The 72,089-nt window shown below is 41.2% G+C and overlaps 1 protein-coding gene across 3 annotated transcripts; it reads left to right on the top strand.

Annotated features, from left to right (window-relative positions):
* The first annotated feature begins 39,931 nt into the window (after nt 1-39,931).
* Prp4k (pre-mRNA processing factor kinase PRP4K) lies at nt 39,932-70,695 on the top strand. Of its 3 annotated transcripts, XR_012910383.1 has the most exons (17): nt 39,961-40,167; nt 46,899-48,092; nt 49,812-49,985; nt 53,212-53,367; nt 54,683-54,764; nt 56,424-56,634; nt 57,645-57,718; nt 59,198-59,288; nt 59,871-60,018; nt 61,176-61,313; nt 61,942-62,095; nt 65,627-65,741; nt 66,369-66,520; nt 66,994-67,080; nt 68,054-68,334; nt 68,659-68,792; nt 69,297-69,342. XR_012910383.1 is itself a non-coding variant. In XM_075969912.1 (15 exons), the coding sequence occupies exons 1-15, from the start codon at nt 40,127-40,129 to the stop codon at nt 68,255-68,257; spliced, it is 3,021 nt and encodes a 1,006-aa protein (XP_075826027.1). In that variant the 5' UTR covers nt 39,932-40,126; the 3' UTR covers nt 68,258-70,695. The 3 variants fall into 3 exon arrangements, 1 of the variants encoding a protein (XP_075826027.1); XR_012910382.1 differs by having other exon boundaries at nt 39,958-40,167; nt 68,054-68,792; nt 69,297-69,547; XM_075969912.1 differs by having other exon boundaries at nt 39,932-40,167; nt 68,054-70,695.
* The last annotated feature ends 1,394 nt before the right edge of the window (nt 70,696-72,089 follow it).

The raw sequence follows: 72,089 nt of genomic DNA, 5'->3' as shown, positions 1-72,089 counted from the left end.
GAGTAACCAACCACTTTCTGATTGTATTCTAGGCCTGGTCTAAAGGACGAAATTCATGTCTGGAACTGTTAGTTGGGTCAAAAAGTCTGTGGCTGGCCAAGTTATAGACTCCAGTGGAAAACCTAACACTGCTAACTGGGCATAGTAATAAGCTGCCCTCCTCTCAGTTCTAATCTTTAAACCCATAGATTAGTATATCTCTCAACCCTCATCAGGTAAGATTCTTTTTGCAGTTATTAATCCAGAGACCTCCCCCACTGGTCAACCTGAAGAAACTAAGAGACTGTGGCATGCTCAGCCTTAACGAGGACATCTCTATCATGACCTTTCCCCTCAAGGCTCAGGGATTATCCCAGAAGAGAGGGTGGAAAGACCATAAAGGTCAGAGGTAGTAAATATCTCCACTGAACTAATATTTGCCAGACTTGACAGCAACACTGCTAACATGAACACACAGCAGCTGTGATTGCATGCACAAGACCTATACAAGATCAAGACAACCAGAATTCCAGGATGGATGAGGTTGAGGTTCCCCACTCCTATATGAAGCATTATTGGCAACTGATAAACTGCTAAGGGAGGGAAAGTCAGTTATCTGTGGGGATACAGCCCTGAGAGGCTAGCTATGTTCCAGAAAATTGAATACCCATGTCACATATAGGCTACACTTAGTGGATAAACAAATGTGTGCTCTCATGATATCTGTGTGTTGTTTAAGTTTACTTAAATGATTATCAGCTGGAAGTTTGATACTATAGGAGGCAGAACATCATTAATGCTTGTCAGAGTTGGTCCATATTTTGATTTCATAATCAGCGATGCTGAGAACATTGCTTTGTGTAAAGATATACTACAAGATGAAAACACCATGCTTAGACAATTTCAGAAATTATTGGAAATTCTGTCCTAATCCTAAGCCACAATTTATTTAACAATTATTTCATGAAACTCAAGTCAACTCAAGTAGCAATTTTTAAAATCAAGCGTTGTATACAGTTCAGTCTAAAGATGCCCTAATTTGATGTTCAGACGCAGTAAGAAAATATTATCTTTTCCTTATAATTAAACCATTGTGCTTTGATAAGAACAAAATCTTTGCATGTACAATAAAAACACTGATCTCCATGACAGCAATAGGCTCTAATCTGAGCTGAGACGGTTCACAGGGCTCTGTGGAGTTAAGTGGCAGGAGGGCATGCACAGTGGTTTTAAGAATCAAAGGATACAGTGAAGTCATGGGATGAAAGATGAGCAAACCCAAACAGAAACTCCTCAGACACACTAAGTTTGATTTCTATTTAACTTGTGTGCCCACATGTCCGTGTGTGTGCATATGTGTATATGTACACTGTATAAGAATGTGTAACATGTATGTCAAGGTCAGCAGTCAGTTCTGGGTGTCCTCCTCAATCATTCTCCACCTCATGTGATGAGACAGGGTCTCTCACTGAACCTAGAACTCACCTACCCAGCTAGATAGCCTGGTCAGTGAGCCCTGTATACCCTCCTGTCTCCACCTTCCCAGCACTGGGATTATAAGCACAAACTTCTGTGTCCAGCTCTTTACATGGGTTCTGAGGGATCAAACCCATGGCTTTATGCTTGCATAGCAAGTACTGTACTGACTGATCCAGAATACTTGGAGTAAACCAGGTGTTTTTGTTTTGTTTTCTTTTGTTTGTTTGTTTGTTTTTGGTTTTTTGGTTTGGTTTGGTTTTGGGGTGGGTTTTTTTTTTGACAGGGTTTCCCTTTGTAACAGCTCCAGTTGTCCTGTAACTAGCTCTGTAGACCAGGCCAGCCTTGAACTTACAGAGACTCACCTGCCTCTGCTTCCTAATTGCTGGAATTAAAGGTGTGTAACACCACTGCCTGGTTATCCCAGCTCCTAACTCTTGCTCTCTCAAGTGAATCACTAGATGAAGCCAGGCAGCTTTGGAGATCACAGCACTGGATGAACCTCTGTAGTGATGGAGGAGGGTCATCTGTCTATTGGTTAATAAAGAAACTGCCTTGGCCTTTAATAGGACAGAAAATTAGGTAGGCGTGGTAAACAGAACAGAATGCTGGGAGAAAGAAGCCGAGTCAGGCAGTTGCCACAGCTCTCCTCTCAGAGATGGACGCAGGTTAGAATCTTTTTGGTAAGCTACCACCTCGTGGTGTTACACACATTAATAGAAATGGGTTAATCGAGATGTGAGAGTTAGCCAGTAAGAGGCTAGAGCTAATGGGCCAAGCAGTGTTTAAAAGAATACAGTTTCCGTGTAATTATTTCGGGGCATAAGCTAGCGGCAGGGAAGCGGCCCATCGCTCCATTACTACACTGTAGAAAGGGGAACTAGACTCAGCGCTGAGGCTAGTATTCACTACCCATCTTCTGTGGTGGAACCGATCTCTTTTTTCTTTGTTGAGGCAGACAGGGTCTCACTGCAAAGTCCAGAGGGCCTGGAACTATGGAGACCAGGCCTGCCTCAAGCTCACAGAGGTCTGACTACCTTTGCCTCTGGAGTATTGCAATTAAAAGGATGCACCAAATTTTTTGAGACTCTGTCACTCAGTGGTACAATTCTTTGACCCAGTGAAAAACCCTGTGAATCAGAAAATACTGCAGAGGCTTAACTACTTGTAACAATTTGACCTTTTATTGATCTTGATTGGAATAAACCATTTAAAAACTCCACGAGACAGCAAAATTTGAAAGTAAATGCTATTACTTGTTAAGTATAATATTAATACTATGTTTTTTGAAAGAGGTTTACTATTTTGGGGAACATATACTATAATATTTACAGGTATAATGATATGATACCTAGAATTTGCATCAAAATACTATAAGGGAGCTATAAGTGAGTAAAGATATTGACCCTGTTAGGCTGAGATGGGACCCAATGAGGGATACATTGAACTGCTCTTATTCTTGATATTTATGAAAATGTAACAGGTTTTTTCATAATGAATCTATTCCTGAAGGCCTTCCCCCAGCGAGGTAATTTGGGAAAGACTTCCAGAAGAAGCAGCTAGAGATGGTGGGAGACTCTTAAAGGAGCTTCATCCTTCCTGGAAATCCCCAAAGGATGCTGGTCTTCTGGAGCTTTGAGGACCTTTATTTATATTTCAGGGCCTCCAAGGACCTCAGCAGGTAACAGACAGTTGGATGTCCCTTTATGTAGGTCCAGGACCTAATGCAGCAAAATCTGTGTTGAATTAACATGGTTGCTACAAAGATGCTGGCTTAAAATGGGCAGCAGTAAAATCTGAACAAGAGTTGCTCTGTTCCTTTGCAGCCTGGAGGGTAGCTGGCCAACGTGAACCTTTTCCCATTTGGCATAGACGATGCCTTCAGAAAGATTTTATCAATTGGGTCTTGCGGAAATACTGGTGTCAGCGTAGGTAACACTGTGCTCACTGTGTGACATGAGCCTGGCATACGGCCGGCTAGCACGCTGCCCTGAGGATTTTCTTAACCACACCTCACAAAGGGTTCCCTATTTGCTAGGAGCCGATGCAAAGCCCCAGGCCTCAGGCACTCTGTCACGGTAGTGCATTCGTTTTTCTTTTTTATGTGATTGCTTTTAAAAGAAACCTAAATTTGTACTTTTTTTCATTATAAAGATAACATAGTCATAAAGTGTAGAAAGTCAAGGAAGAGAGAAGCCATGCATTCCTTCCTTGCTGCCACAAGCAACAATGGACATTTTGATACATCTTTACTGTTTCCAATATTTTTTACAAAGTTTTTTTTTTGGTTAGGATTTATTTATTTATTATGTATACAATGGTCTGCCTGCATGTGTCCCTGAAGACAGAAGTTGGCACCAGATCTTATTACCGGTGGTTGTGAGCCACCATATGGTTGCTGGGAATTGAACTCAGAACCTCTGGAAGAGCAGTCAATGCTCTTAACCACTGAGCCATCTCTCCTGCCCTAGAAGTTATATTTTTGATTCATGAAGTGGTTCAAATACACAAAAAGTAGCATAACATATATCTATATGCTGTCTCTAACTATATTTCATCACTAAAATACAAATTTTACCATTTTATTCAATCACTGCTGTGCTCTCTTCCATTTAAAATGCGGGACCTGATCATGGTTGAATAGGAACTCTCCTGCATGAGGCACTAGGCACTGGGTACCGTCTCCAGGCTCAGAACAATAACCAAGAACTGACATAGCAAAAGCTCTCACCCAGGCTGCCAGTCCCCTTCCTGTGTGCAAAGACGGCAATTGTGCCATTTGGCAGCCTCAGGGTCTGACTCCTATTTACTGGGTTGTGCATATTCCTGACATCTATTGCCATTGTGACTGCTTCTGAGATACACATAAATGATAACCCACTGTATTTTCTGCTTTTTCTTCTCAGAGTTATGCCACCCAGACATTGCTGAAATTTTCCCAGACTGAAAACCTTCATTTTAGCTGGGGCACTGAGTGAACAAACCAGTTTATTCTTTTCCCCAAGGAGGGTTAGGTTGCTGCTGCTTTGGTGTTACAAACATTCTGCACAAGCCCTTTCAGTGACTTCTTATGTACAAGGACTTACTGGTGAGCATTCAGTCTTCTATGCCAAATCCTCACATTCAACCGACTGCCCAGAGAAAATACTCCCAAAACAATGGCAGCTGTGTGGAGCTTTCCAACATATTTTTTCCTTGCCACCCCTAAACCATCCATACGATAACTACTCACATAGTTGCTATTTACAAACACTTATATTGAATTAGGAATAATGGGTAATCTGGAGATGATTAACGAGGAGAAGAAGGTGTGCATAAATCTTACACGGTTCTATATAAGGCACGTGGGCATCCCCAGATGTTGGTGTTCAGAGAGAGTCCTGGACCACCTCTTCCACAGATGCTAAGAAGCAACAGCAAATGCATCTTTGTTAAAGAGAAAGTGACAGACTGCTTGCTCTCCAAAGCATTTGCATAATGCACACTCCAATTTTTCCAAGTTCCATTTTCCCTACGGGAAGGTGAACAATACAACTTCATATTAGTACAACAAGCCATCTACACCGTGAGCAAATACAATATGCTTGCCATGGTGTAAATATTGTTGTCCTTTCAAAATTCACGCGCTGGAGCCTAATCACAACATGGTAGAACTAAGATACGGAGCCCTTAGGAGGTGGTTAGGTAATGAGGCCACACAATTGGGATCAGTGCCTTCTCCACCCCCCAGTGCTGGGAATTGACCTCAGGACACTGTATATTCCAGGCAAGCACCCTACCACAGAGCTACACCTCAGCCCTGAGATTAGAGCCCTCATAAGAGAAGCCATTATCAATCACTACAGTTGCAAGCACCTTGGCCTCGGGCTCCCTTGAACCCCAAAACCGAGTGATAAATTTATGTTGTATATAAATTACCCAGGCTAAGGTACTTTGTCATAGTAGCGCAGACACAACAAAGCCCAAGGTGTCTGCTGTATCATCCTTACTCCAATTACTGACCAACTTGAGCTGTGGTTTGAATATCAGTGATGCTATCTAAGCATCCACACATCAACGATTTGGTCCCCAGGGTTTACTGGAAGGTGTTATGACTTTTTAAGAGCTAGGGCCTATTGGGAGGACCTCAGACTGTAACTGGAAGTTTCTCTCCTGCTTGCCAAGTTCTGAACAATCACTCTGAGGCTTATATTAATTACAAACTATTTGGCCGATGGCTCAGGCTCCTTACTGGCTATCTCTACATATTAAAATTAACCCATTGCTCCTGTACTAGTGAGCTTTATATTGCTGTAATAAACCACCTGCGCTAGTCACTCTAAAAGAGAGAAAAGTGGCTCACTCATAGTCATTTGGTTCTATTGCTTCAGGCCTCTGGTGAAGCAATTATGGCTAACTGTGAAAAGAGAGTGACAGAGGAAAGGGCTGGAATCCCATAATTTGCTTCTATTGTAACTTAATGACTTAAATAAAGACTAGCACCCCTCCACACACACTTAAAGGTGCCACCATCTCTCGCCAGTGCCAAGATGAGAAGGAAACCTTTAACATACAAGCCTCTGGGTGACACTTATCTACATCACAGCAATTCCCCGAGAGGAAAGGACCCATCAGGACAGGAAGTTAGCAGGAGACAGACAAGGGTTGAGGTGACATAAACACAGACTTGTTGGAGATGCTGGCAACATGGATTCTCTTCCGCAGACAGTCCAATTGCACTCTTCTCCTTTTCTTTTTCTTCTTTTTATCGAGACAGGGTTTCTCTGTGTCTCTCTGTCTGTCCTGAAACTCACTCTGTAGACTAGGCTGGCCTTGAACTCACAGAGATCCACCTGCCTCTGCCTCCCTGAGTGCTGGGATTAAAGGCATGCACAGCCACCACTATATCTGGCAGCTTTTCCTTTTCACACAGTGCTCAGGCTCCTGTTAACCCCAGTATGAGAGTAGAGCTCTAAAAATACCAACAAAATCCTACTTACACCAAGACCTGCAGGTGTTAATGCAAAAGCTTAGTTCTTACTCAGTTTAACAGTTCCCTCTGGAGCCAGATATGCATGACCAGGCCCAGGAACACGATTCCCCCAAATACCACCTCCACCATGGAACCGGTTACACGATGATGCTTTATCACTTCCAGAACAAGAAAGTCCTACATCAGAGTGTTTACAGAATGCATTGGTGAGGACCAAAGCGGTGGTGCAGCAAAGCAAGGCAATGTCTGCGACAGGTGCTGTCTATCACCGGTGTAGCTTTCCCATTGGTAGATGCTAATGGTCAATTGAGAGTACACTGTAAGATTTTGGTAGTCACTAGAATGTTAGGGAGGTGCAGTCAGTGAACAGCCTTCTAAAGAACTAAAAATAGCCCTGGATGATTTGGCTCTAGTCTGAGATATTTTAGATCTCCATAATCTTAAAGTTGAGTTATTTGGCCTTGTTAGTTTCTCTCTCTCTCTCTCTCTCTCTCTCTCTCTCTCTCTCTCTCTCTCTCTCTCTCTCTCTCTCTCTCTCTCTCAGAGAGACAGAGAGGGTACTGTGTGTGTTTCTGTCTTCTGGGAACTTCACACAGGTAGCTAATAAAGCAGCCTGATTAAATCCATGGACAGCTGGTGGCTGTCCTCCAGGCCTCTGCGTTTTACCTAGATGCAGGATGAGACAATACGTCAAACATGCCGGATGCCTTGGGGGTGCCCTAGCTAGATATCTGGTCTCCACGGACTATGAATATCTCTCTGAGTCTCAGCAGAGCAGTCAAGAGGGGTCCTGGCAGCCACCTAGATACAAGGAGTCGCTCTTGGACTCGCTGTCGGGGACGGGGGTGTTGCCTGGTGACACTGTGGCAGTGTTATCAGGGGTTCCTTCACCAGCCCTCTCCAGACATCAGGAGATACCTCAGACTGAGTAGCTAAGTTTCTGAAAGGAGCTGAAGCAATTTCTGGAAAGAATCCACATAGCTGGGTAAGGTCGCAGGCTTTCTGAATTGGCTCGCAGCGGGTGCAAGGCAGGGTGCAAACACACTCCTCCCTCTTGGTTCCCCAGGGACGTGGGGTAACATTTTGTGGATCCTTCTTCCCATTTACAAAGAGCATGTGTTCAGGGAAGGGATGAACCCAAGCCGAGGTCTAAGGATTACGCTGGGACCAGGGCAGGGGGAGGGGCAGCTAATCCCAGGACCAGCTGCCACTGAAAGGGTGTTTGCAGTGCCTGGAGCATGTAAGCATCTTTGTTTGCTGGGCAAGGCTGGGAAAATGACTTGCATGAGCCCTGCAGTCAAAGACTCCAGGAGAAAGCTGACATTCTTCTTCCTGTTTCCAGGGGAAGGGGAACAAATCCATTACATAAATGAAATGCAAGGCTCAGCTCCCGGGAACACACTGGCTAAACAGTCACAGGATGGTGCTTTAGAAGCAGCCTTGGGTTTGGCTCCTGAGCCACTTTCAACTACTCATTCATTGGCACTGCCCGAGTTGGGGCAGACAATCCCATAAATATCACCCTGATAGCAAGTAACTGACAGCTACTCTGTCCATCGTGTTCCCCCTTTCATGAAACAACTCCCTGTCACCCTTTTTTTTTTTTTAAAGCAGACCAAGGTCAAGATGCGAAGTTGCTCATTCCTAGCTTACATCCCACCGAGCAGCGGTGGGAAGCGGTTGCTTTAAAGTAGATGGCAGAAGGTGGTTCCACAAGGACCAAATGAAGAGGCCTCTGCCTACTGGCCATGCTGTCTTTCATTCAAAGCCAGTGGCTTGGGGTAGGGGTGGGAAGGCGGGAAGAGGTGTCTTGACTCCGAGGACCAGGGAGCAACATGTGAGCTGGGTGTGAGGCCTCTTTGTGTGAGGCCTCAGAGGCTGCTGCCGACCCTGTCGTGGAGATGTGGCTTCTTGAACCTTCCAAGCTGTGCAGGGAGAGACAAACCAGCTGTTACTCAGGGCAGCATGCTTTTGCTGGGAAAAGTGAGAGGCACAGCCCTGGCCAGCAGTCCTTGAATCCTGATCCCCGTAAGGCCCTGGGGCTGTGGAAAATCCTGGGCTTGGAGCACCTGCAAGTCAGCGTGCTTCCTGGAGTAGGGAAACAAGCTCTTTTCAACTCTCCTTTCTCCACCACAGGTATCTGACAAGTTCAAAAGTAAATATCTCATCCACTGGGGAGTGTGGCACATGGGGGCAGCGGAAGTCCCAGGAGAACACCACAGGGGCTCTTCCTTCCTTCAAGCGCTGTGTAATAATAACCACAGCAGGAGCTGTGGAACCAGGAGCCTTGGGAGCTCAGCTCTTGCCCCACTCTGAACAAGCTGAGTTCTCCAAGCTATCATCTCTGTATCTGAATCAAAATGAATGATTCAAAGAAAGCAGCAGAGAAAAAGGTGTTTCTAAAGTTCATGAAGTTGATCGTGATGGCACCGCGCAGCTGACTTTGGGCCCTCTCTTTTTCCGTTAGCGACCCCGTAAACTCATCGGTTCACCAGGCTGAACTTAGTGGTGTTGTTGTGCTAGTCTGTCATTGACTTCCTGTGTGAGGTGAGACGTTATTTGTTTAGGTAGACCCTAGGAACAGTCTCATGACACTCAGCCACCTCCAAGTTTCCCCTCTCAGAGACTCCACTAACCCAAAATGGCTCAGATGCTGCAGTGTGGTTTAACACATGAAAGCAAGAGGGATGGCCAACAAATCCCCCCCCCCCCCCCGGCAAGAGCAGTAGGTGGGCCTAGCAGATGTGTGCCACGGGAGGGGACTCACCCTCAGACACTGTCACAGAGTGCAGAATAGAATGCCCATCCATCATCTCCCACTAATTTGGCATCGCTCTGCTCAGCCAGTGTTTGACAGAGCTTTCCCCTCTGCTCCCAACCTCCCTCTTCCTTCCTCCACAATGCCCTAGGTCTCTTCTACCCCTCTGATTCCCTTGGAAAATCTTGACTATGGTCCTTGTAGTCCGTCCTCAGGGAAGAGCATGAGGGGCAGTTTCAAGGAAGTTTCCAGCTCTATGGAAGCTTCTAGAACTAAGCTTCTGGACACTATACCATCAGGTCCTATACCAACCCCCCACCACCACCACGAGAGGCAAAGGAGGGAAAGGAAGAAAGCCAGTGTCACCATACACCTTAAATATTGTCTGTGACTATAGCATCAGATACTCTCCCTTTGGGGCACTTTTGACAGAATGATCTCTTTTCTGATATCTATAGAGTTCTAAGAAAGAGATGCTACTGAATTCCCTTCCCCTCTCCTAACAGCTCATTGCTAGGGAGAAATGCTCTCTCTCTCTCTCTCTCTCTCTCTCTCTCTCTCTCTCTCTCTCTCTCTCTCTCTCTTTTTCCTGAGACATCTTAAAAATAGCATAAGGGTCAGTGGAAGGTTAAGCGACCTCCACTGGATCATGCCAAGCTCAGGAAGTTCTGCTGCTGAGACGTTGCAGTCTCTGGAGACCTGGGAGCCTGACACAATGGGGTCTTTCTAACATCTGCTACCACAGGCTGATGAGCTAAATCAATCCCTGCTCCTTGTAATCAACGGAGGCAAATGGCCTTCCCTTCAAACCAGCTGTCAGCGGGGACTATAAATTGGCTCATTTTATGCAGATAGATGTCCTGTGGTAGGCTGTCAGCTAAATAAATGCTTTCTTCAATGTGACTTGAAACAGCAAGTCAGGAGTGGTAGCAGATGAATGGGAGGAGCCAGAGCAGAGTTCTGATCTCCTCAGTTATGTGGAAGCTCCATGACAGTTTTACAGGAGCTAAAATTTGATGTTGCTACGTCAAGGCCATCATCCTTACAGGAACCCCTCACGTCTGCAGAGCAACCCTGTTTCAGGCTCCAGACGAAGGGTATAGCTGTTTTTTTTTTTTATTTCACCCACCATTTGAGTATGCCAAGCGTGGATGCTTACTGTTAATACCTGCCAGGGTAAAGCAAACTCCAGACCCCAAGTTGGAAGCATGTTGCACTGCAAGACAGGGATGAGTTTAGAGAGACAAGTGCAATTTTGAGTGGCCCAAACCACCTAGGTGTGAGACTGGTGTTTGGTGGAAAGTCTGTCTCTCCCCCTGAATGTGATGGGGCTTCTGATAATTACAGAGCCTCCAAAAGTTTATATTTTATTTAAAAGTTTGCCTTCGGAGACAATAGGAATGGGCAAACCTTTTTTTGTGCCTCTCTAAGTGTCTTTCCTATGCTCTTTTTTCAGCCTGGTTTGGAGGACAGCAGACATTACCTGTATTAGTCACTGTGAAGTTGCTGTGAAGAGACACCATGATCAAGGCCACTTTTATGAAAGAAAGCATTTAATTGAGGGCTTGTTTGCAATTTCAGAGGTTTAGTCCATTATCATCATGGCAAGGAGCATGGCGGCAAGCAGGGAGCTGTCAGAGCAGTAGCTAAGAGCTACATTTTGACCCTTAGGCTGAGAAAAAGAGAGACTGGGCCTGGCCTAGGCTTTTGAAACCCAAATACTGCTCACAGTGGCACATTTCCTCCAACAAGGCCACACCTCCTAATCCTTCTCAAATAGTGCTATTCCCTGCTAATTAAGCCTGTGGGGACCATTCTTATTCAAACCATCACACCACCTCACAGGAGTGAGTCAGTATGCAGGGTGGGAGACTCAGAGGGAAATGATGGGGAGAAAGAGTCAGACTCACCTTACATCCTAGATCTATTGCTGACTGGCTCTAGAAATTCCAAAGTTTGTTCAGTTCCTGTTGTAGTTTAAATGTCTCCACCAATATACACATTCAAACTTAATTCCCATTGTAAGACATTAAGTAAAGAGGCAAATGGGAGAACCCTAAGAAGAAGTTAGAATTGGAGAGTGGAAATAAGAAAGGAATATGATCATATTTCGTTGTATATATGTATGAAATTGTAAAGGACAATTTTATGTGAGGGATTAGACCACAAGCACTCATTCATGGAAAATGCACCCGTTGGTTAATGCGTTATCTTAAGGATCTTTTACAATTGCCGGTTTGCGTGTGTCCTATATCTGCCACAGTCTTGTCAAAGAACACTTGGTGGCTCCTTGGGAGTCTGAAGAGGAAGGTCAATACACACCATGAATGCACAAAAGGTGACTTGGAGAGTTTGGGTGATGAAGACAGTCAGTGTGGCTCATCAGTTGTAGCTCATCAGACTACACAGAGTGAGAGCTGATGTGGGGGATGGGATAGGAAGGTGTGAGGACATTCTGCATTCAGGTAGAAGACTAGTAAAACCACTCAAAGAAAAGCACTAAAGTTGGAGAGAGAGTGGAGGAAGAACCCAAGAGAAGACAGGCATTGTCTTCAGCCAATCCCATTCCTACAAAGGAGGGGCTGAAGCCACAACAAGCTTCCAGAAGGGTTAAACCTTTAAGAGGAGGGAGAGGTGGATGAATAAAAGAAAGAAGGGGGTAACTGGAAAAATAGTTTTAACAGGTCAAGAAGCTGCTGGTCTTAATTTGATCTCCAGAACCCACTTGGAGGATGGAAAGAAAGGACTCTGTCCTTTGACTTCCACAGGTGTGGTATCACACACGCGCGTGCACACACACACACACACATGTGCACATGTACATACAAAACTAGGAAGGAAAGGAGAAAGGGAGGAAAGAGAGACAAAAGAGTAAAGCTCCCAATCCAAAAACCAAAAAAGACTCCCTAATAATAAAAAAAAAAACAAAAAAACAAGGGAACTCAAAATTCTGGGACTCCTGCCTGTGATTTAGAAATGGGGGTACAAAATGGAAGAACATCTGATAATCTGACATGAAGTCTTATTTGTGGTCCTCAGTCTCCTTTCTTGTGACAATCTAGAAAATTATATTTCTACCTATCCTGGAAATGCAAATCCCCCCTCTTTCTCCTCTTTTTGTGGTATTGGAGACCATGATTGGCAATTGCTCTACCACTAAGCTATATCCTAGTCATGGAGACAGTTTTTTTTTAAAAAAAAAAAAAAAAAAAAGAAGGAATTCTGCATCCATGTTCCTTTTAAACCTGTGTAGATAAGAGGAAATGCCCTTTGAAAACAATGAAGCCAGTGTCGTTTGATTATGGTTCTGAGCCAGGACAGAGCCAGACACTGCAAAAGGGGGAGCATTGAGTGCATGCATGCTAAGACTCCATCGCCATAGTTTAGGGCTTGATGTCTCCCACAGGCTTATGAGTTTGGACATTTGGTCCCCACTAGTTTGGGACCTCTGAGGTAACTGACATGACTGGAGGAGGTGGGTTCTTGCGGTGAGCCTCTGAGAGGTATAGTCTAGGCTTCTCGCTGAACTCTCTGCATCTTAATTGGCCAAGATGGTGCTGCAGACTCCTACTGAATTAAAGCAAGCTGCCCAGGCTGCCATGACAAACTGTATGTTGGGAACTGTGGACCCCCAGACCCTGAATTTCCTGTGCCTGAGTAAACAGCTTGTTTTCTCTATGCTTGCAGCTGCTCTGAGCACAAGCCTAATGGCAGGGGAATGATTTCTGGTGGGCCTGCAGTTGAAAGATCCTGAGAGCTGGGGTGTGCCCAGAGCACTATATAAGCTGCCCCTGAACATAATAAAGGGGGCATTCTTGATTCAAAGATGACCCGTGTCACTGTCTCACTGTCTCTGTGTGTGTATGTTTAAATCTCCAGGCCCTTGCCTGACTAGTGAACTGTCTCATAGGGCAGGCGCCACACTACAGGCATAGTACCGTAGAACACGAAGAACAGTCAAACATATACTGTACCACAGTCATTAAGCCATCCTGCCTGAGGCACCTTCTGCCAGGTGTTCTGACACAGGAATGAGAAACACAATACAGATTGGAGGCAGGAGAGTTTTTATATCATTTCATAGCAAACAAAAGCAAAGACAACTTGGAACTCAAATCAGAGATGTATTTTTGTTATAAACATGTTAAGTTCCTTAGCACTAGTGCTGTTGCTGGGTTTTTGGAAACAGCAGCACACTCCATAGCCCCAGCTAACCTAAAATTCTCTAAGTATTCCAGGCGGGTCTTAAACTCACAGCATCTTCCTGACTTAGCCTCCCACATTTGTTTCTTTGAGTTTTGGGTCACGTTTCTTAAGTTCTCCTGTCCTTCTGTTTTTCATTTGTAGAACCGTGCCTTACAGCAAACTGCTCTCTGACTCCACCTGGCAGACAAGGGCGTTCCCTGGATATCCTAGGAGTAGAGAACCTCTAGCTTTTGCAGGAAAAGACCACTGAAACTTAATGAAGACGCAGACAAACGCATCAAAGGGGTCTTCTCTATAATAAGTTGTTAAGTACTAAGAAGTGAGACATAACAGCTTGCAAATATAAGGAAGGGAGATGAGGACTTTTTTAAGTTAGTGTAAGACCGACACCCACTCCCAAGCTAGGATTTGAAAGGCACCTGCTTGAGGCTATAATCCCTCCCAACCAGAGCTGCTACTGGAGCCTCATCATGGATATGAAATTTCTACGGTGACCTTCATGAAGAGGCAGCCTACCCTGTGTACTTAAGAGTGATGTATGTGCCTCCATTTTTTCTGAATGACAGCTATAACTCAAAAGGAGAGAAGGTGTGTCCTGGCAAGGCCTTGCGCTGTGGCCTAATTTATGTAGAGATATGTGTGGTTTTGATTTCACATGTAGGGATGTATGGAGCAAGAAATTTTCAGAGGCTTTCTGCCTGGGGCTTGAAGGGGGAGCTGGGATTGATAGAAACTCTTGGGCAAGGGCCCAACAACTGGTAATAAAAGGGAAGTGGGCCATTTGTTGACCAAAATCTCAAGTGCCAAGTGCTTTAAGTGGCCCATCCTTCATCAGGAGTGTCCTGGCCAGAGAATATTGCTTATTTTTTAATGGAGGCAAGTCTGGTTCTATACTTGCTGCACTCCCAAAGCAGTTCTCTCAGCCACAAGGGAGTTTTCAGGTGGCTAAACAGTCTAGGAAAGGGGACCTCCTCTGGCACTATAGCATCTGGTAAGGAACACAGGTGAGGCCACCTCCTGAGGGTGGACTATGCAAGAGGATCCAGGAGACTTGCATCTTGTCTTAAGGTTATTTCTATGCTCCAAAGTGCCATGGACAGACAGATGTGGTCTGGGAGAGTATTTTTAAGACAGTGTTGTGTGTAGCCAGTCACATTAACTTAAGTAGTGTAGAACACAGGATTGAGAGGGGCTGTGTCTTACATTAGAAACCATTGAATGACTTGTGGCCATAGACAGTGATATGGGAGGCACTTTGGGAGACACAAAAAAGAGGTGTCAGGCTGATAGAAGTGCCTCCTCACTTTTTAATTATTAAATTAAATAAAATTATTTTTGAGATGGTTTCATGTAGTCTCTGCTGGTGTTGAACTAGAGATCTAGCTGAGGATGACCTTGAACTTCTGAAGCTTCTCCTGAGTGCTGGAACTAAAGGCATGCCCCACCATACTCAGGATGTATGGTGCTGGGTTCCAGGGTTTCTGCATAATAGGTATGCTGGCTAGTCTCTGTTGACTTGACACACAAACCATAATCACCTGGAAACAGCCTCCGTCAGATTTTCATGTAGGCAAAACTTTGGGGGCATTTTCTTGATTTGATGATTGTTGTGGAATGGCCCAGTCTACTGTGGACATTGCCACCCCTGGGCAGGTAGTCCTGGGCTGTGTAAGAAAGCAAGCTGAGCAAACCATGAAAAGGAAGCCAGTAAGCAGCATTTATTCCTTTATGGTCCTGCTTTAGTTCCTGCTTTTAGTTACTGCCTTGGCTTCCCTTGGTATTGTGCTATAACTGTAAAATGAAATAAACCCTTTCTTCCCCCAAACTGATTTTTACAAACACTCCTCCAACTGTGTCATGTCCCTGTTAAATAGGCACCTCAGCTTAGAGTTCAGGGTAGACCCTGTAACAGGAGGAACTGAAGGATGCTGGGAGAACCTGGCAGCCAGGTCTGCTTTGATGTGTTAAATAGGCACCTTAACCATTTATCTTGGGTTTGAAACTCAACGGTCCCCAGCCACTATTTTAAAAGTTTGCACAGATCTGTGAAGAATGGCTTTGGGGGATCCTAGGCAGTTTAGATGCTCACCTTACTAAACCTGGATGGAGGTGGGCGGTCCTTGGACTTCCCACAGGTCAGGAAACCCTGATTGCTCTTTGAGCTGATGAGGGAGAGGGACTTGATGGGGGGGGGGGGGAATGGGAGGCGGTGGCGGGGAGAAGGCAGAAATCCTTAATAAATAAATAAAGTAAAAAAAAAAGTTTGCACAGCTGTCAGAGCCTTTTGTGGGAGATGCCCCCATTTAAGACAGGCTGTTTTGTAAGTAGCCACAATACTTAGATTCATGTAGAATTTGTGAGTGATGAATATATTGTCAGTGGAATCTGAAGGGGACTCCACTGTGTGCTAGCTTTTCCTTAAGGAGTGTGTTAAGTGGGTTACCTTGGCAGAATGTTTCATTGATATAATGCTGCCCCTGTGTCCCGGATGAAGGACAGGCGGGGGGAAAGGGGGGTAAGATAGTGCATAGTAGCAGTGCTGTTGAGTTTCCGGTGGTATGTTGTGTCCCTCCAGAGAAGACAAACTGTGCCTGGATGGCCGTCGCGGGAGGCTGTGTACGGAACACATTGGCCAAGTCTATAAATAGCTACTTGTGGTTGTGGATGAGATAAGGTGGGTGATTTTAATAGTCCTGGGTACTGGAGGTCGTAGCAGAATGAACTATAATATTGAGTACACTGTTAGCCTCCAGGAGTTCTCATTTATCTTCGTCCAGGTTCAAGAACTAGCAAAACAAAAACTGGGGCTACTAAACAGGTAAGCAGTGGGATAACCATTTCCTTTTAATTAGATATTAGGTAATAAACTTTAATTATTAAAGGTCATTTTAATTAACATTGGCAATATTAATTATTTTAACTGAGAGCCTGTGGGACCTATTTATCAAAATAATTTGTAATTGTCAATGACTTAATTTAATTTGAATTTATCACTCACTGTCTGAAAGTTTCTATGCCCATTTTAGGTCTCTGGATACTATAAAGGACTGTAAGAAAATTTTAATTAAATTTATCATACCTAGTTTCCCTATTTTATATTAGTTTTTTGAAGACTACAAGGGGACTTCAATGTTTGCATTTAGCAGTTGGACTAGTTGGCTTTGTGTGTCAACTTAACACAAGCTAGTCATGAGAGACGAAAGAGCGTCAGCTGAAGAAATGCCTTCATGAGATCCAGTAGTAAGGCATTGTCTTAGTGTGAGCAGTAGCGTAGGGCCCAGCCCATGGTGGGCTGTACCATCCCTTGGACAAGTGGTCCAGGGCTCTATAAGAGGGGAGAGAGGAAAACTAGGTGCAGTAGCCAGAGGGCCAAAGGTACAATGGGGGCAGATAATCAAAATGTCTGGATTATATAGAGAAGAGCCTTTGGGGGAAGGGCAGCCAAGTCCCCGGGCAAGCCACGCCCTGTAACAGGCAGAAACTGAGGGCTGCTGGGAGAACCTAGTGAGCAGGCCTGCTTTGATATGTTCAAAGGCACCTCAGCCATTTGTCCCAAGTTTGAAGCTTCACAGTGTGTTCCTAGGGAAAAGGGAGGTGGAGTCTGAAGATGATTAGGAGGGAGGCTATCCTTTGGTCTGGGCTGCAGACTTTGACGGCCTAATGCATCAAGTAGACAAAGTGGGTACAAGTGGCTGCAGGGATTCTCGAAGCTGGGACCAGAGAGTGGCTTGAGCCCATAGATCAAAAGGGAGGTGGGGGTGGGGAGTATGGGATTGATGTTAGTGCTGGAACTAGAAAATTCATTTACATAGACTTTGCATTAATTTACATATCAGCCTCTCTTAATCAACTCCAAATATTCTTCTATGAATCAACCAATTAGAGCAGCTAACCAGTGTTGCAGCCCAACCCAGAACAGGGAGCTTTGCACACATGAAGTTCTGAATAGATTTGTAGAGTCATAACCATGAAACCGCACATCAGCTTAGGCCATTCACAAATGCAGCTGGCAGCAGTTGCTTCTCAGTTCTAATGTGAGATCTCTCTCTCTCTCTCTCTCTCTCTCTCTCTCTCTCTCTCTCTCTCGCTCTCTCTCTCTCGCTCTCTCTCTCTCTCTCTCTCTCGCTCTCTCTCGCTCTTGCTCTTTCCTCCCCATCTCTTACCAAGGGCCTCATCAATGCTAGTCAAGTAGTCTCCTAACAAATTCCAGGAAAAGTTGGTCCTTTGTAACAGCTGAGTGATTCTCCCCACTTCAATCCCAAAGAAGGAAAGAGGAGGCCAACAAGATAGCTCAGTGGGTAAAAAAGATCTGTGCAAGCATGAGTACCTGAGTTTTATCCCTGGGACTAATGGTGGAAGGAGAAAACAGATGAAAATGATACTCTGACTTCCAAGGGCTGTGGCATGTGTATGCACATGTGTACCTGCGTACAAGCTCGCACGCACACACATAGAGACACATACACATAAACACACAAAAATAAATAATTTAGAAGGAAGAGAAATAATTTATTTACTGTCTTTCATTGTGTAACTGTTGTGTCCACACTTTACAATTTAATAGGAATGCTGTCTGGTTGCTAGTTACTGAGAACTCATGGAGAAGGGCGCATTTGTACATGGTGTGAGGTTTCCCTTGGGGGTCTGCAGGCATGACTAAACTCCCAGCTCTGAGATGTTCTTTTCATCCTTTCTCCTCGCTTATAGCTTTCCTAGAATAAGAATAGAAAATATGTCCTAGTTTGCTTTCTGTGGATGTGATAGAGTTTATGCCCAAAAGCCAGCTGGGCAGAAAAGGCTTTATTTCAGCTTACAGTCCATTATAACTGGAAGTCAGGACATGAAGTCAAGACAGGAGCCTGGAGGGAGGAACTGAAGCAAGGTCCTTGAGTGCTGCTGCCTACTTACTGGGTTGTTCCCCTTGGCTTGCTCAACTGCATTTTTATACAACTCATTCATAGGACATTTGAGAAAAGGCAAAATTAAATGGGATGGAAAATGACCAGTGATGTTAACCAGAGAATGCTGGGGGTGAAGAAACTGTGGTGGCGGATACCTGACTCTGTAAACTTCTCATCCTAAAAAGTGAATTTTACTCTATACAAAGTAAAATAAAATTAATCAGGGTCTTATCTCCCATACAAACACTAATGGAAGTTCTTGCCCACAGAGTTAGGGATGCAGCTCAGCCTGTACATTGTTGGCTGTAAGGCTGAGGACCTGAGTTTGGATGATCAGTGTTAGTTCCTGGAGCCCCTTGGGAATCTGGCACAGTCACCCCTCTGTATATGGCAAGAAGTTCCCTGACTGTATGCAGGTGCAAAGGTCCCTTTAAGAGACAAGCTCTGCCCATTTCCCATCTCTTTCTCTTGCCTGCCATTCTTCTGAAGAGGCAGGTCTCTACCTCTCCACCTCTTCTTCTCTACTTTCTCCCTCTCCCCACTCTCTGTCTCTCTCTCATTTTCTCTTCCCTCCCCGTGGAGACCCAACAATGTGAGCGTATTTCTACCTTGTCTCATGGTCAGAAAGTTTGAACGTTGCTCAAAATGGTTGACGAGTATAGCTACATATCCTGACTCACGATGTGATTACTTGACTATTTTGACATTAAAATGGCTCATACAAGTAGATCCATTCCATCCTGACAGATGATCAGGATATGCAAGCATACCTCTGCTCTTTCTTTTGTAATATGAGGTTACCTGTGGAATGGTTGCCTTCAGGATGCTTGGTCCAGGGCAGCTTAACTACCTGAACAACAGAATGCTAATGACTTAATGCCTCAAAGTGTTAATGCAATTAACAAGGAGGGCCCGCTTGTTTGTCCCAGGCTAGCTTAGCCCCAAAATAACCACACAGAAATTGTTCTAATTAAATCACTGCTTGGCCCATTAGTGCTAGCCTCTGATCTTGATTTAACCTATTTCTATTGATCTGTATATCACCATGTGCCATTGGCTTACTGGTAAAGATTCGGCATGTCTTACTCTGGTGGCGGCTCCATGGCAGCCCTCTGACTCTGTCTCCTTTCTCCTAGCATTCAGTTCTGTCTTCCCTGCCTACCTAAGTTCTGCCCTATCAACAGGCCCAAAGCAGTTTCTTTATTAACCAATGAAAGCAACACAAAGACAGACGGACCTCCTACACCATTATATATATATTTTTTTTAACAGAAAAGGAGTTGTGATGTGGGAATCCCCTATGTGTGTTGCTTGTATTGGTTAATGAATAAAGAAACTGCCTTGGCCTAGGGCATAACTTAGGTAGGCAGAAAAGACAGAATTGAGTTCTGGGAGGAAGAAAGCAAAGTCAGAGAGATGCCATGGATCTGCCGGCGACAGACACTTGGAATTTTACCTGGTGAGCCACTGCCATGTGGCTATACATAGACTAAGAGAAATGGGTTAAATTAAGATGTAAGAATTAGCCAATAAGAAACTAGAACTAATGGGCAAAGTGGTGATTTAATTAATACAGTTTCTGTGAGCCTATTTCTTTGGGATTCCAGAATATACAGAAGACCAGTTGCGACATCCAGCCTCATAGGACTGAGCAACTACTAGACTTTCCATTCACAGCTAACATCATTGTTGGATGGCAGCCTGTAAGTCATTCCAATAAATTCCTGGAGAAACAGACACACACACACACACACACACACACACACACACAGAGAGAGAGAGAGAGAGAGAGAGAGAGAATAATTCCATAAGTTCTGTGACTCTAGAGAACCCTGGCTGATACACTCATGTACAGTATATATATAATTTTAAATATTAATATCAAGCAAAATGCACCTCGTTTACTATGTCTTTAGTCAGTCCAATCTATGAAGATAGAAGGAAAACGTTGTTCTCCCTGACAAAGATCTGTCACAGTCTCTGTATGCCGCCCTCAGTCTGGACTAAAGCACAAGGCAGGCAGAGTGTGGCGACAGCACAGATCATCTGCAAGAGTTAAGGGTAGAATGTATACATGTCAATTTTGAACTTTTTCATCTATTAAACATATGATTCAAGGAACTTCAATTATGGAAAATAACTTATAATTTTCATAGTTTCCCCCGCACAAGAAGTTTTTTCTGATCCTTTCTGTGGTCCAGGCTCTGTGTGAAAGTAAAAGAGCGTGGAAACACAGATCATCACACTGGCATGACATACCATGCTGACTTGAAAAATCAACATAAGAAGTACCTTGTATGACATAGGAAATACCTCAGAATGTTGATTTTTTACCACCTGCCAAAATATATGTATGTACACAGATACATACAGATGATCTTCAATTTACGTTAGTTTGACTTAGAAGTTGTTGACTTTATGGTGATAGGAAAGTTATATGCTTGTAATCAGCAGAGAAAGTACCACGAACTGATATTTTCCCATGCTACAGATGTGTGGTCTAATCTTCTTCAACGATTCTGGGCAGCTCCCAATGAGCTTCTCATTGAACTTCCAATCAGTCCATGAGCATCAGGACAAACAGCACTCTAATGTTCCATATTACTAAGCTATGGTGTTCACTACAGTAGATTATGACATGAATAAGATAAGTTGCCTTAAGGATGTGGCTAAGAGATGCCAAAAGCATCTGAAGTATAAGGGACAAATCTGGGTGAGTAGCTGGATTAGGGGCAGGGATAGTTCAGGAAAAGATTCTTAGGACAAGTACAGAGGGCTCTGGGGGCAGTGGAGCAGCACTCAGGAGGCAAGGGCAAGTGTCTATCTGTGAGCTGAAGTCAGCCTCATCTATAGAGCAAGTTTCAGGATGATAGCCAAGGCTACACAGAGAAACCCTGTCTTGAGAAGTAGATACAACAAACAAAACATTTAGGAAGGAAGAGTTTGTTTGGGTGCACAGGTTAAGCATACAATCCATTAAGCCACTATGTTTGGAAAGTCAAGTCATGGCAGCAGAAGTTTGAGACAGCTGGCCATATGTGTGCATCATCCTGAAGCAGAGAAAGTAATAAACTAACTTTCTGGTTTTTATACAATCAGGGATCCCATTCCATTTACCAGTGCTACCCGCTGTTAAGGTGTGTCTTCCTGATTCAACTAATCTACACAATCCCTCACAGACATGCCGAGAGGCTTGTCTCCTAGGTGACTCTAGATCCTTCCAAGTGACAACATTAACGTATACATTAACGTATGCATATATAGCTATACATACGTGTTATGCAAGCACTTTACCATTGAGCTACATCCCCAGCTCTCTCTTGATGAAATCAGAAACCATCTCATGAGCACACAAATTAAGCTGCTTCTCTGTCCTTCCCATAGTTTCTTCATACTATGTTGTATGTCATGATAGCACCTGCTGAAGGGGCTTCAGATGAAGCACATATTTTTCCTGTCCCATGAGTTTGCATGTTGTTGATTCACTGAACATGAACTTGTTGCCATAGCTCTAAATTGAAGAGGTTTCTCAAGCACATCTGTTAGGCATGCAGCACCCTTCCTATATTGGAATCAGCAGCCAGCACCTCAGCATGATGCTGGAGGCTGGTTAGAAATAGAAAAACAGAAAACATGGTATATAATAGGAGGCAGTAATGACAGATATTCACAATGAGAGCTGGGACAAGCAATGACCATGTCCCCCTAATTCAGTTCACCTAAAACTTTGCACTGAGCAGCTTGAAGATTTTGCTACTCTGTACGTGTCTGCAAAAGACTATAATGTCCTGAGTACTGTTTTGGGGGTGTTGAGCTTAGGGTTCTTAGATGATCCTCACTAACAAGATCCAGGCATCTGGATCTCTGTGAGTTTACGGCCAACCTAGTCTACATACAAAGTTCCAGGCCTGGCAGAGTTGAAGAGTGAGACCTCGTCTCAAAACCAACAAGCAAAAAAAGTAATTGTTTAAGAATTCCCATCCTGTTCAGATTTTGAACTTATACTGGTTTTTATACATTTTTCACTGTGCTATATGCCTGCAAGTGACATAGAACAGTGTGTGTCACATGTGCAGTGTTTAAGGCACATGTGTGTCTTAAGAGTCTTGTCTGATTCTGATTCAGAGGCACAAGGGGCTCAACACTGTCTCTAGTGACTCCATGTTGAGTAGCAAGGCTGTAAAAAATATGCTTATAAAACCAGAAATAGTGCTGTAGGCATAGGAAAAATAGTAAACTCCCAACAAAGTAAGAAATTACTTTAGAAAAAAGTTATTTGTGAGTGTGGGGTTGGCTCAGTGGATAAATTACTTGCCTTGCTAGCTCAGAGACTGAAGTTCAGATCCCCAGAAGCCACATAAGCTGGGTGGAAGAGAGCACATCTGCAATTTTAGTGCTCAGAAGGCAGAGACAGAAGCTGTCCAGACAAACTGGTTAGGCCAACTAGTTACATCTATCACAGCAGGAAGAGAATGGGAACCTTTGTCAAATTTGCATGAAAACTCCACTGGACTGGCTGCAGCTCTTAAATCAATTATCACTTAAAAGAAATGAAAGTATCTATCTCATTTGAACAGAAAAAAACCTAGCTGACTAATGAGAGAAGGACCTAGCTTCTACAAGAGCAGTGTGTACTCTTAACACTTGAGATTTAATTTATGACTTTTTTTTTTTGAGGCAGGGCCTTACCATGTAGCCCTGGCTGGCCTGGAACTTACTATGTCTTATATGGTCTCCAACCCAGATATCTGTCTGCCTCTGTATCTCCAGTGCTGAGATTAAAAGCACGAACTACCATGTTAGCAATATAGCCTTTTGAAAAAATGGAATTATCAGCCATGCATGGTGGCACACACCAATAACTCCAGCTCTCAAGGGACACACAGAGAGAGAATGACTAAAATTAAAACAAGGATAAGTAAATACATAAATAGAATAAAAATTTAAAAAGAAAGAGGATGGGAGATACAGCTCAGTGGCAAAGGGTTTGCAGAGGGCCACTTCTAAAATTAAGTTCTAAATGTTTTGAGAGGCTCAAAAATCAACTAAAAGTTTATCTTTAAGTGGCATTGGCTGGGTTACTGCGTTGACCCCACCCTCCGGGGGCACACAGCTCGTACCATGTATGTATGTCATACACTGCGCACATTTAAAAACTGCACACGCAGTTCTATAAACTGAGAGAGTGACTCTCCAGATTGAATGTTCCACATTATTTGGTCCTTAAGTGAAGCAATGAGGACAGAGGTGCAGATCAGCTTCGGCAGTCTGGAGCTTGCTAGGTAGGGATGACACATGACGTCAACACCACAGACCCCGCTGAGCAGTTCAGGAGGAGCTTTTCCATGAACCAATCACTCACATCATGCCCCAGCAGCCTCCCCTCTAAGCATTTCCTTTCTTTTCTGTACCAGACTTTGTTGGGATAAGCCCCAAATAAATGGTCTTTCCTGGCGAGGAGGATGCTGTAAGGGAACAAAAGAGAAGAAAGAAGATGAGAAGACGAACTAGGAATACAATAAATGGAAAGGCTTTGGAGGTAACTGCCCCGTATTTTATTCAGTGTACCACATCAAGGGAAAGAAATGTTGGTCATGAGACATATTTTAGTTGAGTAACAGTTTAGAAGGCCTACATTATTTATAACCTCCATCAATAGTTCACTAAACTCCAGTGGACATGGTGTACTCCTTTCATCCCACCAGTGGGAGGCAGAAGTAGGCCAATTTCTCTGAGTTCCAGGGCCTGAAGATATTGTTCAGCAGTTAAGAGCACTGCCTGCTCTTCCAAAGGTGCTGAGTTCAATTCCCAGCAATGACATGGTGGCTCACAACCATCTGTAATGAGATCTGGTGCCCTCTAGAGGAAGAGACCTGGTCAGTCATCTTCATCAACTTAGATCATAAAGCCCAATATGAACAGGCTCGGGGGGGGGGGGGGGGGGGGGGGGGGGGGAGGTATGTCCAGGAGAGTTCCAGGCAAGTCAAGGGTACATAGCAAGACCTTGTCTCAAAAAAGAAAAGAAAGAAACAAAGGAAGGAAGGAAGGAAGGAAGGAAGGAAGGAAGGAAGGAAGGAAGGAAGGAAGGAAGGAAGGAAGGAAGGAAAAGAAAGAAAGAAAGAAAGAAAGAAAGAAAGAAAGAAAGAAAGAAAGAAAGAAAAAGAGAAAGAAGGAAGGAAGGCAGGAGAGGGAGGACTCTGTTGGACACTGATAAGAATTAGGTCATGCTGCATAGCAGTAGGTTTTAGTCTAAGGTTGAGACTGTCTGCATCTATGAAGCTGAAAGATTCATCGTATTCATTAACCCATACAATGTTCTGTGGTCTCTCGGCCAAAAACGTTTTTCGTTACTGAGTTTGTTGAAGTGAAATTCGTGCCCAATTAAAACGATGCTATTATACCTTTCAAAGGAACCTAATTACAGATCTTATGTTCCTGAAAGTATGAAGGTGACAAATGACTAGCAATGCGGCTGTTGTCGACACCGTAGAATTATAAATACAGCCAATGGCTCACTGGGGCAAATATTTCTGAAGCCCGAATAGCTACAAGTAACTTTCTTTCTAAATAGCTGTCCTTTTTAATAGCCCAAGGCCACAATATCACATTTTCTAAGAGAATAATAGAGCATACACAGAGCAGAAAATCCACATGGGTGTTTTTCTTGCGGCCATTGTGATAACAAGCTAGCTTTAGCTACCATGCAAAGGCAAGAAATCACCACCTCACAGACATGCAATTTTAAATTAAAACTATAGTATAGTATTCAAATTGTTGCAGTGTTCATGCTTGAGTTTTCATGGTTTGAATGTGAAATATCACCATAGATTCATATGTTTGAATACTTGGTCCCCAGCTGGTGGGGCTGTTTGGGGAGGTTTAGAACGTGGAGGAAATGGAGCTTTATAGGAGAAAGTAGGCCAGTGGGGATGGGGATCACAGCTTGGTCCTGCTTTCTGTCTGGTCTCTGCTTTCTAATCTGCAAAGACATGAGGAGGTGGGGAATCATAGCTACACTCTCTCACAGCCATGGAGATGATTGCCCCCATGCCTTCCCAAATGATGGCATATATTCCCTGAAATTATGAGCCAAGGCGGGGCATGAAGATGCAGGCCTCTAAGCCCAGCACTCAGGAGGCTGAGTCACATAGCTAGATCTCAGTGAGTTCAAATCAAGCCTGTTCTACACATTGCATTCCAGGCAGCCAGGGTTATAAGAATGCCATTTTCCCCACTTATCTTCGCTTTAAGGAATATGTGTGTGTATGTGTGTGTGTATATATGTGTGTGTGTATACATATATATATACTCTGTATATTCTGTATACATGGAATAAATATGTACATAAGATATATATGAATCTATGTATCTCTATATAAAATACATTATATATAATATATTCCTCTAAAGTTTAATTTTAACATGCATATAATTTAATTTTATTTGTATATAATGTGATATGTACATGTATATAATTTAATTTTTATGTATACATATTTAATATGTGTATAAGATGTATATATTTCTCTAAAGTTTAATTTTAAAATTATTTCCTTGGTCATTCCTTTCCATGCAAGTATTTGTTATCTCTTACCCTTAATATATCTTGAAATTAACTCATGGGTATAAACTCAAGAATATCTATGCAAATGCTCTGCAGTGCTCATGGAAGCAACATATGGATTTGACTATGCACACTCCTCAGCCAGACTTGGTGGAGCAGCAGTAAACAACATTCAAATACAAGGAACAGTGAGTTTTTGCTGTTCTGTAGGAGTAAAAATGTACATGGTTACTTTAACAGTCTAACATAAAACTTAATATTTAAAATACAAAACACTATTTTTAAACTCAGTATAGTTTTTCTGAACACACAACTAATTCTCCATACATTTGTGTTTGTTGCCCGGAGCTATAATTTAGTTCTGCCCCCCTAAACAATCTCTCCCTTCATATACCATACCTCTAAATCTATCCTACATGAGTTCAGGCTATTTATATAACATAGACCATTCTCTGTTTAATTTGCCAATCTAAGCCTTGCTTCATTTAAAAGAGGCACTGGAGGGAATAAATCATGGAAACGGAACTTGCTCCCCAATTTCATGTGTGGGCAGATAGAAAGACATCTGTGCAGCAGGGATCCGGGAACTGGGGCATTCCACTTGCTCTTGTTTTTCCAAGGGTGAAAGAAGAGACGAGTGTAACCATGGAAATGTTCCCTCCAAAAAAAACACAGGTCTTAAACAAATCTCCATTGCCTAGAAAACACAGGAAGCCAGGAGTTCCCGCTTTCAGACAGAGAACTCAGCATCACCATGACAAACGGTAGCTGGCAGGGATTCCTCTCCAAGACAGAAAGACCTGTCTGTTTCTGATACAGCCTTTTGCTTTCAGTGTGGGCAAGATGCTTTTGTTCTACTCAATTAAATGTTTGTTAACAACTGTGAAAAATGAACCAAATGTCTAAATTTTTCTTTTAAAATTATTGTCATTATCATTATTATTGATAATGCCATGCCATGGTACATGTGCAGGGGTCAGAGGTTAACTTTCAGGAATTGATTCTACCCTTCTACTGTGGGATCTGGGGTTCAAACTCAAGCCATCAGGCTTGTGAGAAAAACACTTTTACCTGCTGAGTCATCTTGTTGGCCCTCAAATTTTCGTAAGTATTGTTCAATGTGTAGATTCAGTCCCTATCTGTTGGATACATTTAAATCCTAAATTTAGACTGGATAAGTCTTATGGTTGAAACAGGGGTAGTCCTACAATGGACATAGATCTTTTTTGGTCTAAATATAATGAAAACAATTAAGATTTGGAAAAATTCATGAAAAACCTAAAGCCACTTTAGTCAAAGAAGCTCAAGTATTCTGAAATTAATAAAACAATTATTACCATATGCCTGTCATGCTAAGTACTGTCAAATGCTAGGGAAACAACTGTTGATAAAAATAGACAAGATGCAGGCCGGGCGGTGGTGGCGCACGCCTTTAATCCCAGCACTCGGGAGGCAGAGGCAGGCGGATCTCTGTGAGTTCGAGGCCATCTTGGTCTAGAAGAGCTAGTTCCAGGACAGGAACCAAAAGCTACTGAGAAACCCTGTCTTGAAAATCCAAAAAAAAAAAAAAATAGACAAGATCCTTGATGTTTTACCACTTGTATCTATCTAATTTAGTAGAAGAAAGAATTATACAGGGAAGGTGGATAATCATAGGAGTATGAAAATGTAATCATAAAACTCATTCTTTTGTACAAACTTGTAAAAACTTAATTTAAAAAGAAACCGTTATCTACAGTATTGTTTTAAGTGTGACAGGGAAATGGAACAGGGCAATAGGATGCTTGTAAATTAGGAATGGGAAGTGACCTCAGACTGGATGGTCCCTGAAAATGGGTCCTTGAGCTAAGACCAAGGGCTAGAGGGGTGAACCATGTTAAAAAAAAAAAAAAGAGGGCTCTGGAAAGAGGAACAAAAAACACAGTGGGTTTTGAAACAGGAGTAAGCTCCATGAATTTCTGGGGAAGATAGTGGCAAAGCAGACACACGTGAAGGAAACAGCTCTACAAACTTAAGGAACACAAAAGAAAACAATCACTTTCATTAGCATTTTATGATTTTTCATCTAAGATAGAGATGGTTGAACCAACTAATTTTCTGACTTCCACTTATAAAGCAGATATTTTAAAATAGAAATGGATAGGATTAGATTTATTAATTGTGCTTCAGTAGATAGAAAGGTAAATGACTAGTAAAAATATAAGCACAACAGATTGAAAAAAAGAATCTAGTCAATAAAATTGTACATGTGAAGAAAACGATATTAAAATTTAACAAAGGCAATGTAGTAACTGTAAGGAGAAATATCAATTACCACAATCAAGCTGTGAGAATTAAAAGAAGGTAAATTAAAACTGAACATAGTGGTGGATGCTTTTAATGCCAGCATTTGGGAGGCAGAGGCAGAAGGTTCTCTGGGATTTTAAGGCCAGCCAGAGCTACATAGTGAGATCCTGTCTAGGAAAAGCAAAAACAAACAAACTCCTAAACCAGAGCAAAACAAGAGACGGTGAAACAAACCTTCAATATTATTATTTTTCATTACTCATTTAGAAAGTTTTAAAATGTGCCCAAATTAAGATGTGGCAATTGAGATCAATTAATTAAGATTAATATAGTACTCATTTATTTTATGAACTTTAGGAGGCATATGAACAAATTGGTCAGTATATAAATGTATGTGACTTAGCTAAAAAACACAAGTGACCACTGAGTAATGGCCAATTCTTTGCAGAGACTTCCTAAAGTAAAAAGAGTCCATCTAAGATTGACAGGCTCAGAAAGCACAAATAATCTTTCCACATTACAAAGCCCTTAAATCATTCTTCTACAATTCAAATACTGACTACTGACTCAGAACCAAACATTTAATCAACAGATTATCTCTGATATCTCAGTCCTCAGGAAATAATAAAACCTACAGTAGAGCATATAAGACAACCCAGGGATGAAGGAAAATGGTAAGTGTGTGGTATGTTTCCCGTCTTTGAATATTTCCATTTTCACAAGATAGGCCAATGGCTGTTGAGATTGATTACATGATAAGAACAAAATCATACTGGTCCTTTACTGCCCTCTGATGGAAGACGCACACAGATACACAGAAGCTTCCACCGGTAACTGTAGGTTCGTTTGTTAGCCTTACATGTAGATGTTTTAGAACAACGCACATAAGACATATACGGATTACAATGAGTGTTTGTAGAACTGAGCTGCAAACTTTACTGACAGTTGATGTTTACTTAAATGAGTAATCACTCCATAAGATAATCTTTGCAGAGGCTGGTAAATGGATCAGCAGGTAAGAGCCCGAGCTGCTCCGGCAGAAGACTGAGGTTGGGTTCCTAGCATCCATGTGGCAGCTCACAACAATCTATAGCTCCATTTCCAGGGGAACTAATGCCCTCTTCTGGTCTCCACCAGCAACCCATAATCATTAACACACAGACATACATGAAGGCAGACATTCATACACATAAAGTAGAAATAAATAAATCTTAAAAAATCTTTGTAGCATATAAAGTCATACATATCACATTATTTGATATTATATTAAATTATATCATGTAGCTAACTTATACACTGTCTTATTTAAACCAAAGGGGGAGGTGCTGTAAGAACGCCTTCAGCCAGTAGCTTTTAAGATACCAGCACATTTGGGCGTGGCCTCTTATATTATGAATGCAGCCATAAAGTGCATGCTTGCTCTCTCTTCTAGCTGGCTGCTGGATTCGGTTCCTGTTCCCTGCTTATGCAGAGGACTATGATCTGTGAGTCTACCCCTAAATAAATAACCCTCTATTATACTCAATTCTGAGCTAGTGTGGGATTATTTTGTATCTTCCATCATCACTGAGGGCTCTCAACTTCATCAAATGATTAGCCTATTGATGGGTTCACAATTAGATGGGCTGGCTGGAGGCAACAGAAACTTAAGAGGCAAAGCCCAGGTGACAGAAGGGGACTTGAGGGCTACATCTTGTTCTTGCCCATCCCTTGCCTGTCTCTCCCCACTGCCTTTCTCTCCTACTTCTGACTACAGAGGGATAAGCAGCTTTATTCTAGCATGTTTCCTCCACCCTCCATGTCCTGCCTCACTGCACACCCAGGAACAAGGAGCCAAGGACTGCATCCTGAAATCCATGAGATTCAATCAGAATAAATCTTTCCTACTGAATCAATTTCTTGGCTTCTTTCTATGACAAAATATCTAACAAAAGTAACTTATGGAAAGGAGGAAGAAAGGAAGGAGGGGAGGGAAGGAAAGAAGGGAAGGGTTGGTTGCAGCAAAGACATGGCAGCAGGAATCTGAGGCAGCTGGTCACATTGCATTATGCAGCCAGGAACTAGAGAGAGATAAATCTTTGTGCTTAGCTTGTTTTCTCATTTTCATTCGGTCCGAGACCTCCGCTCATAGAATGGTGTCACTCACATTTAGGGTGAGCTTTCCCACCTTTATTTACCTAGTCTAAACAATTCCTTATAGGCATGTCTTGAGACCTGTTTCTATAGTGATGATAAATATTGTCCAGCTGCCAATCAAAATACACATTTCCTTTAACTGACTACCCCAGCTACAGTCCAGTGTTTTATTAGGAAAACAACAGATTGTTTTTAGGAAAGTACAGGAAAGATGAGTTCACATGTATATCAGGACCAGAGGAAAGCTACCATTCGGATAAGAGGTCTCATGGAACTGATGCTCAAGAAAGACAGTGTCTGAAGTATGAGCTGTAGTCACGACGAAGAGAAATTTGGGCAGGAGGAATAAGAAAAACTCTAGACCTCCAGGGAAGAAAAAGTAGAGCATATTTGAGGATTACCACGAACACACACTCTTGCTTCACTGAATTGTGCCTGAAAGCAGAGACTGACATCAGCAGGGCTCAAATCATCAAGGCCGGGACAAGGCATGTTAAAAAGTTTGAGTTTATTCGAAGTGTTCTTTTCCAGGCACATGGTTTGCAGCTAGAGAATGGCATTGTACTTTGACAGTGTACTCTGGTTTCTGGGTGGGAAAGAATTTGGAGCAAAGCAAAGACAGAAGTAGAAAAGTCAGAGGAGAGATAACTGCAGGAATGATTGAACACTGTATTAGGGTTCTCTACAGGAGCAGAACAGATATACATGGGATGTACTAGAGTGGCTTACAGGCTATGGTCCAGCTAATTCAACAATGGCTGCCTACCAAAGGAAATTTAAGAATCCAGTAGTTGCTCAGTCCACGAGGCTGGGTGTCTCTAAAGGTCTTCAGTACACACCAGAATACTGAAGAAGTCGGCTGTACTGTCAGTGAAGAAATGGACTTGCCAGCAGGAGCACAAGAGGAACAAACAGGCAAAGAGCAAGTGCTTCCTTCCTTCTTCTGCATCCATTATATAGGTTATCACCAGAGGTGTAGCCCAGGTTTATGGTGGAGCTTCCCACCATAAATAATCTGGAATCTAGGGTGGGTCTTCCCACTTCTAATTATTTAATTGAGAAAAATTCCTCACAGGTGTACCCAGTCACTCGGGTTTTAGTTAATTCCAAATGTAGTCAAAGTGACAGCCAAGGACCTGTATGAGGTTCTCAACAAACTTTGGCCTGTTAACGTTCCCTCACTGTGGGGTGGAGGTAGGGGTGTCATTGAACCTTCAACTGAGGTTCCAGCCACTCCTTCCCTAATTGCCCCAAGTACTTCCTGCACAAAATTCTGCCCCAGAATTCCATGTCCTTGGAGGAGACAGAGGGTAGAAGGTGAATAATGAAGAAAGGACTCCAACCTCGCAGCTTTCAGGAGAATGTCACCCATGCCCAGATGAGACTTATCAGCATTTTGGGGGGTAATTCGCACTTATCACATATGCTCCAATAAGTAAACCCAATAAACTAATTGGTTTCCAAGCTAGACTTGGGTGGAATCATTTCTTTGCTTGGTTGTTGGTGCTCTATGTGGGGAAAACAGACACATTCTTTTCTCAGGAAAACTAAAGGCCAAGATTCACAAGACCAAGGTGCTTAAATTGAGAATGTGCTACTGGAATTTGGGGAGGCAGATAAATTCACCGTTTTGGTGGTAAAATGAATAGTGCTTGCTGATACTTGATGATAATCCTGAAGAACTTGATGATGACTTATTTAAACAGCTGATGAATGAAGCTGGAATGTACTGAGGTAAGGAAGACAGGAGACAATTCAGCAGAGAGAAAGAATAAAGTTTTAGCCAAGTTCCATGCAATCTTCCTTCCCTCTTGGTTCATTTATTTGATTTTTGAGATGGGTTTCTTTTGAGGGCCAACCTCAACAAAAAAACACTTCTTGCCAGGGTAGAGGCATGGGAAAATGAAGATACAAGACAGTAATGGGAGGGAGTTTCAGGGATTTTTCAGATCCTGAAAACCACCCGCATTTATTTTTCCACAGCTTTTATATGAAACGTAAACTGGGGGAGAAGGTAACAAAGGCTTCTTAACATGACAGCACGAGACTTCCCATCATCAGCATTCTGTTGCTTAGGTAGCAGGATGACTTAAGTCATGGTTTACTCATGCACACTTGGTCCCATAGGCAGAAACACCCCAGGTAATCTCATAGTTAAAGTGGAAGGGGCAGAAGTACATTGGCATATCCTGATCACCTGTCAGGATGGTGCTGAGTTTTCTTAACTTCAAAAGAGCCAAGCAACCACCTCCTGAGTTATAAGGTGCAAATTACTCCTGTTAGTCTCTCAAGTTCTCTGACCATCAGACAATGCTGAGAAATGGGTCTGCATTTCTCGGCTCCCACAGGTTTCAGGTAGGCCAGGTTGGCCCCTAATTCACTCTGTAGCTTGGGATTATCTTGAGTTTCTGATTTTCCTACCTTCTTCTGCTAAGTGCTGGGCAAAGTGATATGCGCCACCATGTCAAGTTTCAGTAAAAGATTCCTATAAGTCAGTCAATAAATATATATAAAAAAACCTCAACATATAATTGAAAAAAATAGTGGAAAGACATGTGTTGTGGGATTTCAACCCCTTTGGCCAATGGCTTTTGGGGATTATGATTCCTAGGGTGTGGTCTTGTCTGTGGACAGGACAAACAATTTATAAGTTTAGGGAGAGGGTCTTATGCTCTCTTGTTCCCGCATTCTCTCGGGTGGTTGGAGCAGAGCAGGTGACTTGCTCTTCACCCCTGGACAGAATGACTGGGCGACTGGATTGGACGAAGGCAGCTGAATCAGCGACAATGTCTAAATCGTTCTGTATCAGTGAGTGGTTACCCCTATTTTATACCTAAATAAACTCTTGAGAGCCCTTAACAGGCTCTTGTGTCATCACGCTAAAGGCGTGAGACTCTTTAAAAGAATGTGCAGAGTAAGAAGCTATGACTGAAGTGGCAAATACAGGAGGAAGAGTCATTGAGACCTAGGTCAGAGGAAAGGCAAGAGCGCATCATGCTAGGTGCACACCTTTTGTAATCATCCCTTAAATACTAGCTCTCTTTCTGGGCAGTGATTTCAGCATCAACTTCATGTTTTATTCCACATAGCAGTGGCCACTTAGTCCGTATGGCTTACCGGCAACCTAGACCCACGTGTACCTCTCCCAGAGACTGTAATGCACTCTTTTATCCTTTAATGGTTTTCAAGGCATCTCCATATCACATGGTTAATCCCATTCATCGAGTCATCGAGCAGGTGTGTCACTTCACAGCCCTGGATTCTCCTATGGACAGCTCATTCTCGCCTCATCCACGGCTGCATGTCTTATTACCCATTATAGGGAGCACACAGACACTCCTGTAACAAAGGAAGCATACAATCCCAAGCCACAAAGGAAAAGACAGCCACATGGGGATTACTCCCATGAATACTCCAGCCCACACAGTCAGCCACTTGAGCGTGGCTCAGCACCTATGGCAAGGTCATCTAACCACTCCTTCCCAAGTCACCTTTGGGACGTGTCAGTCCTTGTTAAGAAGCTAGTTGTGTTGTGTGACCTTTCCTGAGGAGATGAGAACAAATGTTTACTCGTCCCAGGTAGGGAACCAATGACAAAGCAAAGAAACAACTCCATCAAAACCCAATCTGGCAAACTAATAAATTGATCTACCTTCAAGGCAGAATCTCTTTAACAGTTAATACCACTTGTTATGCCTTGGGTAAGAATGAAGCTTAAGAGTCTGGTAAAGTTTTTCCTTCCTGAGTTTTAAGAAGTCTTCCAAGTGCGTTAATTTGGAACTTGGTGTCTCTCTCTCTCTCTCTCTCTCTCTCTCTCTCTCTCTCTCTCTCTCTCCCTCCCTCCCTCCCCCCCCCCTCCCTCCCTCCCTCCCTCCCTCCCTCCCTCCCTCCCTCCCTCCCTCTCTCTCTCTCTCTCTCTCTCTCTCTCTCTCTCTCTCTCTCAAAAGTCTCACTATGATTAACCTTCATCAGGCGATGAAAGGAGACAGAGACCCACATTGGAGCACCAGACTGAAATCTCAAGGTCCAAATCAGGAGGAGAAGGAGAGAGAGCATGAGCAAGGAACTCAAGACCGCGAGGGGTGCGCCCACACACTGAGACAATGGGGATGTTCTATTGGGAACCCACTAAGGCCAGCTGGCCTGGGTCTGAAAAAGCATGGGATAAAACCAGACTTGTTGAGCATAGTGGACAATGAGGACTACTGATAACTCAAGAACAATGGCAATGGGTTTTTGATCCTACTGCACGTACTGGCTTTGGGGAAGCCTAGGCAGTTTGGATACTCACCTTACTAGACCTGGATGGAGGTGGGTGGTCCTTGGACTTCCCACAGGTCAGGGAACCCTGATTGCTCTTCGAGCTGATGAGGGAGGGGGACTTTATCGGGGAAGGGGTAGGGAAATGGGAGGCAGTGGTGGGGAGGAGGCAGAAATCTTTAATAAATAAATAAATTTAAAAAAAAAGAAAAAAAAGTCTCATTATGCAGCCCCTGGAAGTCATAAAGATTCTCTTGCCTTTGCCTCCTGAATATTGACATTAAGGACTGGGTCCCACAACAGGGACTTTCTGAGTCTTAAGGACCCTCCAACTAGGATGAAATCACTACACAGCAGAGCAGAGCAAAGCTTTAGAAATTACCTCAGTCTTGAGGTAGGTTGTTTTCTAATTTTCTGAGAAATCGCCATACTAATATCCAAAGGGGCTGTACCAGCTTGCACTCCCACCAGCAATGCAGGAATGTTTTCTTTACCCCACAATCTTTCCAGCATAAATTGTCATCAGTGTTTTTGATCTTACAAGTACGAGATGGAATCTCAGTGTTATTTTGATTTTCTCTGATGACTAAGGATGTTAAGCATTTCCTTAAGTGACTCTTAGCCATTTTAGATTCCTCTGTTGAGAGTTCTCTGTTTAGTTCTGTACTTCATTTTTTTAAATTGGATTATTTGTTCCTTTGATGGTCAATTTCTTGAGTTCTTTGTATATTTTAGAGATCAGACCTCTGTCTGATGTGGGGTTGGTGAAGATCTTTTCCTATTCTGTAGACAGCATTTTGTCTTGTTGACTGTGTCCTTTATTTTACAGAAGCTTTTCAGTTTCAGGCGGTCCCATTTATTAATTGTTTCTCCCAGCAATACCACTTTTGGGTATATACCCAAAGGATGCTCAATCGTATCACAAGGACTTGTGCTCAACTATGTTCATAGCCTTGTCATAGCCAGAACCTGGAAACAACCTAATTGTCTCTCGGCTGAAGAATGGATAAGGAAAATGTGGTACATTTACACAATGGAGTACTGCACAACAGAAAAAAAATAATGGCATCTTGAAATTTGCAGGCAAAGTGATGGAGCTAGAAAACATCTATTGAGTGAGGTAACCTAGACCCAGAGAGACAATTATCATATGTACTCACTCATAAGTGGATTTTAGACATAAAGCAAAGAAAACCAGCCTACAATTCACAATACCGAAGAACCTAGACAACAATGAGAATCTTACATGGGAAGTAGCACAAAGCTATTATGAGCTAGGCACCTTGTAACAAGAACAGAAATGCTCACTGAAACTAAAATTAAGTAAAAATTATTGTTGCATGAGAAAGCAAATCATTACAAATTATATATGTATAGGAAGGAGGTCTGCTTGTTCATCCTGGCTGTCCGGCTGCCCAGAACCAAAATAATCACACAGAAATTGTATTAATTAAAACACTGCTTGGCCCATTAGCTCTAGCTTTTTATTGGCTAACTCTTACATATTAATTTAACCCATTTCTATTAATATGTATATCACCATAAGGTTGTGACCTACCAGCAAAGTTTCAGCACGTCTCTCTCTGGCAGTGGATCCATGGTGTCTCCCTGACTTTGCCTTCTTCCTCCCAGCATTCTGTTTAGTTTCCCCTGCCTACCCAAGTTCTGCCCTATCAACAGGCCACTGCAGTTTCTTTATTCATTAATGGTAACCACAGCACACAGATGGGACATCCACATCATATATATTCTATAATGAGGGTATGAAACACTAGAACTAAATTTCCACCCCTCCACACATCTAGAATCAGCTCTTTTCTTACATTGCTGTTAAATATTAAAGGCAACCACCCAAGCTAACACATTTTTAAAAATACGGTATTGAGGTTAGAACCCAGGGCCTTGTATAAGCTCCCCATGTGCTTCACCACTGTACTATCAATCCTCAAGCAAAAACTTCTAAGTGGCTTTCTTTTTCCCATATCCAATACATTAGTAAATCCCATAACCTGTCCCTTCACAACTTACCTCCATCTCACATTACCTCTCTTACAGCAATCTAAGCTACCACCATCTCAGTGAGATTCCTAGATTACTTCTTCACTGAGGCAACGCAGATCCCTAGAAATCTATTTCCACGAAGTAGCCAAGTAAATCTTCTAGGACAAATTTAATCATGTAACCCTGTGATTTCCCCAACTTACTTCATGCAGTTAATTTGTAATGAAATCCAAATTCTACAGCTCTTTATGGCTTTATCCCCACACCTTCAACTCTCTCTCTCTCTCTCTCTCTCTCTCTCTCTCTCTCTCTCTCTCTCTCTCTCTCTCTCTCTCTCAGATCCTGTCTATCTACACATTCCTGGAATTATGTAGACCAGGGTGACCTCAAACTCACAGATATCTGCCTGCCTCTGCCTCTTGAGTGCTGGGATTAAAGGTTTGTACCATTACTCAATGGCTTCTGCCATAATTTCATCTTCACTATCCTTAGCAAATTACTAAATCAAATTCATAATATAATTCTATTTTGAAAAACACAATACACATATGCATAAATATGGGAAAGGATATTTCCAAACATGAATAATCATTGGTAAAAAGATTACAATTAATTTTTTCTTAATGTAAAAAAAGTTAATTTCTAATTCCAACCATTGTTATACCAAAACAAAAAAAGGCATTAAACCCTTTGCATCTAGTGTGGCAATAGAGTAACCATCCCCCAGACCTTATCACAACCTATGCCATGTTGGAAGCACCATTTTTATCTTAGAATCTAGCACATAGGTCCCAACACCTGCTAAAACTGGAACATCGAACTAATCCATCAAAGACCTGGTCCATGATTCCAGGACCCAAAAAAGTCTTTAAACTCTGCTTTTTGGCTTCTGTAGTTTTTCTCCCTTACTGTTCTTGCTAATCAAAGTGTGACAACCAGATGTGGTTTTTGTGCACAAAGGACAAAAAGAGATAAAGCTCGGGGCTGGATGATTTGGGTAAATTCCCTACATAGTCACCAGCAGGCAGTACAGATTTTCTATGTGTTATTTATTGGAGTTTCCTTGCAATGCTAGTACTTATACATAGAATATATGGAAAGAAATCATATGTCACCAAAAATAAATCACATAAGAAATACTTAGTAACTACTATTTATTAATATAGACATTTTGGTCATTATTTCATTTTTATACAATGAGAACTACTATCCCCAAATTACTGATTGGTAAAACTAGAAAAATATAAAAGTGAGTTATTCTTAGCTACACCATAAATGAAGAAGCCTTTATTGACATAAATCCTAGGTTCTTTTAAAAATAGTTGTATTACATCTTATTTGTGTGTGCATGAATAGAGGTCATTAGACAATTCATGAGGGGGGTTGAATATTGAACCTAGCCTCAGGCCTCTTGGCAGGCATCTTTTCCCACTGAGCCACCCCACCAGCCAGCCCCCTTGTTTTTTCTAAACACTGTTCTGTTTTTCTTTATAGTTATAATAGAGCAAAATCTGCTACAATCTAGACACCTAGTAACAAGAAAAACAATGCAGCTAGATGTTTGCCAAAGCAGAATGACATAAACATCGAGAGCTATCACATCAGAGAGCAAACTGTGTCATAGTGAACACAAGTGTGAGAAAATTAAATATTTCACATAGGAAAAGACTAAAAATAAACCGACATATTCTTGTTTGTTCAATGTGGGTAATGGAGGGAGAGTTTACTTTGCGTTTGCCCCGTTTTCATAAATGCACCAGAACTGCTTCAAAACAACAAAGAGCTAAATTAAGACAGGAGGCATGATGCCTCCTCATGCGTGTTAACATCAGTTTGGCGTCTTCCCACAAAACCCCAAATTCCAACTCTAAACTCGAGTGCTGTCCACTTGGCTGGCGTTCTACATCCTTCAAAGACATCTGGAAACTACAAGAGTCAAAGGAGTTTACGATGCTCGTAATTTGTTGGTAGTCTGTCACAATGAGCCTATTAAGAGCTTACTGGGATTGATGACTATCCGCCTTTTAGAAGGTACGAGTTTACTAGCTTTCCACGGGAATAAACTTAACTCAAAGATATTTTTCAATTATTTCAGGAATGTGCAACTCGTTAAAAATAATCCTCGAAGCAAGCACAGGTGGTAGGGAAAGATGAAGCGTTCACAAAGATGCGCTTGCCTCCAAAGCCTCAACTTTTTGCACTGTCTGCCCGCGGTGCCCCAAGCGTTGTTTCCAGTGTCACCGAACAGGACGGAGCTCTACTGGAGGGAACTTGGGGTCCGCATGGAAGCGCAGAGCGCAGAGGCAAGCTCCGCTGCCGCTCCGCTGACGTCGCAGGCCAGGAGGCGGAGACGCGCTGGGCAGGAGCCCGGAACTGGCACAGCCTTGCTAAACCAACCCGCCTCAGTGCTGTGGCAGCAATGACCGCGGCTCGCTTTGAACACGCCCACGCGTTTCCCAGGACGCACACACGCACGCCTGCGTCTTTCTAGGTGCCAAAGACTTCCGGGAAGCTGGTGCGGAGCCTTGGAGCGTTCACTTCCGCCCCGCTCCGCGGAAACTGTGGCTACGGGTCCGGGCGTTCCGATACCAGGGATCCCGAGGCGGAAAAAGTACTAGAAGGAACTGTTTGGTCTGTCCGTCACTTTGTAAACGTTTCCTGAATGATTAATGTTTGATTCACCTTTACTAACTGTCAACTGTAACAATATGGAATGTTTAAATCTTCTCTTTCGCTCCCAAACTGATAATAGCATGGAAATGAACTTTGTGAAAAAAAATCTTCAAAGGAAAAATTTTGCCAAAAATTACCTGACTGCTTTATTCTGCTTTTTGTTTTGTTCTAATTGTTTGTTTTCAAGACAGGGTTTCTCTGTAGCTTTGGAGCCTGTTCTGCCCCACTAGATCTTGTAGACCAGGCTGGTCTTGAACTCACAGAGATGCTTCTGCCTCCTGAGAGATGGGATTAAAGGCCACCTAGCTTTATTCTATTTTAAGAAACGTTTACATAAATCTGAAATTGGTCACAGTTCGGTATCGGACAGCGTCCGTTATTTATCTTTTACTTATCCCTTCCAAAACCAGAAAGCTTAATTTTCATATAAAGCAAACCACAAAGAACATATGGTCAAAAGGGGACCTGGGGGAGATCCTGGCGCTTTAAAAGCTTTCGGCTAATCAATCAACAGCAGTAAGAGACACAGGGGTATTTTCACCCACTTCTGGGCTCCATCAAGAATCAGCTCCCAGAGAAGCACGCCCAATAATACCAACATCCCACCCCTTTGCTCCTTACTCTAAGTTTCTAAACGGAAACGCTCAGCTTCCCTAAGGGGCGTCGCTCAAGTTAGAAAGGCCTTCGTCCCCGCTCGGCCCGCCCCTAGCTCCGGAAGTGACGTCAAGACGCGCCTTGTCCCGCCGCCGGAAGTAGGGTTTTTCTATCCGGATTCTTAGCGCGGACTCGGAGCGCTGCTTTTCTCTACGTGCTTTGCACATGCGCGACTGCTTTTCCCTTCTTCCTCCGCTTCCACTGGCGTCCACGGTTCGCGGAGCCGCCGGCAGCGCGGCGGAGAAGTCGGGAAGTTCAAGATGGCCGCCGCGGAGCCCCCGTCGCTGCGGGAGCAGGCGGAGTAAGTGGACCGTGCGGGGGGAGTGGGGGCGCCGGGTCCGGGTGCCGCCGGCCGGGAGGCGGTGGCGACCGGCGCGACGGGCGGGAAAGTTCAGGCCTAACGGCGACAGCCAAACTTTGCCTTTCCACGCTCCCTGGGTGGTGCGGTGGGAGGCGTGGGAGCGGCCCCGGCTTTGCTGCCCGTGGGGCCGCGGCTGTTGGGGCGCCAGCAGCGCGGCCTGCTGCGTGTCGTTGCCCTGGGAGGCGGCGGCTCGAGCGGCCTCTACAGGTCCAGTTCGCGTGGCGGCTGCGGCTGCCCTGAGGTCGCGCCTTCGTGCTCCTCCCCCGGGGACGGTGGAGCTCCCTGGGCTCGACCCACGGCGACCTCTGCGTGGGGGAACCGAGGGACAGTGGCGGCAGGCAGACCAAGCCCTACTTTGCTAACGCGTCCCCTAACGCTGCGGTCCGAGACGGAGGTGCTAGGGTCGCACTTTCCGACTGTCTCGGAAATTGTCTATGCTAGCGAAGTCCTTCGCCCTCCCCTATTCAGCCACAGCCCGGTATTTCTCTGCCCATTGGCAGCTTATTTCCAACTTCCAAACTTGAGGCAAAGTGAGGTACACTTCCTGGTTTTTGAGGCCTGACAGTTTTTGCCCTAGTTTATTGCCTGTTCTGAAGACACATGGGAGAAATGTTGGGAATTGTTGCTGCGTCTAAACCATTCTAGTCTGTGTTTATAAGTAAGCTAACACAGAAGTTGTTGAGACCAAGTGAAAACACATCCTTGAATAGGCAAAGGCTAGCCGTTGCTTAAATAAAAGCAGTGGTTTTATTTTTTCCTCGTGTTTATGCTAGAAAATTTAACTTAAAGGAGAATGGCATTGAAGACAGTGTTGCAACAGAACCACCCACACACACACCTGCATTATCTAGGGTTTCCAGCCTCTCTAGGAAAGCGTTTACTACCGTCTCCAGCAACTTGTGATAGAGGACGGCTTTGCTACCAGATAAACTTGACTTCTTTGCTCAGAGCCTAGTCCTGGGTTCCCCTGTCAGCGTGGATTTTTTTGTTTTTTGTTTTGTTTCTTGTTTTTTATTAAGTGTGTTTTGTTGTGACAGTTTGGCTTAGCAGAGAACAGATAGGGTTTTAACTAGACACAGTTTATTGTTTCTCATAGAGGTCCTGGTGTGGCAGTTACAGGATACCAGGTCAGTACAATGGGTGTCTTCGGCTGTTCTGGTAATCTCAAAAGTTCCTAGTATTATGTCCGTTTATTTAATTTGAAGGTAGAGTTCATTTTGAAGATGATTCAGCCCTATGACATTTGCACTATTAAATAATACTATAGTTATAAACATGCATTTGTTTTGGGCTCTGGCAACTGCACATAACACTGGGGGTAGTCTTTAATTTGCCCTCCCTTCCCCCACAGAAATTGTGTAAATGGAATATTTTTTTCTGTGCCCTATTTTCACTAATTTGAAAGTAATTAATGAAGAAAGTGACAGTTTGCTATGAAAGCAGGCACTATGTGTGCTTCTGACCACAGTGCTCAGTGTCTAAATGGCTTCTAGTACACTGATTAGCTTGTAGATACAGGGAAACTATTCAAATAGAAAATTAAGAAAGAACACATATGTTACATAGTTTAAAAATTCCTCAAAGAGCTTTTGTTGTAATTGCCTGTACATTTGTCAGCTTCTTTAGTTTAGCTTTAAAAAAAAATCTATTTGCGGTCACTAGCGACAAGGTACTATTCAAATCATTCAAATAGTAGCTCATTAATTCTTTTAACAATACTACTGAGGTAGATGCTGTTATTGCTGTTTCTTTTATGGGTGATGAAACTAACAGAAAGGTAGTTTGCTCAAGGTCACATTTAAATTTGTGCAGTCTGGTTTTAAAGACTCCTTTTTGACTGTTGTACTGTGACCCCTTTTCAGTTTTGCTTAAGGTTTGAAATAATTTTTTTGCTAGTGTCCCAGAAAGATCCTTGTAGGGGGCGAAGAGGAATTAAGGATCAAACTCGACCCTTTTGCACATGTTAATAAGCAAGTACTTTACTCCTGAGCCACATTCTCAGCCTGAGATTATTGAGAAGGGCCTGGTACTGGGAGTGAACTCAGCCTCACCTGTGCTAGCCTAAGTAAGCACTCTGTCACAGAGATACACTCCACCCGCATGAGGGTTGGCAGTGTCCTTCAAACCAGCCTCCCAAGCATGCCGTACCATTCCCAGCTAAGATGTGTTTTTGATGTAATTCATTAAAATTTAATCTCTAAAACATGATTTGGAAGCTAGATCTAAGACTAATTGGTCTTTGGGACCCATTCTAGCTGATATATACATCAATTCTGTTTTTAAAGTATTTCAGTTTGTAAGAGAAGTCGTTTAACGACTTCCTTTACATTCACTCTGCTTAACATTAATATATATATATTTTTAAGAATTGTCTCTTTAAAAAACAATTGTCTAGCTTGCTTGTCTCTAATGGATAAGCTGAGTCCTTGCAATAATGATAAGACTATCCTAGCTGGGCAGTAGTGGTGTATGCCTTTAATTCCAGCACTCAGGAGGCAAAGGCAGGACCTCTGAGTTCAAGGCCAACCAGGGTTCACAGAAACTGTCTTGAAAAGCCACAAATTTTTAAAAAGGAAAAAAAGAATATCGATTGATAAACAAAGCATGATGTTGTAAATATTTAATCCCAGCTCTAGAGAGGCAGGTCTCTCCGAGTTCCAAGCCACCTAGGGCCATATAGTGAGACTCTGTCACAGACAGTCTGTCTTTGATCTGCTCATGGTGGTGCATGCTTATAATCCCAGTAAGGGGGTAGCTGAGGAGGGAGGAATGGCAGTCCCAAGCCAGCCTGGTTGCATTGTGATAACCCCACCTTACCCTGCCCCTGTTTCTGGGAGAAGTCTGTGTAAAACAAAGGTAAAATAACACTTGTGCTTGGTGATTAATGAACCTGCTTTTTTTTTTTTTCCGAGACAGGGTTTCTCTGTAGCTTTTGGTTCTTATCCTGGAGCTAGCTCTTGTAGACCAGGCTGGCCTCGAACTCACAGAGATCCGCCTGCCTCTGCCTCCCGAGTCCTGGGATTAATGGTGTGCGCCACCACCGCCTGGCATGAACCCACTTTTGATACTTTATATACCAATTTCTTTTACTTATTTATATACCAATTTTTTGTTGTTGTTCCAAGATTTGACACATGCCAGGCACTATACCACTAACGTGCCCCTGGAACCATAAACTGTGACACTTGTTTGTTTTGAAAGATCAACTGTAGAAGTTAGCAGTTTGCTGTCTGGGTGTATAGGATTATTTTAGTTAGCACTGTCCCAAGGTAACGTTTGTTATCAGGAAATTATAATTTGTAAAATTGTAGATTTTTTTTTTTTTTTTGGTTTTTCGAGACAGGGTTTCTCTGTGGTTTTGGAGCCTGTCCTGGAACTAACTCTTGTAGACCAGGCTGGTCTCGAACTCACAGAGATCCGCCTGCCTCTGCCTCCCGAGTGCTGGGATTAAAGGCGTGCGCCACCACCGCCCGGCCTGTAGATTTTTTTTTAAGCTAGCTAAAATGTCACTTTCTAATGGAACTTATTTCATACATAAAGTTAAAGGCTATACTTAACATTCTATTTCCACCATTGAAAAACAAAACAAAAAACCCAGGTGTTTTGGGGGAGGAAATGGGTAGATTTGAATCACTTAGAGTATTGCATATTAAGTACCGAGGAGTAAGTACTATGTGTGCGCATAGAAATCTTCTCATGTAATTACTGTGACCACATTGCGTGTGAATTAAATCTAATTGTCCGAACAAGCCTATGATTTGTCTGTTACTGCTACCTAGATTTTATAGCTGGAGAAATAGCATTAGAGGAGCACCTTTCCCGGGGTTACAACACCTGAGTTGTGTTGGGGGCACTTTGAGTCAGGTAGCTTGATTCTAGAATCATTCCCTTTTGATGGTATTCCTTCAGTGAATTAATAACCACCCAGTCATCTCCACAGAGTATATTTGAATAGGTATATTTGTCTAATATGTATACAATAATATCTAGCTGGGGGGGGCAGTTCATACTAAATACTGTTACAGATAAGCATTTAATATCTTTTTAGGTAGGTAGAGTTGTTTTCCCCTTCTGAATTTATAGATACTTTAAATTTGCCAAATTGTAGTCCCAGCACTGGGCACACAGAAGCAGGTGGATCATTTGAGGCCAACCTGGTCTACTAAGCAAGTTCCAGAACAGCCAGGGCTACACAGAGAACTCCATTTCAGGGTTGGGGTGTGGGGGTCCTTGTCAAATCCTCACTATAGTACAGTAGTGGGACCAAGTTTTCACTGCAGCAATCTAGCTTGGGGATTGCTTGCTTTCATTTTAGAGCAATTTTATGTAGTATGATTTATAATTACTTTCATGACTAAAATTCTTTACTATGAATTTTATACTTGTATAAAGTAATTTTTTACGTGTATTTTATACAAATTTAAAATGTGTATTAAATTACCTTTTAAAAGATTAGTACAATTTTTCTTGGACCTTTCCCTCTTATCAAGAGTCAAGGAAAAAAACGCGATTCAGGGAACCATCCTATGTTTCTCCTGTATCATCTCATAGTCTACTAGTAAGAGATGAATACATACTAAAACCCGGCTCATCACAGGACAGTGTCCTCTATGTGTCTCTTCAGTACTTTAACAGACATTGAAGTTGTACGTTCAGGGTTCCTTTGTGCCTTCCATGCCTTTGTTGTTGTCGGCTGGTACCTTCTCACTCAGAAATACTCTTGTCTCCCTCACCCCTACCAAGTTACTGAGAAGGGAGGCCTGCCAGAGGAAGAGACTGTGTCTCCATGTCCTGCTGCAGTCCCCAGAATGGTGGTTCCTTTCTAGGTAGCTCAGCCATCTCATTAACCTCGCAGTTCCTGTGCCTTTGGGTTCTCGTTCTGTCTCAGTCACTTCTAGAACCGCATACACTTTGTCACCTAGGGTCTTCCACAGGGCTGGCACATTGACCACAGGTATCTGTGGTTTTCTCTGTATGACTGCCTTGTGCTGCCTGCTTTCTCCATTCCAAGTGCCGTTTCTCCACATTCTTTCCTCACTCTCTAGAATACTGTTACTGCACCTTTAGTTTTTAGCCCAGACTCCTTCTCAGTTACCATCTTTTCTTTACCATGCCCACTTAACAGATGGATTGGATTCTCGCCCTCCACTCACACACACCTCCCTACCCCTGTGATCTACAAAACACCCTTTTCGTCTATTGTTAAAAATAGGTTTAAGTGACCTTTCCATGTTCAACACCTCCTTGTTTGTGTCTTTTGTTACTGGTACTTCTCTAGTGTTTTGTGTGGTGTCCTTTCCTTGAGGGAGGCAAATGTGTCCTTGCACATTTTTATTTTCTGGTCACCTTGCTGAAAATCTGTTTATGGTAGTAGGTCATTTAAAAATGTTCAGGACTGACTAATAGATTCATGATTCTTCCTTTGCAAGAAACAAACAAAACCGTACCCAGAAGCATTAGGAATATATCATTGGAGGCACACAAACTGTACCTTCCTCCAAATTAGTGTGGTGGACGGAACCCAAGAAATTCACCCTTGGTCCCATCTTGTAGAAAGCAGTGGTGAATTGCTTTCAAAGGGAGATGATACGTGCTTACTGGTTGTCAAAACTGTGACCTTTGGCAGGATTGGTGCATTCAATATGTTATTTCATTTAGAATGTTTTGAATTTACAGTGGCTGTGCTGGGACACAACCCCATGTAAGTCGAGCATCTGCAGTGTTGTCGAGGCTGTACTTAATCTGGAATTACTGAACACTAAGTCTTGATAAGTTGAGAGTCAGACTCTTTCAATAAAACGCAAGCATTTAAATAAAATGCAGAACATGCCTTAGTTCATTCTTTTTTTGCATCCACCTGTGAATATGAACATAATTTGGGATAACAGTTTCTATTGGAAATTCATAGAGAGCGAATAATTTACTGAACAAATACTAGATCAAATCCTGCAGCGTTTCTGTATTAGACTACTGTTGACCTCCAGAATGTCCTTCCTTGTGGTTGTTGTAGCTAGTCAGCTACAAGTCAGGAGTCCTCACTCTTGGCTAGTTCTCTGAACTCTTGGCCCATCGGGATTTGTTTATATTATTACTGTCATCTTGAGAAACTTCCAGTGCACAATGACTGCTTATTTGAGCTAGTCAGTAGTAGCCTTGAGATTTTTTTTTCTTTCAAGAGGGGATGATTTAGTGAGATGTTCACTAGTAAGCTGCTAGGCTTATTGTAGAACCAGCAAGTTCTCTGAGTGTCATGCTGACGAGATTAGCTTCCCAGTATGTCAGTACCTATGCTTTATGAAAACAAAGTGGGCCTTTTGTTTAAGTTTGTGTGAAAAATGCTTGTTGAAAATCAAATTACTGGAGTTTCTATGTAACTAAAATTTATGGGATTTTATTGTTGCTGGTTTGGATTTTGTTTCAGTTAAATGATTTTTTTCTTAAAGCCATACTCCATAATACTTTTAGTTTTTTAATTCAACTATTAAAAACAAATTGTTGTATCTCTACCATCTCAGCACTTATCATACACCTCCTTTGAAATAAAATATCTGAAACTTAACAACTTTTAGTGACTAATGTGTTATATTGATAGATCATTTTATCTTTACCATTGTTATAACTGAACACTGAATGAATATTGTGATTGTTAAATGTGTTTCATACATTTATAGAATGGATGATGGTGATAATTCTGAAAAGAGTGTAAATGAAGAAAATGGAGAAGTATCAGAAGACCAGTCTCAAAATAAACACAGTCGTCACAAAAAAAAGAAGCATAAACACAGAAGTAAACATAAGAAACATAAACATTCCTCAGAAGAAGATAGGGATAAAAAACATAAACATAAGCATAAGCATAAGAAACGTAAAAAAGGAGCTGTAGATGCCTCTGACAAAGAAGGCCTCTCCCCTGCAAAAAGAACTAAACTTGATGACTTAGCTTTGCTGGAAGACTTGGAAAAACAGAGAGCCTTGATTAAAGCTGAGCTTGACAATGAGTTAATGGAGGGAAAGGTCCAGTCTGGAATGGGGCTCATTTTGCAAGGCTATGAGTCTGGCTCTGAAGAAGAAGGAGAGATTCATGAAAAGGCAAGAAATGGAAATAGGTCCAGTACCAGGTCTTCCAGTACACGGGGGAAACTTGAAATTACGGACAACAAAAATAGTGCAAAAAAACGAAGTAAAAGCAGATCCAAAGAAAGGACTAGACACAGGTCGGACAAAAGGAAAAGCAAGGGAGCTGTTGACATGGTGAGAGAGAAAGCAAATAGGAGCAAGTCCAAGGAGAGGAGAAAATCCATAAGTCCGTCCAAAAGAAGCAAATCTCAAGACCAAGCAAGAAAATCAAAGTCCCCTACCCTTAGACGGCGGTCCCAAGAAAAGATTGGGAAGGCCAGATCTCCTGTTGATGAGAAGATTAAGATTGAAGATAAAGGTAAAATAAAAGATAGGAAGAAATCACCAATTGTAAATGAAAGAAGTCGAGATCGATCTAAAAAATCCAGGTCTCCAGTTGACCTACGAGATAAATCCAAAGACAGAAGGTCAAGGTCCAAAGAGCGAAAGTCAAAGCGGTCTGAAATTGACAAAGAAAAGAAGCCAATTAAGTCTCCTTCAAAAGATGCCTCTTCAGGGAAGGAAAATAGGTCACCCAGTAGAAGACCTGGCCGGAGTCCCAAAAGAAGAAGTTTATCTCCTAAACAGCGAGACAAGTCAAGAAGAAGTAGGTCCCCACTTCTCAATGATAGACGGTCTAAGCAGAGTAAATCGCCTTCTCGAACTCTGTCTCCAGGTAGAAGGGCCAAGAGCCGATCCTTAGAAAGAAAGCGAAGAGAGCCAGAGAGGAGACGACTTTCTTCTCCAAGGTAACCTGCTTAGGAAACATTTCATGCTCTTTACTAGTGCTTTATATTTTAAAGGGAAAATAGAGTATGATGGTAATTTTAAATGAGATAGTGATTAGATTCATAACTTTAATGTAACTTAGTACATTAGTTATATTAACGCTGAAGTGTTTAGTAATTTATGTGTTTTATGAATAGTTTGATGACCATTTCTTTCAAATTCTTAATTTAGCCTCAAATTTGTTCAGTCAACCATTTAAATCGAAGCAGTTTACTAAATCTGCATGGGATTATTTTAGCTCACTGAGGGGGGGGTGGTCCTTCATAAATTCTCTTTTTAGGGGAGGGTGTTGAGGCATGGTCCCATGATGTAGATGTGACTGGCCTCAAGCTTAGTTCTCACTTGAGTCGCCTAACTTCTGGGTTTACAGGTGTACCCCACTACGCTAGCCCTAAGCTAGTAGATTATACAACCAAAGGAATGATTTATTAGAACCATAGAATGAAATTTGGGGAAAATGGAAGAGGCTTTTTAGAAACTAGTTTATTGTGTATATAGGAATTGTGTATTTGAAATTATCTGATCTGCCAGCTTTTACTGAACTAAAAAGATGTTGGCATGAATTCTTAACTATTTATTCATTGCTATTAATATTAATATGTTCATGTAACTATAAGTTAATCTTAAAGTTAAATCATCACATTCTGAGAACTCTCAGGAGTGTTTTCAAGAGACTCATTATTCTTCACTTCTGAGTAGCCTTCTGTTAAACATCTCCCCTTTCCTTCAGCATTCTGCTTGGATTGTCTTATCTGAAGTGTTTTAGTCATCCCATTTTGCTTGGAGTTCAGTAGGAAATTCTGAAAGTTTTATAGAAGACCAAACTTATATATTTGAAAAACCCCTCTTTTTAATCATGAAAAGGTCAAATAATACAGAAGCCTATTAAGTCCTTTGCCTCCCCATCCCTCTAAGCCTCTTCCAATAAATTTGTATCCTGCTAGCCCACGTCATAAGCACATTATAGTTGAATATAAGTGCTTTCTTATAAATGGAGTCTGCAAATTATCTCAAAGTACAAATGGTATACTATTTTTTGAAACATGCTTTGGTGACAGTATATAGGTCATTTTTTTTATATTTTATAACCACAGTAAGTTACAGTATAGCTGTTCTGTGTTTTGCTGATGAATGTTAGATGGGTTTGTTTTTCACTATTGGATACAGAGGTTCTGTTGGTTATATTTGAAGCTTCTTTGTAGAATATTCCCAAATGAATTTGTCCAGTTTCTATATATACAGTTGTATCTTAGAAAATTTTGCTTTAACTCTAAACTCTCACATGTCCCAAGGCACAAACACACACACACACACACATATATATAAAATAAATAAAATAAGATTTGACCACAGAAATATCAATATATAGACACTTCAAAATGAGGAAATAGATTATTATAAGCCACTTAGACAAATTTCCTTTGAGTTGTACATCTAAAATTAGAGTTTCTTTTTAACATGAATACCCTTTAATTCTTAAATTTTGAGGTCATGGGAAATACTTTCATTATATGCCTTCTGTAACACCACAATGCCAGTGGGGTCATCTGACTTTAAATGCTGATTCAGAGTATCAGAGTTACTCTCTTTAAGTTTGTGAATCTTACATTCTTTACATGTTGAGAGGATTCTTTTAGTTCGTTCTATTTTTGTCTTAACCTCCATTTGTTTCCCTTAAGAACACGGCCTCGAGATGATATTCTCAGTAGATGCGAACGATCAAAAGATGCTAGCCCCATCAATAGGTGGTCTCCAACCCGAAGAAGAAGTAGGTCTCCCATTAGGAGGAGATCCCGTTCCCCATTGAGACGCAGCAGGTCTCCAAGACGAAGAAGCAGGTCCCCTCGGAGAAGGTAAATATAAAGGACAAATGTTATTGTCTCGACTTGTTCACATTTGACTCTTTGAAATTTTAGTTAGCTGCATTGGCATGTTTTCCCATAGACCATTTTTCTCTGAAACATTTTTGTTGATCCCATAGCCACTTCCTGCCAGCATGTGGTATTGCACACAGTTTTCTTTAGTGCAATTTCCTTTGAAAGTCATGCAAGCCATAGGTCTTCAAGAACTCAGTTACGGGGCTAGGGAGATGTCTCAGTTGCCTTTCCAGAAGACCCAAATTTGGGTCTCATCATTCATGTCATGTGACCAAAACCACTTGTAACTCCAGCTCCAAGGGATCCAGTGCCCACTTCTGGTTTTCCTGGACACGTACATACACATGGTATTCATGAATACAGGCACACATAATAAAAGGAGCCTTTAAAATTGATAATACCTAGATTTTTTTTTTAAACTTGTAGCAAGACCTTTTTTTAAAAAGCAAGGTTGTATAAGTAACTTGATTTTTGGTTAGGATTTCTGACTAAAACATTTCAACTCCATTTGAAAACATTTTATATAAAGTATATTTACAGGTTGATAAGAAAAGACTTAAAATCCGTGCATACATTAACCTGAACATAAGCATAAATGAACATTCTTTTGTCAACCTTTAATGTCGTTTGAATATAGTTTAGGAAGACAGCATACTAAAGGCTTACATTAAAACCACCTTTTCATGTTTCTGATGATTTACTTCTTAAAACTATCTTCCTAGATATGAGAATGCATAAAAGTGCTTCTGCTCAGTGTAAGGTTTCTGCCTTTGCCAAGTTTGTGTGCGCCAGTGTGTACAATTGTGATCTCCTTCCTACACAGACTCGGGCAGGTGGTTTTCCTGCTGCTATTCTCTTGACCACTTTCTTTCTTCTCAGTTGTAGATCCATTTTCTGTTTGTAGTGTCATCTTTTCGTGTGTGCAGGTGTCCAAGATGCCCAGAGGGCATTGGATCTCTTGGAACTGGAGTTAGAGGCAATTGAGTCACAGCAAGTTGTGAGCTTCCTGATGTGGATGCTGAGAACTGGATCTAGGTCCTCTTTAAGGACAGTAAGCTGGGCTGGAGAGATGGTTCAGTGCTAAAGAGCCCTGACTACTTTTTCAGAAGACCTGGATTTGGTTCTTGGCACCCACATGGTGAATTACAACCCTCTCCTTCTCCCCCCTCCCATAAATAAATGGATTGATTAATATTATAAAATTTAAAAAGAAAGCCTTAGGTTTGTCTTTTCTGTACCTAGTAAGCAGTAGTGTGCCTTTAAATTGATTTTATTAAAACATAGCTAGGCCGGTAGGGTGGGAAGAGGTGCTTGCACAAAGCTTAAGTTTAATCCTCAGATGCTACAGGGTGTCAAATGAGAAGTAGCTCTTGAGAGTTGTTTTCCACTCATGTGCCTGTTAGACTTGTACACATGAAGGTGTAAATAATGTTTAAGACTTCATAAAGTAGCATTCTCTGGGATGTATGAAATTATGAGGTGTGACAGGCACACCTAGTCACCACAGTCTAGAGAGAGAAGAGTCTACCTCTTTGTTATCAGCATCTCCTTTGACTCTAGCGCCTAGTGACCATCTGTGTGTTCTGTCCTTTTAGTTTCAACTTAGGTTTTATAGAAACTATTTTATGCTCTTACTTTGGGAGTTTATGTAATTAGTAATACAGTTAAAATGCATAGCTGGCATAAACAGCTTAGAGAACAAATGTTGTTGAGACCCAAAGGAAACCTTATTTTTACTATATTAATAAATGTATGGCCAGAGAGATGGCTTAGTGGATAAGAACACTCTACAAGCATGAAAACCTGAGTTCAAATCTCCTATGGTGATACTTTGTGTATGTTTTAACAAATAAAGCTTGCCTGAAGATCAGAGTGCAGAGCTAAGCCACTAGAGGCCAGGCAGTGGTGGTACACATCTTTCATTCCAGCACTTGGGATCATATGCCTTTAGTTCCAGCACTAGGGAGGCAGAGACAGGAGGGCAGTACAGTCTGAGGCTTGGTGGAGACAGCTGAAGTCTGAGGATCGTACCTGCAGTCAGAGGACGAAGTCTGCAGAAATAGTCTGAGGACAGGATTGCCCCTTTGGTCTGAACATTGGTAGAGGTAAAAGGTCTCCCTAGTGGCTGCCTGCGCTGCTTCTCTGATCGTCAGCATTAATCCCTATATCTGATTCTGGGTTTTTATTGTTAATACCAGTTAGAATTCGTGCTGCATCCTCATAACTAAGATAAAATGCTGAGCATGGCTATATAAGCGTATGACTCTGGCATTTAGGGGACAGACAGGTAAATTCTGAGTGCTGGCCACTCCAGCTATAAAGGCAAGTTTCTCAGGTCATAATGAGACTCTGTCTCAAGAATTTAAGATGGAAGACAATAGAGAAAGACATCCTGCTCCCTTTTCTGCATTCTTACACTCTCACATGCGTCTACATAAGATAACATAACACATATATCTAGTATGGACCAGTACTGAGTCACAACTTTGGTGCTGGTAAATATTGATAGTGTAGCTCAGTTGTAGAGTACTTGACTTGCACACACTCTCCAGAACAACCAGAGAAACAAGAAACAAATATTTGTTTCCATTTAGCTTAACTCCATATTCATGAAGAAAAAAAAAGAATATGACAGGTTTTTTTTTTAGCCATATAAGAATTTATTAACAAGGAGAGAAAGAAATAAAGGGAGAGAGAGAGAGAGAGAGAGGAGAGAGGCAAAAGCCCCGTGTGAGAGGAAAAGCAGAAAGAGAGCCTATGACAGGTTTTATTAACTATGTTTTAGTTGTTGAAATTTTTAAGTGAGGGGCCAGAGAGGTTCCTCTAGAGCACTTGGTGCTCTAGCAGAGGACCTGGATTTGGTTCCTAGCAACCACATGGTAGATCACTGTTGTATGTAACTCAAGTTCAGGAGATCAAATGCCCTTTCCAGGCCTCTGCAGGTATCAGTTGTACACATATATACATTTAGGCCCTCACAAACACAAATTTTTAATGACTCTAGGTCAGCTTCCTCCCAAGTGCTGGGATATATGTTGTGCCACCATGCCTGTGCACCTTCAATAGACTAGTTTTTGGAGATAGGTGGGTTCCCAGAAAAAGAAAGTCTCCCTTTATTCTTCCCTACGCATGTATGCCCTTTGCTTACCTTAATTGATACTTTAACAAACACTTATTTGTTCCTTTTTTTCCCTTCAAATAGAGATAGGGGTCGAAGGAGCAGGTCTCGCTTGAGAAGAAGATCTCGGTCACGTGGTGGTCATAGGAGAAGGAGCAGAAGCAAAGTAAAGGAAGATAAGTTTAAAGGAAGTCTTTCTGAAGGAATGAAAGTTGAGCAAGAATCTTCATCTGATGATAAGTAAGACTGGAACTACACCCATTTCATGTGCCTAGTACAGGAAATGTACTAGGTAATGTAGATGTACAAGAGATCTTTAATTTCTACCTGAGTGACATAAGTGAATCCCTAATTTCATGCAGAATTTACAAGCTAACCTTTTGTGGTCATTAGGTTAGGCTTATGGCATAGATAACACTCTGATTTTAGGGGTTCTGATTTGTCTAGATTGAGTTGAATGTTGGGCCATCATTTTAATGAGTCTTCCTTTTGTTTTTATTAGAACAGACAAGTTTAGGGGAAGACTTCTACAAAGTTCAGACTTTTCAGCTTGTCAGATGTTATGTGGTTTTCAGTTGGATAGTTGTTAGTATGTCAGTGGTGTTTCTCAAGTGTTAGAAATGTTTTAAAGTTTCTATAAGCACTATCTCCAAATCAAAGCTAATTTAGTTGGGTATTTCTCACTAGCACTTCTTGCCCTCATTGGACACATTTTGTTGGTGTCTGAAGACGTTTGATTGTTACCTTGTGTTAGAAGGCCAAGAATACTAGATCTTGCAATACCCAGGCTAATTTTACCTCACAAAATAACCCATCCCCCTAAATCAGTAGTGCTTGGATTAAGAAACCCCAACTGGTTCTGTGACCGAGGAAGATGGGAAAGAGAAGAGTTCTGCATCGAGCCTGACACAGTCACAGTGCAGTTCTTAGTGTCATGAACTACTCAGCAGACGCTAAGCATTCAAAGGACAGCTATGCTTAGGAGGCCCTAAAGTTTGGGGTTACCATTGAAGAACATGTGGGTGGATATTCGGAATATGGACATTCGGAATAGTGTGTTGGATATTGAACCTTATTGCCCTTCTGAAAGAGTCAAGTGTTTGCATGAATACTTCTATTTTCTTTTTGTGGTTTTTTGAAACAGGATTTCTCTGTGTGGCACTGGCTATCCTGGAACTCATTTTGTAGACCAGGATGGCCTTGAACTCAGAGATTTGTTTGCCTCTTCTGGGATTAAAGGTGTGTGCCACCACCACTTTCCAGTAGACCATGAGCGTTCTGTGATCTAGAAAAAAATAACAGCTTACTTGTTCCAACTTTTCTTTAGAGGTGAGAAAACTCAGATCAAAGCAGGAAAAGAACTCTTTTCTATGTTTATGTAGAGATCCTTCTTGTTTTCTAGTTTTGGTGCCATGAACAAGGTGAGGATAAAGTTTGCTAGGCTTCCATCAGGCAGCTGAGAGTCGGACCAGCAGTGGCTCCAACTTTAATTTTTAAATATTCGAGTGAACAGTTTGGGAATCTGCAAAAATGTATGAAAACATTTTTTTTAAAGCCTTGAAGATTTTGACGTAGAGGAAGAAGATGAAGAGGCGCTAATAGAACAGAGGAGGATACAGAGGCAGGCGATTGTACAGGTATGTGATGTGTAAAATGGACGTTTCCTGTTCCAGGAGTCACTTCCTGGTTACTACATAGAGGCTTATATTAATTGTAAAAGCCAGTAGCTCAGGCTTGTTACTAGCTTTTACACTTAAATTAACCCATAATTCTTACCTATGTTTAGCCATGTGGCTTGGTAACTTTTCTCAGTATGGCATTCTCATTTTGCTTCTCTGCATTTGCCGGTGACTACTGACTCCACCCTTCATCTTCCCAGAATTCTCCTAGTCTGGTTCTGGTGCTCAATCTCTTCCTGCCCAGGTATCGGCTTTTTATTAGCCAATGAGAGTAATACATATTCACAGTGTAGGAAAAGATTGTTCCACAGCAGTAGTGTTCCTTCTAATGCCTGGTACTCAGAGGAAAATAGATTTTTAGGTTGAGCACCACAGAAGGGGAATAGTGATAATAACCAGATCACTAGAAGAGCTTCTACATTTGTGACACTTGCATTTCTTTAGTTACTAGAGCTGACTGTTTGGTTTTACATAGAATTGTGATATATGTAAAACATGAAAATTTGAAGTGTTCTTTTTTTTTAACAAACATGAAAATTCTTATAGGATATATTGTAAATTTATTTAGCAAAATCAATGATCAAAGCACCTTAGTATCTAAAAAGATAATGGCAAGGTTTGTAATTGGAAAATTTAAATCTTTGCACGTATGTTGCGTACATTACATGCATCATGGCATGAGTATGGTGTATGGTGGTGCTGTGGATTATTTGGAAGGACTTGGTTCTGTGTGTGTGTTTTCTAGGAATTGAACTTCGGTTGCCAGGTTTGGTGGCAATTAACTTTTACCCACTGTGCCTTAGTTGCCAACCCATAATTGGGCTTTATATGAAAGTTGAGTAAGAAAGGCATTCTGTTCGGGTCTTAGCAGTCACAAAGTAATAAAATTTGCTGCTTTGAAAGAAAGGCAAACCACATATCTTTTGCGGTCCTGAGACAAAATCCTGGTACAGCTTTTGGGGCCATTGGGGACAACAATCCTCATAAAGTGTCTCAGAGGACAAAGACAAGAGCAGCCATGGCAGCTCACATGTAGCTGCGGTAAGTCAGGTAACCAAGGAAAGAATCAAATGCAGAAGAAGCAAGATAGACCTGGGAAGTTTGTAATGGCATTCTGGTAAAGTCTTTATTAAGCCGATACCCCTGAAAACTTGGTTGAGCCTGTTTTGTTCTTGGCCAGATTCAAGATCCCTTATCTGCAACCCTTGCCAGATGAGATTCAAAACTTAGACACTTTTGAATGTTAAACAGTATTATGGGGTGTATCTGTCTACATCACTTAGATCTACCTGAGGAATCTAAAATAGATCCTGTGATCAGCACATTAATATTTCTAAAATGAGATACGTGAGTAGTCAAACCAGTGGGTAAAGAGCAATGAAAAATATAAACTCATAGTCAGGTCATGTTTACCACCTGGTGAATGTACACCAAACACAAATACTTTTCAGACTTGGTGAAATTTGGAATTTTGTAAGGATTGTGCACCTGATGCAAGCCAGGTATGGATGCTTTGTTGTTTTAGCATTTGCATGACTCCCAGTGTCTAATGCAGCAACTTTTGAAAGTCATATATTTAGATAATTTATGGAGCTCATATATCTATTGTTATTACAGAAATATAAATACCTTGCTGAAGATAGCAATATATCTGTGCCATCTGAGCCAAGTAGCCCCCAGAGCAGCACGAGGTCACGATCGCCTTCTCCAGATGACATCTTGGAGCGGGTAGCTGCTGATGTAAAAGAATATGAGCGAGAGAATGTTGACACCTTTGAGGCCTCAGTAAAAGCCAAGCATAATCTAATGACGGTTGAACAAAATAATGGTGAGTTAGTGTCTTAATGATGCTGTATAACCTTATAATGATTAGATTTGAGGGAAACTAAATGGGAGTAAGAATATTGTGCTTACATGCTTTTTAGCTTATTTTGTGTATATGGGTTTCATGTGCAGGCCAGGAGACAACCCCAGGTTTTATTTCTCCTGCTTCATTCATCTTTTCTTGAGACAGATCCTCTACTGTCTTAGAACTTGCTGCGTAGGCCAGGCTGGCTCACCAGGGCATCCACCTGTGTTTGTCTTCCTAGTGTTGGGATCACATTGCAGCTATGACGCCCTGCTTTTTTATACAGGCTCTGGCAAAACAAGGACTCCATTGATTCTCATTTTTGTTAAGGGTGTCTGTGTTTTATTCAGTCATCTCACAGATGTGTGTGGATTATATCCAGTTGTGGCTACCCATTGGATGCTAATTTAGTAACACTGTATATCAGGTTGTTTTCAGAGCTAATCCACAGAGTTTTGGAATAGTTTCCTAGAAAGCCAATGTGTAAGAAGTAAAAAAAGTTTGATTAATACTACTGATTGTTCTGTTGACTTAGGTTTTAGTTTCTATTTTCATTTCTCAAGTATTAATGTGATCCCTGGATGAGAAGTGGATTCTTTGCGTGTGCTCTTGCTGTATATTGTCAGATTCTGTTCTTTCAAGTTATGTCATCTTGCCATTCCATACACCTAGGTACTTACTAAGCCAAAGTCTTATTAATATAGTATTGTCTTCTAAATAAGATTTTAAGGGTAACTACATTTTAATCCAAGATTATTATGTAGTTGCTGTTAACTTATTTATTTAAACTGACAGTGGCTAAAGTTGATGTTAGTCTTTCTGACGTGTACTTGTAGATTTTTATATCAAGTATTATGAGCTGCTTTTCAAATACTGGTTGAAAGTCAGTGTGAAAAAGGAAAAGATTTGATTAATACTACTGATTTTTCTGTTGACTTAGATTTTAATTTGATTTTATTTCTCAAGTATTAATGTATATTTCATTTAAGGTTCATCTCAGAAGAAGCTTTTGGCACCTGATATGTTTACAGAATCTGATGATATGTTTGCTGCTTATTTTGATGTGAGTAGTTTTAAGTTAGTACTTAGGAAAAATTCTGTTTAACTAGTATATATGAGCAGTTACAGAGAGACATGAGGTTCTCATTGACAAAGTAAGAAAACATCTGAACAGGCTATGTGAATAGCATTTCAAAACCAAAGTGTACTAATTTTGTACCTCCCAGAGGCCTAAACTGTTAGTTGTTAAAAGGTAAGGATTAGAGAACTTTACCAGAGTTCTCTATCCAGAAGCCTAAATGTGCAGTACATGTCTGCATGTATGTACATACCCCACCTCAACACGTGAACAGGAATATATGCATGTATTAGATACCATGGGGAGTTAGTTAACTGACCTTAGTCACTAGTTGGTTGTGTGTGTGTGTGTTTGTTTTTGTTTTGCTGTAATGTTTAACAATGCCATTTTATTAGAAGTCCTGACTACAAATACAGCTGAAAGTCTGGGGCCATTTTCAGTTTATATTTAAAGGATCATAAGAAATTCAAGGCCTTAGTAAGAAGAAATAGAGAGGATATAACAGGAAATAAAAATGAGGTAGAATAAACAGTGTGTGAGACCCTGAAGACTCGATAGGCCTAAGTAATCTGCAGTGTATCACATGAACCACAACAGGCACACTAGAAGAACATGAGATGAATATTGTCCTCATTGAACTATCAGCACCTATCATTTGCCTAGATGATACTTTGTGTTCCCATTCTATTACTATAATGAAATACCTGGACAATTAATCGTAAAGAGAAAAGATTTATTTGGGTTCCGATCTGTAATCATCTGGCAGCACATCATGGCAGAAGTGGATGGCAATAAAACTGCTCATGGTCAAGAAGGGGAAGAATACAAGGATTTTGTGTCTCAAAATCTTTGAACTTATGCTAGGTGTTGACTCAGATTCCACTGCCTTCTGGCAATGCCACTTGGGGAAACCAAAGCCTTTGTCACAAAGACTTGGGAGTGTAGGTTGGGGTGTCTAATAACCAAACTATGACATCATTGCAGGATCTTCTGGGTACCATGGAAAATAATATAGAATAGGGTTCTTCACAAATACTAGATAGATATTGTTATTTTTAATTTTCCACACAGACTCAACCTAGAGCAGCCATTGAATGTTAGTATATTTCATGCCTGTGTGGTAAGGGTACAAATGTCTCTGGACAAGGAGGCAGAGAAAGGAATGTTGGGAATCAGTAGGCATTGTTGGACACTGTGATAGTTGACAAGTTATGTAGGGCTTTTTCCAGTCTGTCTCACCAACTAAAGGAAACCAGATCTGATTTTTAATTTTTGTTGTCATTTTTAGTACCCTAATCATACCCTAAAAACTTGGAAATCTTGAATATTTTTCCTGGTATTAAGATATAAGACATTTGGTAATTATATTCTGGCTACTTAATGAAATGTTAGTTTTGCCATTTCTTGTTACTAAGGAGGTTTGCAGTCACCCAGCAAGCACTCATGTTGCCTCCCTCATTTCAGAGTGCTCGTCTCCGTGCTGCTGGCATCGGGAAAGATTTCAAAGAGAATCCCAACCTTAGAGATAATTGGACAGATGCAGAAGGCTATTACCGTAAGTTTGCATTTCTCATCAGCTTTAAAATTCATTGTACAGTTCCATAAAAGCACACTGGTGTAATCACACATTGTTTAAGTCTCAGTAGAAAAGTTTGGCACAGCTAAACTAGTCGTGGCATAATGAAGTTTTGTTATATTCCAGTCAGCAGCCCAGAAGAAGCATTACATGTTAATTAAAGTAAAGCTAAGTTTGTGTGTAGATAATTGCAGCCGTGAGTGAATCCTTTAGAGGAGACGTCTATCACATGACAATCTTTACATTGTAAGTCAAGAGAGCAACATGCAGAGGAACTCAGGTGCAGTCACAGTGTTTGTCATGCAGTGTTACAGCTGAAGACACTTCGGTGAGCATGTTTATAAAGTTGCCATCAGTTGATGGGAACTCCTGGAATTGTCTGAAATAGGCATGCAGCTTCTTTCACATTTTGAAAAGATGACCAGCAGAGACCATGACTGATTTTCCATTGTGTATTGGAAACTGGAGATTTGATCCAATTTTTAAATAACTTCAATGTGTTAATAACTTTTTTGATTTTGTTTTTATAATCAAACTTTTAACTTTTAAATTTGGTTTTAGGTGTGAACATTGGGGAAGTCCTAGATAAACGTTATAATGTGTATGGCTACACTGGGCAGGGTGTGTTTAGCAATGTTGTACGTGCCAGGGATAATGCAAGAGCCAATCAGGAAGTGGCGGTAAAGATCATCAGAAACAATGAACTCATGTAAGTAACTGAACCCAAAACAACAGGAAAACACCCAAACATGAATCTTTGGGGGAAAAAATGAAATTTATGTCCCGGCAGTGTGGAAGAGATGCATGGGCAGCCCATATATGGCAGTTCTGTTGAACTTGTCAATCAATACTGGGTTTCATGGTCTAAGTTGATGAGGATGACTAACCAGGCAGGTCTCTTGCTCAAGAGGGCATTAGATCAAGCCACCATGTCGTTGCTAAGAATTGAACTCAGGATCTTGGGAAGAGCAGACAGTAACTGCTAAGCCATCTCTCCAGCCCATGAATCTTAGTTAAAATTTTTAGAAGAGATTTTTTTTACTGTATATTTTAATTTACAGCCATATCTTACATGTGATGATCTAGAACCATAGATTATGTTGAACTCATTTCAGTACCTACTCTGTACCAATATATCCTTAGTTCTCCTGCCTTACGTAATGCCGTGTCCTATTGTGACAACCTTAATCTAGAAGGAAGATATCAAAGTATATTGATTGCTGCTGACAGGAATTATTTGTCTTTCATCTCTTTTTTCTTGAGCAGAAGTAATTGCTGTACCCATGTATTTAAATTTGTACCACACACTGAGCTGGTGGTAATAGAACCAGATTTTCACTGGCTTTTAAATGTTAGAAGTCAAGATTTTTATTCAAGTCTTTGATTAAACTTAGAAAGATGTGTTTGGTTTGGAAGGTCTGGCCTGTACTGTAGACACTAAGATGTAGCTTATAACAGTTTACTGTCAGATTGTCATTAGCAAAGTTATACTGAGGAAGACATGCCCAATAGTTATGTTCTGAGAAGAACCAAAATAATTATATCAAGGTATTTTGAGATTTTTTTTTTTAAGTTTTTATCTTATGTGCACTGGTGTTTTGCCTGCATTTATGTCTGTATGAGGTGTCAGATCCCTTGGAGCTGGATCACAGACAGTAAGTTGCCACGTGGCTGTGAACCCTGGTCCTCTGTAAGAACAGCCAGAGCTCTTAACCACTGAGCCATTTCTCCAGCCCCAAGATTTAAAAAAAATTAATAAGTTAAATATAACACTTAGTGTTACATGTGTTACAAATGGCATATCAGGCTGTATCTGAAAGATGTTACTCCTAAGTTCTTGTACCCTAATTTTCTTTTTCATTGCAGGCAAAAGACTGGTTTAAAAGAACTAGAATTCTTGAAAAAACTTAATGATGCTGATCCTGATGACAAATTTCATTGCCTGCGCCTCTTCAGACACTTTTACCATAAGCAGCACCTCTGTCTTGTATTCGAGCCTCTCAGGTAAAGTGTCAAACTGAGCAATCAAGTACGCATGTAGTTATCTGCCTACCAGCCTCATCCTGGGTAAATGCAGGGGAGATTTCGGGACTGCTTAGGGTTTTCCTGCTGGTTCTTTTCGTTAACCATATTCTCCTGAAAATCATCAGTGTATAAAACATGAACTGATTGCTGTATCGTGTGGCAGACAGTAAGTAACCTCAGGTACCATGCAGGTCAGCAGTAATGTGGCTTCCAAGTTGTGTTTTCAAGGGGGCCTTTCTTGAGTAAAGGAGGAATTACTATGTAGTATTTCTTCCTTTATGTTGAAAATCGAACTTTGTTGGGAAGCTGTACTATGGATATATTGTTATTCTCTCAAATAATTTAGCAAACATTGGGGATAAGCTTTCTTAAACAATTATATAAGCTGTATTTTGCACTTGATTCTTTTTATTTTTTTTAAATAAAACAAAAACAAACTCTTTTTTTCATTTTACATAGCAATTCCAATTCCCACTCCCTCCTTTCCTCCCATTTCCTTCACCTTTCCCCCGCCCCATTCAATTTTTTTCTTTGAATGCTTGAAAATATTTTTGCCTTTTGTATTTGATTTTTGACCCTATTTTCTTTGATTTTCTCTTCTTAAAAGTATGAACTTGCGAGAGGTATTAAAAAAGTATGGTAAGGATGTCGGTCTCCATATTAAAGCTGTGAGATCCTACAGTCAGCAATTGTTCCTGGCATTGAAACTCCTTAAAAGATGCAACATCCTGCATGCAGATATCAAGCCAGACAATATTCTGGTAAGTCAAACAACTAAACTAGGTCAGCTTTGGTGTATGTCCACATCTCTTCCTGCTAATAACAGGACTACTGTTATGTTGCAGAATAACATATTTTAACAGTATAATTCTATGTATTAATAGCCCATTATGACCTAATTTGCTGAATTTTATCTTTTTTGAAATTGAACCATGAATTTCATAGAAAACTCTTGAGGGAAGAGGAAATGAATTGTCCCTTTCTAAAAAATGTATTGATGGATTTATAGTGTGCAGTGGTCCTAAGAATGATGGCAGTCATTTCCTTGAATAGCTGAAGATGACTGTGTAGTTTTGCTGTGTTGAAGTGTGCTCTGATCTTGTGAACACTAAAGAAATTGCTCTCTACTGAGCAGCTATTTGGAGTTCAGTTTTTAAGGTGCATGTTTGGTTTTATTTCCCCAACTTCCCAAATCTCATGCTGAGATTACAGGCACATCCTACCACATTTGGTTCCTGTCTTTTTTTTTTTTTTATTGCCTTTGAAGCTGACTTCTGGGACCCAAGCAGTGAGGCTCAGCTCCAGCTAGGTGTTATTGTTGAAAGGTCTTTCTTTGAAGTCATACCATCTCTTATTAGTGATTTCTGGTGCAGTACAATCAGATTTCTCAGTGACTAGTGATTTTGCAATCTGGAGACAACGTCATCATGGTGATAGCATTAATGCACAAGCACACCCCTGCCTTTCTTCCCCTTTCTGTAGCAGTCAGAGTTTGAATCATATTCACAACTTGATGAATCTACAACATGTGTTTTCTTTTGTAATTTTTTCCCCTTTAAATCTTCCTTTATGAATGTGTTTACCTGCATGTATGTACATGTACTAGGTGAGTGCAGTGCCCACCGAGGGCAGAAGGAGGTGTCACATCCCCAGGACTGACATAATAGACAGTTGTGGGCACCATGCATGTTCTAGGAATCAGCCTCTCTCTGGAAGTGAAAGTCAGTGCTCTGAGCAGCTGGACTATCTCTCTAGCCTTAGCACCCCCAGTTTTTCATTGTTTTGTTTTTGTTTTTTGTTTGTTTTGTATTGCATTGTTTTATTTTTGTTTGTTTTGTATTACATGCTTTTTTTTTTTAGTTCCTTCTGGAATAATGCCGTAGAGGAAAAACCATATATGTTAGGTTTTCTTTACTGAGATCATGTTTGAGCTGTGACAAACCAAATTCTTAAAGAGATTGTGATTGGGCAAGGGGCTATTGTAGCTCAGAGGTAGAGTGCTTGCCAGCATGCCTGAGACTCTTGGTTCAATCTCCATCCAGTACCATACCCCAAAACTGCGACCTCATAAAGTTTAATGGCTCCCAAGGCTCTAATTTTGAGTACACAGTTATTTTGTGTAGTTATATGTATGTGGTACATGAATGTTACACGTGTACATAAGGGTGCTTGTGCCCATGTGTAAGCATGTAGAGGCCAAAAGTCAGCATAGAATGTCTTTCCTCTTGTTCTCCATCTTAATTTTTCCCCATCTTAATTTTTCGAGACAGAGACTCTCACTGATTCTGGAGCTTACTCGTTAGCTATGTTAGCCAGCCAGTGAGCCCCTGGGAGTGTCCTGTGTCTGACATTACATTTCTCCCACCATTCCCATCTTGAGTGTGTGCTTGGGACTTGAGCTCTGGTTCTCTTACTTGTAAAGCCAGCATTTTACCCACTGAAACCACACATACCATCTGTCTTAAAGTAATTCCTTCCAGTCTGTGACATTAATAATGATGCACATTCTATCTTGATGCTTGGTTTGTGTTTATTGTATTGTACTGTGTGTCTACTATAACTTAGGGGTGGGATTACTGAGAAATTAGCGAAATGGTAGGTATGCTCTAAGTGGATTAAGAAATTGATAGCCAACTTTATACTTATTTTTTACTTCAGATTGGTCTTTTTAAAAATTGTGAAATACAGCATATATATCAAACACCTGCAGTTTAAAAGATACGAAGATGTTTGGCAGTAGCTCTTTTTTCCTTTTATGTTAGTTTAGATTTTGGGAACCACGAAAAGGGGGGGGAAACAATCTTAGAGAACACTAGAACTGATTTCATTCCTGTCAATCTAACGCTTTAGCCTTGTTCTAGCTGCTGTGTGATTCATGTGCAGCATTCCCCATGGGGAATAAAAGTTGCTTAGCAAACTAAAGAGAGGCATTGCTGAGGGTATGGTGCATTGGTGTATTTTTAGCCTACATGAGGGCCCTGCACTGTACCCAATACCAGGTAAATCACCATCTGAGTGAGTGTAGGTAGGGCTCTGCTAACATTGAATGCATTGTAACCAGCTCACAAGTTCCCCTGGTGCATGGTTCCATGTGTTTTCTGGGTGTTAGACCTTTTTAAGTAGCTAGATTCATTTTTTGTTGTTGTTTTGTTTTGATCACAAAAAATGTTTACCATTTTAAGATAACTTTCTGCTGATCTCCAAAGTAAAGAAAAAAATCAGTGTTGGTATTGTGTTATAGTTTAAAATAATTTGTGTTTGGCTGAGCTTCCTGGCTTAGGCCTTTAATCTTAGCGCTTAGAGGCAGTCACACTTTGTGAGTTCAAAGCTAGCCTGGTCTACATAAATAAGTTCCAGGCCAGCCTGAGCTGCATAGAAAGGCTCTCTCTGGGACTGTGGGGAAGAAACTATTATAACTCAGTTCTGTGGATACAGTCCAGCCTGTTCCACTAGTTTCACCTTGTGGTGATAACTCCCCTCACAAAGAGAGTTCTAGAGTCAGCTAAACTAAATTGTCACGGGGCTGGGATTAGTGGGCCGAGTTCAAGTCCCACCTTGGCATTTGTATGTGTCTCTTTAGAAGGGGGGGGCTCTGGAATATGAATTAACTTCACTTGTTAATCCTGAACATGCTTCTGATGGTGAGTGGCAGCAATGGGGGAGCAGCTCCAGCCTTTCTCAGCAGATGTCACTGTTACTGTATACGTGGGAGTACTTACCAAGGAAACAAGGATAGATGGCTAATAGAGTTCATGTCTGTCAGTTCTCTCACATACATTTAAAATTTTCAGATTTAAAGTGATTACAGTGGATAGAAACCAGGTACCTAGATGAAGAATCATTTAGTGTTAGGTGTCGTCTTTCCTTTGCCATTGTATTTTTCTGGCAACTGGTAGTTGACTTTAGTCAATTTTTTTTTTATTGATAAACATTCTCATGCTCTTTTTAGAGAGTAATTTGACTTTAGGCATTCAAGGAAATCTTAGAAATGCTTTGCCTCATGAAATGAGATTTTTATTTCATGATTCAAATCCATTTTAAATACTGTTAAGAAAAATTAAATAGGCCTGATGTTCCCCCATGCTGCCTTACTAGACAAAAAAAGTCTTACTAGTTGTAATAAAATATTTTAAGAGCACTTTTTTTATAATTTGGAACTTGTATAATAGAAAAGGAAATTTTTAAATGCGTGATTTTTTTGTATTGAGTTTAATATAAATTTTTAAAGGACAGTTTTGATTTGCCTAATTATTTCTGGCATGAATTGAATTTCCTTGAAAAATGTTTTTCAGGTCAATGAATCAAAAACAATTTTAAAACTTTGTGATTTTGGATCGGCTTCGCATGTTGCAGATAATGACATAACGCCTTATCTTGTCAGTAGATTTTATCGTGCTCCGGAGATCAGTAAGTTTCTTAGGGTGTTGTTGTACCTGGGCCATCCTCTGTGGTGGCAGCAGCGTGTGTAATGTCTAAGCACTGTTTTCCATCGCACTTCAGCAGCTGCACCAGTTCATTCATGAGGAAGGGAACCATAGCAAGTTCATCCTCCTCAGGTGGAATGAAGGTAGTTGTGGCAGGAGTCTTGATCATGTCGAGCAAGAGTAGCAAAACAGTTGTGGAAAACCCTCGACTTTAGAAGACTGCTCTTGATTGTTCAAGGTCTGATTATCACGTTTATGGATTGTGTGGGACCTTTGGTTTGCTCTTCCTGTTGCCTGGGTTGAGGTGGACTAGCGCCTCCAGCAAAGGTGAACGGAGAGAGAGAAGGAAGGCAGCACTTGTGCTTGTCCCTCTAGTTTTCTCCTCTCGTTATTAAACCTGTTGCCATTTTTTGTTTTTCTTTTTTTCTTTCTTTTTTACTTTTATTTTTTTAAGTATATCTCTTAAGAGTTAGTGGGAAAGAACATGAAACTAAACTGAGACATGGATGTGGCTATAGTTCAAGCTCAGGTAGTCCCCATTACTGGAAATAAAAGTTAAGGAGTTGTTCATTCTTATTCTCATATATTAAAACCTCCATTTTGTTTTCAGTTATAGGTAAAAGCTATGACTATGGTATCGATATGTGGTCTGTAGGTTGCACCTTATATGAACTCTATACTGGAAAAATCTTATTTCCTGGCAAAACTAATAACCATATGTTGAAGCTCGCCATGGACCTCAAAGGAAAGATGCCAAATAAGGTAGGATAAGTTCCTTCCTGTAGACTTAAAGACTCCTAACACTTTATCATCTAGACTACAGCTTGTAAAATAAAGCTCTCAAAGGCATGGGTAGGTGGCTGTTGTGAGGCCTTAGCTCCTTTCTTGTTAGGGGTTCCAGTTAATGATTTTAATCAGCCAAAAGCTATGAAAGAGAACTCCCTTTTCAGTAGCAGAAGGAGGGGGGCACCCTTGTTGTTGATAGAAAGAATTGCACCCATGAGACAGTAAATGAAAGGCTGAATGGAGAGCGGCACATGCGTTAGTTACCATGTGAGGGAGAAGGCAGCTAAGCATGGCAGACTTACTGGATAGCACTCTTGGTTCTGTGGACAAGGGCTTCTGGGCCCTAGCAAGAGAGTCTTAAATAATGTTTGCATGAATTATTGCATAGAATTGGTAGTGTGCCAGGCTGCTTTATAGTAATTTAAAGCCCTTTCCCCACTGTTTTATAGATGATTCGGAAAGGTGTATTCAAAGACCAACATTTTGACCAAAATCTGAACTTCATGTACATAGAGGTTGATAAAGTAACAGAGAGGGTAAGTCTGGCTTGAGTTTGCCACAGTGGTGGTTGCTATTTGTCTTTTCAGTGTGGGGACTGAGGTGGGGTTTCACATTTATACGGTCGGTGCTCCTGCCACTGCACTGTCCCCGTGCTGTATGCTTCATTATCCATGAATTGAGTTCTGTGTGCCATGTGCACTTGTGATTATTTTTAAAATGACAACAAAATATGCAATTTCTTTTTGCTATTAATTACTGAACAAAGCACATCAGGCCATGAAAGCAGTGAAGGGAGTGAAAATGTTTCTCTATGGTCATAATAGTCCCTAGTTAGGCCCTTGCCACCTCACTTAGATCCCTTGATCTGACTTTCCATATTCTTCTATATTGCTATTCGAGGATGTTGTCTATATTTTGAGTTTTGCACAGTCACAAGCCAAGTTCTCCATAAACTCTGCCTTATTTAGCATTTTTCTCCTCCCTGCAAAGCCACTCTTGTCCAAGAAACACACTGGTTCAGGCATACTTGGGCTTGGTGCCTTTGCTCACAGACTTCCATGAGCTGAATCATATCCTGAGTTACCTCCTCTCCTGAACACATTTATCCAGCATTGCTGAAATACACATTCTGTATCAACCTTTCTAAAACCTACAGGATGAAGTAATAATTTGCTAATTTTTGATCTGTAATACCAAACCCTTGCTTTGTTAGAGCACTGGGTAACTTGTTCTGGTACTGGCCTGGTTCAGACTGTCTCTTGCCACTGAAGAATAAGACCAGAGAAAGCATAGTTCAGGCAGCAGATGCTCATTTGACTAATTGGGGGTTTTTCCGTTTAAGTTCCTTGCTTGTTGTTTGAAAAGCTGTGGAGGATAAAACTACATAAAACCCGTGATTGGTCATAATAAGTATTCTTGTTTATATATTAATATAGACAAACAAAGTTTGGTTTACATTTACATACATGTAACCTATTTAGAGCCATGCATTGTAAAAATTATTTTTAGGAGAAAGTTACTGTCATGAGCACCATTAACCCAACTAAGGACCTGTTGGCTGACTTGATTGGGTGCCAGCGACTTCCTGAAGATCAACGTAAAAAAGTGCACCAGCTAAAGGACTTGTTGGACCAGATCCTAATGTTGGACCCGGCTAAGCGAATTAGCATCAACCAGGCCCTGCAGCATGCATTCATCCAGGAAAAAATTTAAACGAGATGAAGAAACTCCAAGGGTTTGAGTAACTAAATACAAAGACTGAAGAAATTTCACAGCAGTTTATTATTAATGTATATAAACTTATAAATATTTCTGCAGCAAATTTGAGGAAGCATGATATATTTGAATTAACACCAAGGGTGATATTTCTTTTAGAAATGTTAGTTAAACTGTTTTGTGTCTTATGTGAAATTTCACTGTAGAAATGTTTTAATTGCCAAGACTGCACAAAATTAAAGTGCTAATGTATATGGTTGCAGTTCACATAAAAGACAAAAGCATCTGTTATGAGTAGCAGTGCTGGGTGGTTGATTTGTTTTTAGCAGACTTGGCTTCATTTTGGTCTTCAGATACAATGGCCAGCATAAATGCTGTTTATATTCACGTTTTCCTAGGTGTGTGTGTGCAGGCCACAGCAGCATGCCCTTGGTGTAGTCAGTGCCGAAGGGAGTCTGTTCCTTCTTGAGCCTGCCTGCAGGGATGTCTCCTCTTTTAAAGCAGGTTGTGTACAACATTCAGTACACTGAAGGTAAGCTAAACCATCAACATCACCAGTGTTTTAAGATGTTATTTTATTGGAATAATTGAAAATGAGGGATAGCTGTGTGGCAGAATTTCCTGCATGTGTGATAATTGATCTTGTTTTATTTTTCTGGCATCGCGACTGTGGCATAGTTACAGTTTCTGTTCTGTTCATCACATTTAAAATTTGAAGCGTATGCGCTTGATGGATAGAGCGCCTTCAGTGTACTGTTTCTTATTAACTTTGCTTTTTTTTTAAATCAACTTGCTATAGACTTTATATACATTTTGTTAAATACAGTTCTTAGTGACATAGAAACTGCATAGTTCTCATTTACTAATTAAAATGTTGAGGCCTACTTCTGAAAGTCCTCATATTTAAAAGATAGACAGCATAATGAGATTTTTAACTATTTGTATGTCATTTTGAAAGTGTACTGCTTTATGGTAAAAGTGTTTTTCATTTGTTCATTGTTTGCATTATTTGTGATCATGTTGTCTTTCAATACAGGCATAAACCTCCCACTCTTGAACAAAGCAGCTGCTTTTTAAAAGCGGTAATTGCTTCTTTACCTTTTATTTCTTTTGTAAATGAAGCTTTTTCTTTAAAAATGTGACTTTAAAGTGTTGTCTATTGCATAAACAGTTGACACTCACTTACTGTAAAGTGAACATTGTTCTCCTGCATGGGAAGTGGACCATGCAGAATTCTGTATGTTCTCAGTATGCATCACTAGATAATAAAGTCTTTTGTGAACAAGGCATTTGTAGCCATTTTTAAAAGATTTTGTCTTCAGTGCTGGTAAGTCAGGTAAACTGTAAATAGTTAAAAACAGTCTTTGATTTTCTCCTCAAAGTATTACCTGCTAAAAATATAACTCAGCCTAGCCTGAGTTTTAAATTTTTTTTAATTATTAGGGTCTTAATTATTTCCCCCAGATAAAAAGTTTTGTCAGCTTTCAGTGTAGTGAGGTTATTCCTGTAGGTTATGGGGTATAACTCAGGATTTAACTAATGTTTCTGCTATTTTCTCACTTTTCCTTTTGATGGTGCGGAAAGAGAAAAAGGAAAACGGGGCACAGGCCATTCGACGCCTTCTCCAAGGGGTCTGATTTGCTGAGACACCAGCTTCACCTTCTTAACAAGGTTATTTCTGACAGCATGTGTAGATAAACATTTAGCAACAATTTAAAACAAAATCATGTAAATCAGCTTGGTTTTGTAACACAAAGGAATTTGTATTTTTAATATGGTATAAGAGAATTTTCAGAATCCTGTGTAATCTTTTCTGTTTTGGAGTGGGTAAACTTACTGCTTGTCTCCCTGAGGATTATGAGAACAATAAAATTTTGGGGTTTAAATAATATTTTTACATTGTAAATGGGATTTTTTTATTCACCCAGGCACCTAATTACAACAAGCATGCACATTTGGGTGCATTCAAGAATGGAATATCAGAGTAGCAGCATTCTCCTGGTGGGTTATGCTCCATTTAAAGACATGAAATGAACTACACAGCCAGGAAGGTGATAGATGAGATAATAAACCACCTATGAACCTACACCCCCGTCTCTCTTCATGGTTAGACTTACTAAAATAAGTACAAGGTGATTTTCATCTACGGGTAGAGTGAGGCCTTTAAACAAGGCGTCACAGGTGCAGCGCCCACCTTAATGATCTGAGTAGCGAGTTTCCCACCATGACTGACTTTATTTTGGTGCTGGTATGCTGCATAGTCAAGTATTTTGTAGTTGTTTTCACTCAGTAGTTAATGCTTTGGCTTCTGGTGGTTTTCATGGCTTCATTTTATAGTTAATAAGTTAATTTCCACTAGAACCCATTCATCTTATGCCTTCAAAGCTGTTGCCTACTCTTTAAAAAAAAACAAAACAATAAAAAAAAAAAACAAAGTTGCTTGTTACTTGTTCTTTGTGTTTTAGGTGCGGCTCAGTGGAAGATGACGGCAGCCAGAAGACATGAGCTGAGGCTTCTGTCCCATAAAAGACCTTTTCAGTTCTCATTTTTAGTTTCAGCATTATAATTTGGGTGTCATGGCTGTGGTGGTTAGAGTAGTGGTGCTGTTGTGCTCGTCTGTAAAGTGTTCTTATCACATTTGCTGCAGCTACACCCTTCTAAAATGAAAATCAGCTTAGTCATAGAAAAAGCCCACACTCATGGTCTTCAGAGTCACTGAGAAAGCAATAAATAGCTGCCAAGTCAGTGTACATTTGAAAGTAATCTGCAAGTTGGGTTTATTGACCACACCGGGCAAGTGGAGGCAGTAAGAGTTTGAGATCAAGGCCTACTTAGCCTATATGAACCCTCTCCTTTTGTTTTTGTTTTCTTTCTAAAATAATTCTTTAGCTTTAAACAGGCACCTAAATTGTATGAGTAGTAAAATTTTAATAAACTGACTCTCTTAATAGCTCTTCTTTCTCTTAGTCCTTCATGACCAGCTTTTTAGTGCCAGAGACAAGGGGGAGGTGTGAACCATGGTACTGTACTATTACTTTTCCCAAAGGGACTCTGTAAACTGTTAGTATGCTCCGTTCTATGTGGTGGGTGACTTCTGAGAAAGAAGTCTGGAGGTGTGTGAGACCTCTGTTAGGTTGGGGGTCATTTGGCTAATGACCCTATTTATCAAACCTGTGTTTGTGTTTCTGAGTGGCTGAGCCGTTTCCACATAAAATTGTCATGAGCTTTAAACTTTCATACCTTATGGGAAAATGACAAGTGATTATCAGACTTGAGGTTAATAAAACTATTTTGTCTTTTAGAAAAATTTTAAAGCCAAGTTTTGTTCTTCTTAAGAAATAAAGATACATGGGTATCCATGTAGTCATTATACACATGGGCAGTTAATCCAAAGATCTTCTGATGTTAAAACCATTATTCAGAGCAGTACATGCACACACCTCGAAGAGTGCTCAGAAAACTCTTAAGCATAACTCTCAGACATTTGATTATCTGAGATTAGAGGAGGAAAGGACGTTCAGGAAGCATCCGTTGTAGATGTTAGCCTCTTGGCAGACTTGGTTCTCAGGGACCATCAGAAATGAGGGAGTGTGGCGGCTCTGAACAGGAGCAGCTTATTGGTATAAACAGCAACCTCTCAATATTTGTGTTTACACTCAAGTCCTGATTGAAAACCTTCTGGGTCTTGATTCCCAGCGACTACTTTCTCAGCTATTTTGTTGAAAAATAATAATGTGATTTATATCTTACCATTGCAGTTACCATCTTTTTTCCTAATGAAACTAAATACTCAGGACAGTTTTGGAATAGAAAATACATATTTTATTGT

Source organism: Microtus pennsylvanicus, chromosome 4 (assembly GCF_037038515.1).
Source record: "Microtus pennsylvanicus isolate mMicPen1 chromosome 4, mMicPen1.hap1, whole genome shotgun sequence".
Taxonomy (NCBI): Eukaryota; Metazoa; Chordata; class Mammalia; order Rodentia; family Cricetidae; genus Microtus; species Microtus pennsylvanicus.
Note: the sequence above shows the minus strand (reverse complement) of the source record. Positions and strands in the feature narration are given on the sequence as shown.

Bases quoted from the DNA above. Each gene is read 5' to 3' on its own strand.
- Prp4k (XM_075969912.1), top strand. From the start codon at position 40,127: ATGGCCGCCGCGGAGCCCCCGTCGCTGCGGGAGCAGGCGGA. The intron at 49,986-53,211 runs GTAAATATAAAG...CCCTTCAAATAG, and splicing joins AGCAGGTCCCCTCGGAGAAG to AGATAGGGGTCGAAGGAGCA. The intron at 66,521-66,993 runs GTAGGATAAGTT...ACTGTTTTATAG, and splicing joins AAGGAAAGATGCCAAATAAG to ATGATTCGGAAAGGTGTATT.